This window comes from Pundamilia nyererei, unplaced genomic scaffold (assembly GCF_000239375.1).
Source record: "Pundamilia nyererei isolate P.nyererei 1_Seehausen unplaced genomic scaffold, PunNye1.0 scaffold00088, whole genome shotgun sequence".
In the NCBI taxonomy this organism is placed as follows: domain Eukaryota; kingdom Metazoa; phylum Chordata; class Actinopteri; order Cichliformes; family Cichlidae; genus Pundamilia; species Pundamilia nyererei.
This window is the reverse complement of record NW_005187489.1, coordinates 1269542-1323720: the sequence shown is the minus strand read 5'-3', so window position 1 is coordinate 1323720 and position 54179 is coordinate 1269542. Positions and strand designations below refer to the sequence as shown.

Genomic DNA, 54179 nt, shown 5'->3' with positions numbered 1-54179 from the left:
GTGCCGGATCTCTTTGAAAGAGCTGAAGCCTGTGTAATCAAAAGCAAAGCCTTTTGTCTCTTTAACACACATACCAAAGAAGCTGCCGAAGAGGCAGATATTTTACATGAACGCTCTCAGTATCCATGTACCATTGCACTTTGAACCTTGTGCACTGTGCGGGGCTCGAGTTTAGCAACTGAATCACTCAAGGTGAAAAATGTGTATTTATGTATCTATTCATAGTTTTCATCACAGGAATTTTAGGAATGCTAAAAGTACGCCTTTCTCCCACTGTCCGCCGGCTATTTTTACTGGGTTTGTTTAGCCAAAATGGTGGATGGCTGTTAAATTTGATGGGGCCAAATGGCGTAATCCCTCCTTCTCCATGACAACCCATGTTATCAATGGCGAGTCATTAAACTCGTACTGAAAATAAGTGATGATTAGAAGATATATGTTATTGTTTTAGCGTTGTCTCTACTGCCCCACAACACTGACTACAGTACAATTACCCTGAAACTATAATTACTGGATCATTGCTACGGCACTTTGGAATTTCTTGCCCTTCAATTCCCAAATGATAGTATTATTGACCAATCACATCTCAAATAAAAGCAAGCATCTGCATTTTTGTTCACATTCAGCCTGTAAGCAAAGGGATTCCCCCACAAAAGACTTACTCAAAATAATTTAAGTAACTAAGACAGACATTTTCCATCTTCATGCATCATTGCAATAATCTCCATCTGGACCAACACAAAACATAAAACCACTGCAGCTCCATCTAATGCCTGAATGTGATCGGGTGTGAAAAAATCTTAAGTGCAACATTGCCCTTCCTCCCATACCGCTGTGAAAACGCAGGCGCTTTAGAAAGAACGAGCTGAATATTATCACCATCGCCTCCGTGTCACGCACTCGCAGAAGTTCTTTATATATTTAAAAAAATAATGTTTCTGTGTTAGTACACATTAGTACAATATAACTCCACTTTCACCGTGAGCTATCTGTCGCACACAAGTATCTGTTGACATGCTCCTTAACATGGATATTATGTTGGGGAGCCTTTTTAGCCAACTCCAAATTATTCTGCCAGTCCCTTTCCTGTGGTGGGTCAGGGCTGTCTGAAGCCATTATTGGTAATGAATGTGGAGTCCTACTTTAAAAGGTTCAGGCATGTAAAGTCACCTAAAGCTGACTAATGGAATCCTGCTGACACTGAATGCCAGGGGCTTTTACCACCAACCCAGAATGGTGGTTTTGGAAATTTACACCACAGACATAATGAACTATAAATGTAAACCTTGGAATGTAGCCTCCCACGCAGTAGCTTTGAGATATTAATAGATACAGACATGCAATATGCTGGAAAATCATAAATTGTAGCTCCATTGTGTGCTTTCGGCATAAATTCTGCTACTTGTGGCTTATTTACAGCGAAATGTAAACACGTCTTTGCACTTCTGAGGCTTAAGGAGAATTATTAAAGAAGCGCCTGTGAAAATATGTGCAGAGCGTTTATTAGAGCCTGAAAATATTCAGAGTTTGTTAGTGCTGCAACACTTTGTGCCCTGGGAGATGGGCCTCTTCAGCGGGTTCACAGGTCGCGCAGAAGCGTGCAGAGTGGCCATTGTGCTTTGTCATTTCACAGGTGACTCACATCACTACACTCGAGCATGCTGGAGGTAGAGCACTCGGAGATGCTTGCGGCATTCAAAATGCATGATTTTCAGCCTAGTGCAAACAAATCGCTTTAAAAGATCAGTTTAATCTATTTCGAGCTGTTATTATGAGCTGGGAGAGTTGTTCAGATAAAGAGACTGAAGCAGGGTTAACATCAGTGTGTTGGACAACTCTTCACATACTTTACCCAGCGTGAGAGCTGTCAACTTTATTATTTGTTTTTATGATACAGTGTGCATACGATTTACAATGCAGACCACTAAAATAATGGTCAGCGGGTGAACTACCACGAGTCAATCTGCCGCAGATTTTGCAGTGATATAATATAGTACATTAAAAAAATATCTCAGTGGAAATATCACTCATAGAAGTCATGAATGCCATCGCTGTTGAAAGGTTGAGGACGCAAGGCTGCTTCAATCTCAGAGTTGCTGTCATCCGATTGACCCCAGAAATCTATACAGAGGTACAAAGAACAAAACACAGGATTACATTATTGTGGCAGAATGCTCACTCCAAGCTTCAAATGGACCGTTACTGTCGACATCTTGAGAATAAGTATTTTATTTCTATACTCACTTTGTCAAGGTGAGCTTACTGGAATACTTAGAATCTTAACATTCTTCCTTTTACACAGTTTATATACCAATTAGCCATAACGTTAAAACCGCTGCCAGGTGAGCGTGTCTTTACAACCCATTGGTCTTCTGGGAAAGCTTCATTGCTGACATTCACGTCGATGTTTTTATACTTAAAACTTTACAGACTGAACATGGCTCCCCGACAGCAGCAGCCTCTCCCAATGCAATAATGCGCTCCGCCAAAACTGCGTTGAGGAAACCGCGCCGAGCACCGATGGGACAAAGGTGTTATGGTGACAGAAGGGGGTCTGAACGTAATTATAGTCAGGTGGTTTTAATGCTGCAGCTCATCAGTGTATGTGTTCAATGTAGGTCTTTTGTGCTTGGAGAATTTTGGGTCTGATCACAGCTGTACATGTACAAAAAAAATCAACCAATAACTAATTAATAAAAAAAATTCTGAGCTTGGCCAATAAGAATCCAAACTGTAGTTCATTTCAAATTAGGACAATTTCCCCTTCATGATCATCTTCTTATGCATCTTTAGACCTAGAGCTGTGCACTGTGAATTCCCTAGGATCAGTTTGTCAGTGTAGAGTCCCACGCTGAGACAACTCAGGAACATTTAACCGAAACCTGCACTGTGATACCTTTGTTTCCAAGCATCTAATGCACTGAAAATAGGGAGGTCTCCTTTGCTCCACTGACACAATTCTCTCAAGTCATCAGCTCTTCTCCCCAGATTTGCCTCCCTGCAATTTGTTTAATTCCCCAAATTTGAAAATCAAGTTAAGCACTGCCGATTTAACACAGTGGAGAAGATCCAGCTCGCACTGCAAATGGAGACAGTCGATTCAATGAAATCAAATGTAGCAGCACTGATTAAGGTGGCCTGGTGGTCCATGGGAACCCTCTGATTGCAGCTCATAACATTAAACATCGTTTTGCCACTGTAGAGTCAGCAATGTTCTCTCTGCTTATTATTTAGAGCAGTACCTTAAATGCCTCAAAGTTCAGGGCTGTTGTTTAAGTTGACAAAGACACAGCATGTCCCCTAAAATGAAAGCATTTTAGCTTTTTTATTAATTGAGTTGGTAGCGCTTGCTTCAAATTAATCTTTTAGGTACCTGACTTGGCTTCATGGTCACATTTTATACAGACATCCTCAAAAAGGTACAGCTGCATTTAGAGAGAAATTTAATCAAATAGATGGTATTTTTATGAAGCTTAAATTTTTGAATAATTTCACAGATGTAAACACATGGATTCTCTATGGTGATCCGTTTGGTGCCATTAACCTCTTTTTGACACAGTGTGTTTTCACTTAAATGAAATAATTTAGTGTACACTCACCTTTTGACTGTAGCGTAGAATTAGCCTTTGAGCTTGCCTTCTCTCTCCTAGAAACACAAAGATAGTTAATAGCCTTGTGAAGTTGTGACCCCAGGCTCTCTTTGAGAGAGATTTACTTTTTCACTGCTGAAAAGAATGAAGAGAAAACTTTAACATGACCAAATACTGCAAGTGAAATACGTCAATTCAGATATCAGTCTTTGTAATCAGGTTACGGACTACACACAAACTAACCAAAGCAGTACAATAGAATAAAATAAAATCTTTGTAAAAAAAAAAAGCATCCATTTAACTTTGGTGATATTTAGTGGCTCGACTCAGACAGTGCACTCGTGAGAACTCCCTTGACTCCTATTGTAGGCGCTTGTGATTTTGCTATGTGGTTGTTCATTCACATGTTTGGCATTTTGTGTGTAAACTCACAAAGGTAAAAGAAATCTTGTCTGAGTATAATAAAACACACAGACAAATAAATCAGTCCAACTGGCATACGTACAACAACCAAAACAGACTTGCGTGAAGACGCCTAATTAATTCCAAAAGATGATATTTAATGGCTAGAACCATCGTGGCAAAGGGAACTTCCTTGACTCCTGTGTAATTGTGCCAAAGGACTTCCACAAGGCCCTCTTTATTCAAAAATAGTCCAAAGACAGGGTTGCCAGGTTCCCATAGCTCTGGTGATATCGCTATGTAAATGTGTGACCTCCGAAAAGGCTTTGATCTGCCTCGATGCATATGCAATAAGGCCCCCTGTTCCACTTTTAAAGGCCTCCTCTTTAATTTACATCATCACAGAGCCTATTCAAAAGCCCACAATGTATCCTCCTCATCGCCCAGGTTAGCATACACATCCATACTGCTTATTTGTTGGGTCTCCTATATTTGATTCTTTCTTATAAAAAAAAAAAAATGATGCAGAGTTTCAAACAGATGAAAAATCTGGTCCGCTTTTCCATCTGCATCAATTCAAACCCATGACCTCTTTGATTGTCACCCTCTCAATCACCCTCATCTCCTCATCACTCCCTCTTGGCACATGTGACTGTACATTGAGTATAAGGACCAAATTGCTCTGGCTGCGTTCCAGTTGCTATTTTCTAAACTTAAGACCGAATGAGAGAACAAAGATGCACCTCCCATTCCTAACTGTGAGCAGATTGCTCTGTGCTACAAGCTATATACCGCAGAGCCAGTCTAATTACTAGCATATAACCTTTACATTCATATGCTGATAGGACTTCCTACAGGACGTTTGGACGACTCGTGCATCTGTTCAGAGAGAATACTGAACCTCTGGCACTTAAAACGCAATAAAATCAAAGCAGGGAAGCAGTAAGGAAAGCAGTGGGGGGAGAAAACAAAAGCTATGACCTGAGAGCAGATAATCAGCCTGCCTGCAAGCTGATGGTGAACTGAATGTAAGAGCTGTGGATTTCCAAAATGTGCTTATTCGTGTAGAAATATCTCGCTAAATACACATTTATGTAAATAAAGATCATTCATCTTTTTTTTTTTTTATTGTGGCTTAGATCTAAAGTGCTATTATTGATTTTTAATATATCCTCAAACAGTATTTAACCAATGATGATACTGTGTTATATACTGGTTTGTCTGACCAAGCTAATAGAGGAACTGCATCGATAAATTAATTTGTGTTAATGTGTGTTTAACACATTAACACCTTCTGTCTGTACGGTGCATAAAATGAATTACCTGCGTTATTTGGAGAGAACAGGATTTATTTTCCTTTGTTTGCACTACAGCACAAAAATCATGACGGACACAATGAGGAAATCCAAGTGTTATCACGATTCAGCTTTCTAAACTGAATAAAGTAAAAACATTAAACTACGGCAAATAGTGTATCCATTTACAACGGTTAGGCAACAGATCCCAGCCAGACCCTGCAGCAGCAAAAATACAGCAATAATCTATACCATTACTTCCTCTCCTTTGCCACAATAATAGCTGTTACAGCGAGTAAATTGGGCTTTTCTTTTCTCGAACTTCCCCTCGGGATGGGAATGGCCTATCAGCTGTTCCACTTCAGTGAGGGACAGGACTGATTTCAAGACGGGTCTATTACCATAGAGAGCCCAGCCTGGATCTGACCTCACCAATCTAATATTCAGTTTCCATAAACATTTATGCCAGTTCATCTTCTGCTGAGTTTCCCTTAATTGAGGCAATGATCTGAATATGTAAGACTGAGATGGCCAGTGTTTTACAAGCTCTGCCACACAGAGGTGAATGTAATGTGTAAAATGATGCAAATTACAGCTATTGTAATGTTCTTTTTCAACCCCGCACTCATTCGCTTTTCATGGCCTTTGCAGTGGTTTCATATTGTTGTTTATCTCGTGTTTTAACAGTTTTTTTGTCTACTCTGCATTAGAGTTCAACATAACCTTTAAAATGTATGAGCTTTATATATATTTGACACACATAAGTATTTCTCTCAATTTCTCTTCTTGTTTATTTTGTTTTTTTGTCAAGTAAAACACTCTTGTTTTTCAACATATGATAAATTTACACGCGTGTGTGTATTTTTACATTTTTATATTTTGCGTTAGGACAACACATTGTCTGTCATTACAATACAAAGGTAATGACAGTGTGTGAAATATAAAATCTGATAAATATAAAATTTAATATCATGTTATGACACATTGTAAGAACAGAAGTTGGTATCATCAGCTAGAAATGACACACTTCTTTAAGATTAACACAATCTGTCCATGGCAGAGGCTTCAAAGACTATTCTTTACATTTTGCTCTTCGTGCCATTTTACTGCTTTACTGTTGTGTGCTGTATTAGCCTGTGGTAGTAGTTCAGCAAGTAAGTATCTAGTCTTCTACCACACACATACAAAAAAGCTACTGCTTTAGCTCTTGGCATAAAAACCATGTTCATGCTGTAGAGCTAAAGGAGCGCAGAAATGAACAAAAGCTACAGTCGCACAATAACTCAAGTAGGTTGACTATAGTATGCACTTTATAATAACAAAACCTTTATTATAGTTAGATGGCAATACATCAGTTCCTCAAGTATAAGGATAGAAACCATCTTCACATAGACTGTAGTAGTTTTGTGAGCTGCACCTAAAAAGAATAGTCTTTTTGAAACCATTGAAGCTGTATTTCACTTATGACCAACAGTCACATTAGGGAATGTGAGGACTATTGGAAGAAATTATGCTTAGCAAGGATTTAATACTGCTGCTGATGGCTAGAAAATTGCTTTTATTTACCCCGTCTTTTTTAAGCTCGCCACCCACACACACACACACACACACACACACACACCGTAATAACACAATAGCACTTTTGTGCAAGGACAATCATGTTACCACATATTTTACATGCAGAAACTGGATTAGTGAAATTGAATAATGAAAAAAAATTGGCACACTTCTTGTGGATTAACACAGTGATTCACTTATGTGAGAGTACCTGGGATTTCTGCAACTGTGTTTTAAATAATTCTCTGCTGTATTTTTTGTAAAAATCCTACGTTTGACTCTGTGAGCACCATCTCGATCCAGTTTTATGGAATATTTCTCATTTTCTTGAGAAACAAATAAAAACTACTAATACAGTTTTTTTTAACACAGTTAAGTTGCAAGTTAAATATGACCTATTATACTAAAACGTGTTCATGTGCAACAGTTAAATCTGGACCGAACAGAAAAAAAAAGCAAAATCTCACATTTTAACTTGACAGTGTGTCAAATTTACAATTTAAGGTCACGTTCATGCTAGAGTCATGAGACTAAAGCCATGTCCTTGGACATATATAAGATTTTTTTTCATGCATTGTCCTCCAGTTACATTAGGGAAAATGAATACTGTAAGAGGAAATAATGCTTACCAAGCATTTAGCACAGCCTTGCCAGCAGCTAGAAAACTGCTTTTATTTACCCTGGCTTTTTTTTTTATAAGCTTCTGCCACCCACACACAAATGCTAATAGCACAATAGCACTTTTGCGCGGCTGTGCTCGTCTAAAGGTAAAGGGAGACCCATCACCTCATCATTCCCATCAACTCCTACTCCCATCCCAGCTATGACCCTGCAGAAACAATGTTTAGGCTCCGTTTAGATGTACTCTAACAGGCCTGAATGGTAGCAGGATATAGCCCTCAGTGGGGGCAAACAGTGAGAGGCAACTATGAGTGCACTGTGAGTGGGCGCTCTCTAACATGTGAGTGCTCTCTGCTGGCAATGAGTAAGTACTGCAACTCAGAGAAAGAGGCACTGGGCCAATGATTTCAACACAGCGGGCTCTCGTCCTGACTGGTGGCAGTCTAGTGGAGACAGCCAGTGTGAGGGATGGATGAAGGACAGATCAGGTTACACTTTTTTAACGCCTCATCTAATCGAGGGTGGACTGAAATTTGCAGGCTGTCTGACACAAAAATTGCAATAATGTAGAGAAAACAGGAAAATAAAGCACCAGAAACATCTGAGTAAATGAATCCAAGCTGCTTTGAACAATAACAACACGGGTCACATGTGCCGTCTTTGGCTTTAAAGTTTTGCGTCAACCTAAACGAATCCCAAAGTTAAATAAAGTGATCACAAATAAAATGTGAAAACACAGAAACAGAAAATGCCTGAAAGACGGCTTCTTTTATAAAAGAGCAATCAGGCATTCATCCGTTTCAGAGAGCCAGTGCAGCACAGTGACCTCCTCTGGCTGGAGTCTCTAAATGCTGCCTTTATCTATTCATGGTTGTTTGTGGTAGTGGAGTGGTGGGGGTGGGGTGGGCTGGGTGCAGCTAACATACTGTCAAATGTTTACGCACAGAAAAACAACTTTGTTGCCTGACGTTATAACCATAAAAACATTTAGAAGAACAGATGCAGTATGGGTAAAAGGCAGCTCGGTCTCACACGGCCAACTATTCTGCTGTCTTTGTGCTCCTTATGTCGTTTTTGGATTCTGGATTTGCGATTTTCCACCTATTAATACTTCTTTGTCCGTTACCGTCTCTCTCTCCCCCTCTATGTCCTGCTTTCTCTTTTACGTGTCCTCCCCCCTTCTCAGCTCTGGTCCCTCTCACCCCTCCATCTCTCCTCCCAGTGAATTGTGACATGTTCACATAGCCTCCACATATGTGTGTGTGTGTGCAGGAAAGACACACACACAGCTTCTGATTTTGACACACTGAATGATCTGAGGTCGAATGCTTGAGCACATCCTGTTGTCCAAAGCAAAGCTGTAAACCACTAATTGTTGTGTCAAGGTTTTTGTCAAGCAGGCACTAGGCACAACAATCATCACCCCGTCTGATGGCTGCAGATTTTGTTTTGTGTGTCTGTGCACATGTGCTTGAGCATCCCCCCCCCCCCCCCATCTCTGGATCAAAAATGGGGATACGCGATGGAGCGGGGAGGGCATAAAAAAGGTATTAAAAACCCCAAAATAAAAACAAGAAAGGAGTGCCATCTGAAATGCCTACAGTAGAAAGGAGCACAATGTTTCTTTGCACGAGAGGAAGCAGTGGCATGCACTCGCATACAAAGGGGAACAAGTGGTCTTTACATGGAGTGCAGCTGCTTATTAAGACTCACTCCTTCGTGCATTATTCCTTTCATCCCCACTCAACCACAAAGTGATTTTACTTTGCTACTCACAAAGACAGCAAAAGATTTCTAATGGACAAATCCTTCATAAATGTTGCAGATCAGTCGCTTCCCCGCGAGTTATAATACAATAAACAGAACATTCCATAAAAGTATCTAACTGAAAAACACTGTGTGGGAGAGAGCGAGGAAAAGAGAGACACTGGAAAGCAAAAGAATATGAAAGAGCCCAATTCTCTCCAACTTCATAATAGTGAAATGAGCACATATAAATGTGTTAAGAGTATCTCTTTGCATCTTGTATAGACTGCATGTATTTAATCTGTAAAGCTTATTAAGACCCCAGTCATTGCTATGCAAAGCAGCACCCAGTGCTTTTCTCTCGCTTTTCAGCTGAGTGCAGTGTTTGGCCAATAGCACTGGCCCCCCGCCTCTCATTCTGCATTCATAACATGCAACATTTGCACAATGTATCTCTCAAAGGCCCTGAATAGAAGGCCTTAATACTCATGTAAACAACTGCAAACCAATTACTTAATGAATCAGGCCCACACATAATGAGAAGCCTCACAAAGGGCTATAAATGCATTTTTTGCACCAAAGCCTCTGCTTTAAACTACAATCCCTCTGCTGTAGTCTAGGCTTAACTGGCAAATCATAATTATTGTCTAAGACAACAGAGAGGAAGCCATTTTTTTATTTCGAGTCCAGCACCATCCTCCTTTTGAAGTCACTCATCAGCTCGCTGACAAAATAAAGCAAATAATTAACACAGACAGGGGAGAGGAAAACACAGGAAGACGGCGAGGAAGAGGGGCAAACAGATAGAAAAAGGGTAAGAGAGAGAGAGCGAGACGCAAAGAGAAAGAAGGAGGAAAATGGGGCAATGTTACGCCTCTGCTTAAGCACAGGGCTTCCAGACCACTTGTGGAAGCAATAAAGAGCAAGAAGTGACTGTTGTAAGTGGAATGCTTACATCTAAGCGTTGAGGGAGAAATGGAGCAATTGCTGTATCAGAGCGGCAGCAGGTAAAAACAAGTTACAATAAAGTCCTTCAAAATACTGCTTTAAATTACATTTAGGATGAAACCTGTTCTGGAAATGTACAACAAAAAGCAAAAACACAATCCTTCCAAACAAAGAGATGGGTGTTGGGTCAAGATGAACATTAAAATGAAACAAAAATTGTATTTGTGATCCAAAGGAAATCCAACTGTCCCAACAGCTGTCATTTACTTCACTAAGTTTATTTGTGACTAAACCCTCTCCATATCCAACCAGCCATCTCCTCCAGCATCCTCTGCATTGTATTGCCTCCCTCCCCCACTGTGTTTAAGCATCAGGGATTTATCTATTTTTAAGAACTAGAGAAGACAACATAAAACTTATCAGTCTAATAATAAGAGAGATATTGTTCAAAACTGCCTGAAAGGGTTCTTAAAAATATATGTTGTAAGTGGACATAAATAAAACTGAACTGAGCAGGGCAAATGTTATGATGTAATATCATTTTACTTTACATTACTTAATATGGACTAATTACAGCATCATCTGTGCACGAGCTGTTTTAACTCAGACTCTGATCTCTGACCTGGATCCTTACATAGAGGAGTCCAATATCACTGCTTTACAATTAAAGTTCTTTTATCAGTAAATGTCTATTCAGGGCGCACAGCCACTCCGAGTATGACCAAAGACGTGCTTGGTGCTTCCTTCCACACTCCAGTTGGAATAAAGTGTTGGCCATGCATAACTACCCGTTTTTCCAATTTCTCTTGTGTACACAACTTGTGTCTCATAACTCCTCGTGGCATTTTGTTTTGCAGTCTAATTTCTGTTCTGCAAATTTTGTTTAATCACAGATATTGCGGACTTCCCATGCACATTAATGACAGGGAGATGGGCACCATCTGAGAGGGTCTGGGCCCAAAATTGGCTCATGTTTATTAAAGAGGTTGGTCACCCGGGCTGGTAGTGGCAGACATCAGCAGCTATGAGGACCACAATAGAGCCAGGCCATTAGACCCTTCCCTGGGCTAATAGGCAGACTGGGAGCGCCTGCTTGCCAGGCCAGGGAGATGCAGACTTCAGCCCTTGTGTCAGCATGGTGCCCAGTAATCACATGAAATCAGAGAAGATTATTCCTCATAACGTTTACCCAGCCATTACTAGAGCCCAAATGGTTTGCAGTGAAGAGGTGCTCTGAGGACCTGACATGCAATTGCAGATTTGATGAAGTCGTGTTGATATTCAAATGTAACCGTGGCGTGGTTAGTTTCCACTGAGCTATTTATCATTAGATGTTCTTTTCTTAACCACTTAAAGCTCTGATTTGACCAGCCTAAAAATGTTTCAAGGGTGAAAAATGAAAGGACATTTGTCCTTGTCAACACTCGAGCCGGCTTCTTCCAAAAGCGTTGTCCCCGATTCTCTTCTTGACGTGATATGTTTGCATTTCGACAACAAGCCTGAAGACAGTTTAGGGCTCCAATTTATTTTTGTGGTAGCCGATCTGCTTTTGAATTCTAAAACCTGGTTGAACCCAGCAAACGGTGAGTAAGAGGGGGCTTTAGGGACCTTTTGTCTTTGTAAGCGAGTTAATGGGTGGCACCCCCTTGATCTTATGGAAATGAACAGGGAATTATGAGAGCAGCCATGCAAATGTACATCAACCACTTTGGTGTCTGGTGGCCCATTTCGTGTGGCCCGTTGAATAATAACAATGTTCTTACCGAGGGTAAGGGTCTTGATGTGAGGAGCTTTTGGCCCTCCGCAGGTCCTCTTCATGGCCATGATTTATTCCTTAAAAGAGCAAACAGGGCTGGATGAAACCATTTGATTTCTTGATTGATCTCATCACAAGCTAATTTACCTTGTATACTTATATAGAAACATGTAAGGCTAATAGCAGTGCTATGCTATGAGTACAGTGAATTCGTATTCAAAGTATGTTTTTTAACAATCCATTTGGAAGTTCTTGCATCCACCATATGGCGCATATCACAAATCATGTGATAACTAAAATCTATGATATGTTTTGTGGAGTTAAAATGGGATTTGTTGAAACTTCACTGAGCAGAAATGTGAGCATAGAAGAGAACTGTTGCTTCTCATGTCCACGTATTTCCTTGGTAACCAATGATTAGGCTCCAGTTGTTCCCTACTTGACTGGAAGAGTGGACCACATCCCTTACCTGAGAGGCTATCCTCCTCCTCCTCTTCAGAACTCTGCCGCCTTTCCATCATGGCTGATTGTTTAAGTAACTGATATGCTTTTGTCTCTATTTAGGGACACACGTGGACGCACACAGGCACAAACACACACACACAAAGTCACGGTCAAATATTTGCTTATAACCCAGGTTTCCAACTTTCACAGGTTTCTGTGTTTGATGAGACAACACGCTTCAGTGGCCCCGTTTTTTTTGTGTTTTTGGTTTCATCACTTAACAGAGTGGGTGAGAAACACTCTGCTCATTCAGCTAAACTGTTGATTCAAGCCTACAGTATGCAGCAACAGTTTCCATGAGACAGCAATCAGCATCTCACATTATCTCAGCATCCCCTACCAGGAAGGGAATGATTGATTTTGTGTTTAAAAAAATAAAAGAAACACTTGTAATTACTTTCCGTGACACTAAAAACGGTATCATATTTGAGTGGAGGAGAGAGACTGAGCTGGCAAAAATCAACAGAACAGAAGTACATAATAAATGGGCTGTTATCTCACTGATGTTACAAAAAGTACACATTCAAAGAAAGAATGTGAAAGGCAAAGCAAAATTGTGATCTTCTGTGACCAAGTCCTAACAGTTTCAGCTGGGATTCACAATAAAAACATAGGTTTTAATCATTGTTGAAAGCCATACCATGTTTACAGTGCATTCCAATCTCCACTTCATACAGCCACTGCTTTTACACGTAGTCTCAAAAACCCCAGCAGGTCTACAGGCGTGCATGTTTTGGCAATTACTATCAGTTCCAAGGTCACCGTTTTTGATTGTGACATTGATGTTGCTCAGCACAGCAAAATCCTTCCCTTGCAAAATCTTTAGTCAAGTTTTTTTTTTTTTTTTTTTAGCTGTTATGTCTCTTTTGATTAAGTGTAGCGATTGGAAACTGGACTCATTTTGCTGGCTGTGCACCTTAGGGATGCGGACACATGAAAAACCCAGTAGGAAATCTGATAGCCAAGGGTAGTATAGGATTGCTTTACATTTCAGAGGTGCAGCTGAGGGATGGGCACACCAACTGCTTCCAGGATGCCGTCACATCTAGTATTTTAAGTCCAGCCTTGCCGGAGCATTGTTTAGAAGATAATGAGAACCGATGACAGATCTTTTGCGCTTCCCACCCTGGCGCCCTGACAATTAAAGCGGCCGCATTATGCTGGGGCAGTGAATTATCAATTTTGCTAGAATGCCTCAGACCGAGCTGAAAACACAGCTAGTGTTTTCTCGGAGATAATTAGAGAGAACTAGCACAGCTCTTCAGGTGGGACTTTGACCCTGGATTCACCTTGATCATCCTGCCTCAGCCATTGTGTAAAAGAGCCCATTATTCACTGCAGTGGGAAGAAAACAAACCACAACATAAGGACAGTGTGAATGCTGGGGCACCGGCAATGCCTTTTTACCTCTAATAGGACCACTTTCCACAGGGCTTTCGTCCTGGCTGTCCTCTTCAGCACTTTGTAGTTCTGTAAGAAAGGAAAGCGCATAGTGAGAAGCAATGGCAGGGAAGAAGGGAGTCTAGGGATAGAAATGGGAATGGGGGGGTCTTTCTTTAGCTCTGAAAGGATGGCTGTATGAAAACTGCGCTGTGAGGGATTTATATATTAAAAAAAAAAAAAAAAAGCTCTATGGTGAAATTGATTTCTTTCATGAAAGGGAAGTTTTAGTACTCTGCAGAGTTGGTCTCCAGAAAAAAAAAGTCCATATTTCTTCCAATTAATGGTCTTGTTACATGTGACACAATGACTTATCACAGCGTGGAATCACAAAGATCCATGCTGGATGTTTTGTTAGAACCCAAACCCATATTAACGTTTCATTAGCATCATTTTCATAATTAGAATTGATCATGCCTGGTGATATTATACCAATCATCTTCAGTGACCTTGGATCCGTTGCTTCCATACGGGCCTGGCAGGCTTCGCATCCCCATCAGCCAGCAGAGAAGGAGGACCACATAAAGAAGATAAGTCACTCTTGTCCTCTGCTGAGGGGCACTCCTCACTGGACCGGGACAGAAGTGTCCTCAGCAGCACTTTGGCCTGCGAGCAGCACAAATTAAAACCACACTCTTAATTGTTCTCATTTTGTGAAGGAAGTGTCAAATTGAACTCTCGCCGATTAGGCAAGTCATTTACTTTGGCCATGGCTGCTCGCACAGAGGTGCAGCTGTAATGCGTGTTCAAACGCCAAGAGAAAATAACTTGAAATTGTCTCACTCGTTTAACTCAAAAAAGATGATTTCGCACACTTTCGCTCCCGCTCTCCCTCTCAATCACACTTTTTTCCTCTCACTCTCTCTTTTCATCCATGAGATTAGAGAACTGCCTAAAGAATGCAATCACCCCGGTGTTAATGTGCAACACGTCCCAGATATCTTCCCTCTTGGCTGAGAGGATTGAGACAAACTACTCTCTTCCTCCCACTCTGCTCATTTTTATCTCTGTGGAGATGAGGATACACAATTAAGAGGAGCTGTTCCAGGAGATGGGGAGCAGCGAGATGCCACACGCCGATTTCCTTTCTCTCCTTCTTCCCTCCCCCGTATCAAATCCTGCCATCACCATTTCTCTTTTGTGATCAAAGACTGCCTCTCAGCCTCAGATGGCCATTTGCAACTTTTAATGAGCGCTAATATGGAGGAGATGATCAGGAGGATTTTGACAGTGACAAACTTTAAGTGCATTGTAAGTTGTTATCAGTGGGTCACAGTTATGACTGACAATGTTCACGCTTTCATTTGCAGAGAGCAGAAGAGACGCAAACACAGGACAATCTGAGTTTGCCACTTGGTATTTGATGCTGCTGCACAATAAAAACTGTCTTGATCCTTGTCCCCGATATCCCTCTTTGTTCCTTTTTTTAGATTTAGTCAAATGTACCGTGGGTTGAGGGCTCTCGCAGACCCACTGCATTTTAAATATCAATGAATGCAACTGTTAGCACTTGAATATTCAAAGGGCCTCTTTGAGTGTGTGCATGCGAGCTGCATGCTCCCATTTGTCAGAGTAGCCAGGCTGTGTGGCAAGATGTGAATGGAAATTTCTGTTTTCTCTTGTGTGTGTGGAGAGTAAGCTGTTGTGTGAGAGGACAGAGAGGAGAGAGACGGAGAAATGGGAGGACGAGACGGAGAAATAGATGGAGATGGAGTGAGGACGCTGAAGAGAAAGAAAGATTTCCACTCAGGCTTTTCCTCGTGTGCTTGGATACAATGATTTCGATGGCAGCACCCCTCTTCCTTTTGTCAGTGCATACTTTTAAGAGGCTGCACAGTCTCCCTCTTTGCTTCTCTCACTGCGTCAGCAATACTACAGCCACAAGAACCCACATAACATGAATCCACAAAAATTAATAAGACAAAAACCTGCATGTGTAGATAATCACTCTGGCAGCCAGATAGTGGGTTTGCTGACATGTCTCTTGACATCATCGTTGAGCTCTGAGTGGGAATATTCTTTGTCATTTCTTTCTTTGTTTAATTGAGCATGATCCACAAGGTCAATGAGTGGGAAATTTAAAATAATCCCATTGAGTAGAAGGTCCAAATGGCTCCCTCGTTCAATCAGACCCAACTGACGGCTATACTTTTGGCTAATACTAAATTAAAAGCAAGTGTTTCTCAGATGAATACACCACATGAGATGAAAGAAGCCAAGCTGAGGCTGTAATTTGCGATTACGACATGGGTCAGGGTTTCCCTTCTGTCTAGGTCAATGTGTGGAGCAATCTGATGAGCAGGAGGCCAGGGCTTAGTTTCCAGCACGAGACACAAAGAGGGCATTTAGCAGTAACTGCACTCCTCTTCAAAAAAAACACGCAAAGGAACAAGCGGAGAAACAAAAACACTCGCTCATTTGGAAAGAAGAGGGAAAAAAGGGGGCCATATTTCTGTGCAGATATCAGTGCGCTTTCGGGATGCAAGTGTGTGACCTCCTGTTTGTTTTTGTGCATGTCGCTGGAGTGGATGTGCCTTCGACGCTACCTGGTGGCTGTAGGTGGCATGACGGCTGAGCAGCAGCGGCGTGAACAGTTGGACCAAGCGCTCAGTGCTGAGGACGCGGCGCTCCTTGAGCACAAGGGCGTGCTTGAACCAGCGATCCCACAGCCGAGCAGCATTAGGAGGGAGGCTGGTGCTGCGGTGAGGATGGGGGTGGGATTAGACGGAGAGAAATAGCGGCTTTGTTATTGAGCACACAGCAGGAAATACGAACATAAATCATAATTATACGCGCACAAAGTAAAAGATAATTAGATAATCAAGAAAAGTGAAGAAGCTGAAAAGTTTGGAACACCTCCAGTATAAAGCATTTCTCAGAGCTCTTCCTTTAAGCAGCCTTTTTAGAAAGGGTTATCCTAAAACAACTCAGAGGTGATAGATTATTAATGAATTCCAGTTAACACTGAATAGACACAGACAGCAAAATTGATTCAGGTTGAAAAACTGAATAAAAAGGTCGAGGTCAGCCAGGAGGGATCTCCAGAGGAAAGAGGGGGGACACTGTTAGATGTGCTCCTTTGAATTGACTATATAGCAGGAAAGGTCTCAGTGAAATCAATAGAGTAGTGAAGCAGAGCATGGATTTAGCTCAGAGTATAACTACTCATTATCCAAAGGACTGGAAGTCGCAGATAGGGCATTTTAATTTACTCATGACATTCACCCACGCAGTGTTACTGTGTGAGGTGACACCAAAGATGACCTTTTACATTTGTGGACAAGGGAGACTGTATCAAATAGTAGCATGAAATCTCTCTGACTGCTGTAAGTGCATGACCCTCCCCACAGTCTAGTGAAGGAAAAAAATAATAATAATAGTAACATAAAATCAAATGCACACACAGCCATCCATGCGTACTGTAAGGTGGTTTACTTTCCTGAAGAAAAGAAGACAAATATCTATTGAACTCTGCAGCTTTTACAGCACTGATATTTGTGCTCTGAACGACTCCACTGTGAGGTGGTACAAGTAGATAATCACGCAACACCCAAAATATCACCAACATTTTATCATAGATCTATATATAAACAGCAACAATGCATACGCTTACCTAACATGTATATAAGCATCATTTTTACATCATCACAATTCAAAAGTAAATGAAAATATAACCCTAAACAAAAACTGCAACTGCACACAAATAAGCCAGCCTGTGGTTTTGTTTTGTTTTTGCAACATATGAATCCATAATATAAAAAACATGCACAGGCTGATGTCAGTTTCTGGCGCAGGATTCACAGACAAACCAGGAGCCTTACCTTATTTCATTAGGCTCAGTGCTGGCCTGATGAGCACACACCAGATCCTGTGGTAGCAGGCAGCCCTTTTCTGTGCTCCATGACAACCTCTGAAGCTCATGAAGGACGACTGCTCCACACGCTCCAAGGTCCTCGTCATTCAAGCCCGCTCCATCGTCACAAAGGCTTCCCAATATATAGAGAGCAGTCAGCTATTGCCATGGAGCTCTGGGCTCTGCCAGCAGGTCAGGAGTACACAGCATACATCGAACAACTGCTAATACTTCACACACAATATGAGTATAATCACACACATCAAGGCGCATGCACTCCAGCTCACATAATATCACAGCATGGCTAAACGCTCTACCAAGGGTTGTGACACAAAATGGCCCAAGATGTTGTTGACATCGTTCACAAATGTGACGTTTGTACAGACGGAGAGCTTCGCCTTTGTTAATCAGTATTTCACTACTGCTGTAAATGAATCGTGACGTAGAAAAATCTTCTACAAAAACCAACCTTTATCTAATAAATCATGTGCACAATGCTCTCTCTGCCCAGTAACAATTCAGCAGAGCGGTTACTATAACAATCCCACGTGTCTGAAAACCCCTCAGAAATAAAGATGCACGCATGGCGGTAATGGCACTTCATCTAATGTGAGAGCCCTCGGCAGAAGGATAATATGTTTTCCTCATCTGCACAAACTGCTCCCTTAAATAAATATGTGTAGCATTTCATTCAGACATGGGGAGACAAGTTTTAAAAAGTTTGAAGAAAGACACTAAGGGTGTACCTGATAATTCTACTGAGCTCGAGTCCATCGACAGAAGAATCCCCGTACACACTGGCCTGTTCGCTGCGAAGTCGTCCTTCAATGCTGTCTAGCAGATTATAGAGTCCTTCCTGGGAGAGACTTAAAATAAATTACCTATTAGTGTGGTGAATGAACAAAAAAATGGAAGAGGTCACGTGATCGATAGGTCTGATATTTTTTTAAATGAAAATAAAACTATGGTAACATTTTTTGTGGGCGATTTCCTTGAGGTACTCAAGGCTTGCTGGAGAATGTGATCATTAAACTTCCACAATACAGCTTTTCAACAGTTCACCGTGTTCGTTGATTTTGTCACGTGTAATAACAGGTTGCAAGCGAAGAGTTCGACAAAACCAGCATTCAGATCCGGAGCTTGTTTGCTGCTGAATTAATGCGGTATCGAGCAGAGTTGGTTAAATTGCGAAATAATGCTCGAAACGAGTAATATGACGTTACAGTTAAACTCCATTACCGGTTGTAGCTCGTGCATAAAAGTGTACGGAAAAAGAGGGGCCTCTGGATGATTTCCTTTGGTGAGAGATTTACACTTTAATCTGGTCCTGTGTGCGGCTACAAAATGAGAAATGGATGCCTAATGCATGTGGATATTGAGAATCCATCTCTTTCTTGAGCATTAAGCTCTGGGTGGCCCTCATTGAATTCTCCCAGAAACCCCAAGCCGAGAGATCCTGAGCCCCCTTACATAAAAAGAGGCCAAAAAGAATTTATGACAATCTGTAATGGGCTCTTGGGTTAGGGGTCAGCAAACAATTGCTCCCTCTTTTTTGCAGGTTGTTTCCTGGTAACATCCTGATTAAGCTGGCAGCTTGAATTATATCCATGACATTCTGTAGTGTGCAATACATCTGTGCCAAGTCCTCTTCAGTGTGGCTGAAGTAGAATAGGCAAAAGCTCTGTCTTTTTTTTCCCTTTCCCTTATTGCCAGCGTGGGCCTTGAAATAGTCATCTTTCTCTTTCCACTTTATTTATCAACGCTCTTCAAAAAGAGACCTTTAGAGAGTGAGAAAGTGAATTAGTTGTGTTTTCCTGCAAACCTCTTTCTCTACTGTATTGTTGCCAGCTTTCATGTCAAGGTCTCTAACCTCACTTTAGATGCTACTATTGTCCGTGTGTCCACATCATCAGGAGTGTATTGTTAGCCAGGAGGAAGAGGTCAGCCTCTCTGCAGCAGTATTGCCTTACAGCGTCGAGTTGTGGCTCTGGGGTTATTTATCACATGGAATGGCCTCACCATTGAGTGACTGGTGTCAGGCGAATCTCACCATCCAGGCACAAATAGCAAGTGTAACACACAAAAGGACACGGAAAATATAACCACAAGTAATAACAGCACACACTAAGTGCAGTTACACCTGCCTAAATCTGGGATAGGCCCAGCACGCTGTCAGAATTCACCTTAGAAAATACAGAGTGAAAATTTGCGAGACCTTTGCTAAACTAGAATTTAAGCCACAGGAAAAAAAATACTGAGCAATGCCCTAATGACACTGCAATTACAATTTTTTCAAAATCCTATACGCTTTAAGCTCCATCTGTAGGATTAACTGGGATTTTTAAGAAGCCAGTGTTAACTGTATCACATGCTGTCACCAATCAATCAAACCCATGCAGCACTTCAGACAACACATGTGAGAGCAAAGCACGTTGAGGGCATTGTGATGGTATTAAAAATTAAACTATACAATATTTGAGTCTGTAGGAGAAATGGGTTGTTTTTCCCTGACTGTTGGGGCGATATAAGCTTTAACCTTAAGAGAAATACACGCAGGATAGAGACTGGATGCTCTGCGAGGTTTACATCAAAGCCTCTGGTTTTCTCCTCATACAAAGAAGCTCTCCGTGTTAACAATGAAAGCTGCAGCCAACTCCATTGTCTACCCAGCACAGCCTAACTGAGGCTCCTCTTGGGGTCATGCTATAAAAAGTATAGTCGACCACACATAAACACAGTCGGGCACAAACAAACATGCAGCACTCTCAGAGAGAAAACATAATCCTCCACAATATTTTTGATGCTCACAGAGAGCACACCAATTAAAAAATAAAGCCTTTCATACCAATAATGCTCAGAAATTACTATTTATTTTTGTAATTACAGAAAAAGAAATAATATTTAAGAATATAGTCCATAATGTGACCCAAGAACAGAGAGAAGGCAAACATTAAACAGTGTTTTTTTTTTCCTTGAGAGTACAGTGAAGAAAAAAGTGCACACAAAATGAAGTTTTTTTTTAAGAGCATAAGAGGTGCTGTTCATAAAAGACCTCATACTGTAGCGAAAATGCAAAGGCTCTCCGTGCAAACATTCACATAGGATTTTCTGTGGCTCTAACCCCATCCAAAATGATCCTTCAACTCAGAGGCCATCATCACGCTAAGGATTTGTGGCTGTAAGTGCTGTCCACATGCCCACCCCTCCACAGCACTCTATGGTGCCACAAATTTCCTCCTCCACTGGGGACTTCCTGAGGTCTCTCAAGCAGAAAATTGCTCTGTTACAGCATTATCTTGGATTATGGCAATATTGTTGGTGACAGGTCCCCAGCTCTCCCTATAAGATGCATCACTGCCACCGCAGCTGCTGCTGAACTACAGAGAGGACGGTGGCATGAACCGTGACTCCCACAATCCTCTCTGTCAGCCTCAGATGTGAAGGTGGAAAGGAGGCGTTTGCGGCGTGTTCACTCGCTATCATCAACAGCCCTCTGTGGTTCGGCATGGCCATGCAGAACATTCTCCTTGCTTAGCCCGCTTAGCCTTAAATTTTGGGGAGGGAAGCTGCTGACTGCACTGAGCACCGTTTGAGGAAGAATGTTAGTGTTTTTCTTCACTGACCCACTTTGAAAACGTCAGACAACAAACTACATTAGTCATATATACTGTACCTTTTCAAGGCCCCCACTGCAGCTTTGCTGTTTAAGTGGAGTATTTTCTTGGAGCCATTAGAGTGCAGAGACGATTCAGGACTGTGCTGGTTGTGATCACGCCTTCCGTGAGTATTATTACCCTCATGTGCCCCACCCTCTGGTGCATCCTCCTCCAGCTCAGATTGTGTCAGAGAAATAGACAGGTCACTAGCAGTGCTCTCTGACAACTCCACATCTGAACTCATTGTGCTGACACTCTCACTTTTACCTGGATGTAAATATACAATGTAGTGTAAAGGAAAAAAAGTGCTTTAAAAGATTCTAGCACAGACAGAAAGATCACTGCAAACCTGTTCTCTCTTCAGCTTCTTTTCCCAAAGTGGTTTTTAGCATCAAATGGCCGTGACCTCTCTCTTCATCTTCCATCGTGCGTGCCTCGTGAGCCACCTCTTTGGAGTCGGTGTGTTCTGCGATGGAATTCTGAGTCCTCGTCGGGCTTCTGCTGCCAGGAGATGGATTCTTCTCAGGCCCTGTCAAGGTCGCCAAAGGTGAAGGTTCCCGTTCATCATCACTTCCAAAAGCCACACCGCCAGCTGTGCCTGTTAAGGCACGAACAGATGGGAGCGGCCCCATCGTTCTTTCATGTTTGTCACTCAAATTACCGTCGTCAGGGGAATCGTTTGAGCCTGAAATGTCATCTGATAAATGTGCTCGGTTGCTGGCGGCATCCTCTCCGCCGACTGTGAAGTCCTTCAAAAGGCCACTTGGTAGACGCTCGCGGGAGTGCAGGCTGCGATTGGGTGAATGATGCAATGCTTGGTGTGAGTGTACACTTGTGCTGCCAGCTTCTGCATCAGGCCCTCTGGAGGTCTGGTGGCCCATAAAAATTTCCACTGGTGCTTGTTTAAAATCCTTAGCTGGGTGAGAGACGTATCCGTCCTGGTGCTGTGCACGAACAGCTTCAGCCTGCACTCATGAAGAAAACAAACACACACACACAATATATTCATTTTATCAGCTAAACTTTTCATTACCTCATAAAATATTTTTTTCCAGGCATGAATATGGATCGCTTAAAATGTCAAAGTTCTTGTTTCAGTTAAATAAGTGCTATTTTGAAAGAATTTCAACTCAAGTATGTCAGCTATCCACTTTAGAAATTTGAATAAATGTAGCTTATTTGGGCCAAGGTCAGAATTCTTTTCACAACATTTTTCAAAAGAATGTCTCAGGATCAATGTTTTAACTTTTAATCTTATTAGAAATCCTTTAGACAAGTTTTGATTCATGTCTGCAATGTCACCAAGGGCGGGGAGAGAGAGAAGCAAAAAAGCCTCCCTCCAAACATAATAACAAAAAGCATGGCTTCTGTTTCTTTTCTGATAAGCGTCTTAAATACCAAACAGTTAGCTGCTTAATAACATTCACTGTAAACCATGCAGCCTGCCCAGCAGATCCACAAAGTAGGTAAAAAAAGAGGAAAAGTTAATTTCTTGGCTGAGTGATTCCATCGGTAGCTGCAGGGCAAAGTAGAAAGTGTTTCACTAAAGTAGCAATTGATTCTTCTATCAATCTGCGGCACGCGTGTGCTCTTCCAAGGAATGTATTAAATATGAAAATCATATCCCGTTATCATCTGTCTCCAGCTTTCAGCCCGGTAAGCTTCCCTTAATGAATGCTGCAGCCTGAGGGACATGCACACTGCCAGCCAATGGCTTGTATGCATAATGGAGTGACGGTACCATTTTGCTCATTACAATATCGACAGACTGAGGGGGGTTTTGCACACAGTTACAAGTGACTGCTCTAGACAGCATGCTCCAAGTTATTATGAGATGTCTTAGACATTTCATCTAAAAGAGCTTTAACTGCTTTAAGTGAAGGGAGAAAGCAGCCATGGGCTTGAACTACATCGCTTGTACAGATTCAGCAGCTAGGATTAGACACCTGTGTTATTACAGATACACAGTTTAAATGTAGACTCTACAGATTTACCAGGCATAATGTCTACGTTCCTTTGTTATTCCAAACCTAAAAACGTAACTTGATAGAACTGAAATTAGCATAAACCTTTAAACATTGGAAAAAAGAAATAAGTACCATTTATCATCCAAAAAATATAAAACAAACAAACAGAGTGCAGGTTACCTGATACATAAAGGATGTGATGTGTGTGATCACATGCTATTGCATACCTTTGCTGGTTCCCGCTCCATTTTCTTCTTTGCTTCCATAAATTTGGAAATCTTTTTCAAACACTCAGCCTGTATGAAATAAGACTGAATTAATAATTAAAAGATAAATGACTTCTTTAATATTCAACTGGCATGTGTCATGCAAACTCGTCTAACCTGTCTGAATATTAGCTGGATGTGGTGTAAAAGTGGGAGAAAAAAAATAAGGAAAGTAGCTGAAAGCAGCCCCTATCAGTAACAGAGGGTTTTCCTAAGTGAGTGTCCTCTATGCAGACGCTGACACCCCTTAGCATTTTTATTTGGCCGGGCGGACTCACTGCCTTACTGCCAACTCCAACAGAACCTTTGCCACACCTTTAAATTACAAAAACAGACCTTTAAAAAAATGTGTCTTTTAACATACAGCACAAATACCAAAAATACAAATACAATAAAATCTAGATAAATATACATGCTAATCGGAGAGGGAATATATACTCACTGTCGGTTTGAGAAATGTGTTTTTCTTTGTACCAAAAGCATCACGGTTCAACCAGAAAAAAACCGTGGTTGATTTTACACAATGGAAACAAAGTGCAACAGGACGACCAAAATAACAGCAAACATGCAGGACTCATAAAGCATCAAGAGGAAATAAACCAACTGCTTGAGGGGAGAGAATGGCTAAATCTCTGGAGCACTTCAGAGTCTCTATATTGGGCAATTAACTCGGTGAGTCATAATTAGCCAATTTTGTTAATTTGATATTAAGCTGTCAAGCACTGTCGTTGAGTTTTAAGTGATAATCTGACTGGCTCATTGTTTTCTCCCCCGTTCATTTGCTTGTCATGATAAATTGCACAGTTTGAGTGTTTACTATTGTCACATCAAGCCATTGCAAGCAAATGTCTGCTCTGTTAAAATTGCAGCAAGGCATTAAGGCAAATGAGCATCAACAACACGCTCATTTATAAAAACGCAGCATCCCTAATAAATATATATATTTTATATATACCTGCACATGCATGGGCGGCCATTATTCCAAAGTTAACCTCGTAGAACTACGGTTTTCTTAAACGTACAGCTTGGACAGCAGTAATTACTGGTTATTACACGTGAATCTAAAAATGTCAGAAGAAAAGTACAACTGTCAAATCTGATTCCACCGCAGTGAAAGGAGTGTTTGTTCATACTAAAAGCCTGCTTTCAGTACGACTCCATAATGACAAAAGCTACTCCACTGAACAAATGAACTTGAGCAAATGTGTGTGTGTGTGTGTGTGTGTGAGAGAGAGAAAGAGAGACAGAGCATGTGTGTGTTCTACCTTTTGTTGTTGGAGGGGGGCATGGTCAGGACTATATTCCTTCATGCTAATTTCTATGCACTCCACATCTCTCAGAAGCTCAAGGTTTCTCATTTTCGCTCGTGCTTCCCTGTCACAGATTTCCTTGAGATAACTGCGCAGTTTGGAACACTTTATCTGTAAGCTGAAGGCAGTGGAGAACTATTATTCAAAAGAAATATTATCTAAGAGCATTGTCAGAAAATAAGAGCTCGACTTCTCAGGAGAAAAGGTTAAGCACAATATGTTTTAAATTTAAATCTCATTCTCAAGTCGCCCATCAACCTAAGCCCTGCTGGATGGACCTGGCATGTTGGTGTTTATGAGACATGATTTACATCTTTTTTTTTTCTTTTTTTTTAAAGCAGTGTTATGCTTGTACACATTGTATTAAATAAAAACTGACACAAATGCCTGGATTGTTTATTCCCAAATGAAAATAATAAAACAGCTGTCAATCTATGAATACATGGGAATTTTTTCAAATCAATTTCATATACAATGATGAAAGTCCTCTCACATATAATTGGATATTTAACTCAAACCAGTGACTTACGCTCTTTTATCGGATCTGGAGTAAGCAAACAGCTCCCTCTCCAGCTCCAGCCTCCGTTTCTCCCTGCACACAGAGCGCACAGAGAAGGTGTTACCCACACACACCGCTCCAGCACCTCCGTGGTTTCCTGGGCTAATTATTGCCAAACCGTCAGACTTATGAACCCAGCGAGCTTCCATAACACACATGCTAATGCAGGATAGCAACTTTCATGGGAACTTGACTAACTTTCATTAATACGCAAACGCTAATCAGTTACTGTTTTATACACATCCACGAATCCAAGTAAGCAGGCTAAAGAACTAGCTTCTGGTCATCTCTGTGTACGCGGACTTCGCTAGGAAGCTAACGGGTAAGGTGAGGCTATCAGACGGCAACGGTGACAACTCGAGTCCGCGGTTCTACGGGGCCGTGCTCTTTATAATACGAAAACACCAACTGTCCTCACCTTTCGTGTATGCTCTGCTGAGCTGACGTTATCCTTTCGTAGTAGTGGTCCTCGCTGCGAGCCGAGCTTGCCATTTTCTCCCGCTTTTGGCGCCGTTGCAAAGCCGAGAGGAAGAAGAGGCAGACGAGGAGGAGGGGGAGAGGGGGGCCACTGGTGTTTACGTTGGTTGCCATGGGCACCGCTTCCCAGAAAGCCTTGCGGATAAACACAGAACACGTGGTTGGAGCACGGAGACGTGCACGAATTAAATCCGAGAGTAATAATGAAAGAAAAAAATCGACTAAATGTTGGGTAAGAATTTGTTTTTCAGCGTATTTGGAGTATTTGCCCGAACGTAAATCCCCTTTATTTAGAAAGACGCACAGATGTTCGTAAAGGTGTTTAAATGTCATTTCTGTTTATTTATCAGAGTTTCTAACCCGCCTGGGCTAGATACCAGCCATCAAACGTCTGACTTTTATTTGATAAGCTTCCCTTGCTCTGTCACACACACACTGATGTCTGATTTTCTCTGATGGTTGCTGTGCATCATCCCCAGATGTTGTCTTGCATTATCAAGGTTCATCGCTGACATTTCTCAGAATGTCATGTTTTGACTGAGTCATTTTCTCAAAGCGACAGCACTACATGTCCTTGCTGGGATACTGAAATTGACTGCTCCTTCAAATGCACACCCTAATCAGCCAATTTCCCCAATTCCAGTCCCATCAAACTGCTCTTTATCTGTTGAACTGGGGAGTTTTGTTGTTCTTTTCTAATGCTAATCTACCCCATTCAGTATCTCTCTATGAGGCTATTTGTTGTGAAATAAATCCCCTTGTTTGCCTCCTGCATGTATAATTGATATTGTTGCCAGGCTTTTTGTTTGTGCCGTGGAGAGCTGGAAGGCAGTGCTTTGGAGGTGATGAAGAAAATGAGACTTGCAGCACTGCCGTTCCAGCTGAGCTCAGCCAAGGTTGATGCCTGTGATCAGTCTTTGTTGGATGTCATACATGCATTTGTGATTATTTTCAGCAGATTGTGGCCTCCCAATGCAGACTACATTTGCGACCACTGTTTAATATCTTTGTAATATCCAGATATACTAGGCCCCCGTGTTAGATCGCACACCAAATTGAGGTGAAAACTCTGAACTGAACTTTTTACTTAATTCATCCAGGTGAGTTATGAAATAACAGGTGCACTGAATAAATTCAGATTTCCCGTTTTCTCATCTATAATGCATTCCTTTCCACATATCTCTTAAACAACATTAGCTTTACAGTGAATTATCCACAGTATACTTATTTCCTAGTTAGGAAAAAGTATATAGTCCAAAATGCTGCAACAATAAAACCATTATTTTGATAAAGTAGTAATAGTTTTAACAAGTGCTTATCAATGTAAACAAAAAGGTGCCATTTTTCAAATCTTACTGCATGAAGGGTCCGAGAAAATATAGTTTACTTTTACTCTTTGTAGTTTTATACAGTGTCTCCACACTGGCTTTCTCTGTTGCTCCTGTGCAAACATACAATCTGTATGGCCATTGATATGCCCTAACAGAGGTCACAATTTGCATGAGAATTAACAGCAAGTAAATTAAATTGATATTCAGTGCACATCTCCGTCGAATCCTTCAGACCTTTGTTCCCCCTGCCTGGCAGAGCCCATGTTCAGCCCCCCCAGCTAGTCAGAAACATCTGTGCAGTTAATAATTTGATAAACAGCTTACACAAATGCTAAATTATCTTCTCCATTCCCTCCCCTTTTTCCTTTCCTTGTGCAAGACAGTTGGCTCACCTCTCTGTGGTGTTGGGTTTATCTGTCTTTTGTGGCTGTTCTTCCACAGCTCTGGTTTTAATGGCTCTCCCTTCACTCCTTTCACTATCACTTAGATACTGAAGCAGTGTTTGGGGTTAATGCAAATCCTCAACTCTCATCTGCGGCAAAAAAAAATCCACTGAAGTTTCCTATTGTGGCAAGTTTAAAATGAACTTTGTCGGAACATTTGTTATTCATTCACAGCTCTGTGCGGGTAGCATTTAAAAATATTCAGAAAGAACTGTGACATTGATCAGCACATTTGAACATGTGCAGTGCCTCCGTTCTGCAAAAGCCCACAACTCAGCTGACTCCCTGTGAAATTACAAATTAAGGTCTGACATATTTTTTTCCAGAGAGCATTCTGCACCAGAGTGCAAAAGCTTTCAAGTTCCACGTGTTAATTCAATGGTCACTTGTTTCTATAATTGGCTGATACCAGCAGTGAAAGAGATTTGACCGGGTTTTTATAATCATTTCAAAAAGCAGGCTCTTGTGGTTGGCACAGGTATAGTTTTATTTTCACAAAGGTATATTAAAAAGATTAAACGTGTCCGGAGGATGATATTAGTAGTATCTGTTCAAAATCAGGCCTGATTAAATTTGAAAAGGATACAAAATATCACAGACAGATCTTTATGTGTTGTGCGTGTGCCCGCGTGCAGTTTATTTGTGTGTCGATATTTTGCAAGTACGTTTTTGTCTATGAGAGGACAGCAATTAGTTAAGTGCTATCAAGTGGATGAAAAGCTGCAACAAATCCCTTTTATAATTTCATGGAAAAGAAAGCTGACAAAATGGAATGGGATGGAGGGGAACTAGTTTCCAATGCTTACCTTTTCGGTTGCAACTTGAGAAGAAATTGAACGCTAAGAGGGTGCGCTAAGCCGCGTTAATACATTGTGCAACTTTTTTCACATGCTGAGTTCTTGCTTTAAACTTTTTCTTTTTTCGGCTCTGTGGATATTGTCTGTTCTGTTACTGAGTTTTAGCGAGGAGATCAGATTCACCACGTTGCTCCACTTGGTGGTTATCTGAATAAACATCAGGGCAGTCTCGAGTGCTGTCTGAGAGCACAATGCTTCATTGTGGTTTTGAACAAAGACTCCAAGCTCTAATGACAGTGGCTTGTTGTTGTTAGCACATGTAGGCCTTGTGATGTTGTATTTTGCAGAGTGGATTCATTCTCCGTGTTGTTTATACTTTTATTCTTTTTCTTGGGCGTCCTCTACCAGTGTCATCCAGACTCTTGTCTGTCATTTTCACATGTTTGCAGTCACTGGGGGCGACAGAGACAGGAAGGAGAGGATCATCTCACAGTTTGACAAGAGTCTTTGAGTCTAGAGTTTGACCGACAGCTGATAGGAGCAGCGGTGTGGCACACGGCGGCAAGCGGGGGCAGTGTGTGTGTGGTTATCAGATGAAGAGATTCATGTGGGCTGGGCTGTTTAGGTCAGATGGCTGACAGTCAGGACTTGATGTTTGCTATTATGTCGTTGTGCTGGTTGGTAATGCTGATGCCTTGCCTTGTTACAACAGTGCCCTCTTTTGCCCCATGTTTGCTAGCTTAGGTTTGGTGCTAGTGAACCAGCTGCTGAGTGGTGAATAAAACCAGATAGCTTGTCTTGTCTCACTGTTTGTGTCATGCTTACTGAGGTTTTGAATTGATTACACTGATTATAGGTATTCCCCTGCAAGGCTCAGAAAAGGTTCTGAAACCTCTTCAAACACCTCGTTTGTACTTCAACATTTATGTTATTAGTTCTGTTTGGCATAGTTTCTGTTATTCAGTTTATATTCCAAAACAGGGTTTATTATCTTTAAAGCATTTGGAAGATCATTTTTCATGTTATGCAGCTTAAGTGCAGAAACACTGATCTTTCTTAAAAATGTTCTGCTTGAAAGGATGTTGCCACTGTTTCACAAGAAGCAGTTGTTTTTTAATATGATCGGTAACTTTTTCATTGAAGGAACAGTAGACCTGAGAAGAGACAGTTGAGTAAATGAGCGCCTCTTCCCTATACCCGAAGAGCCAATCCAGTCCTGGATGGCCCATTTGACCCAATCCTCCTGGAGAGGCCCACGGGGCACACGTCACATCCACATTAAGGCATTAGAAAATGCTTTATTTGTTTGCGTGAGGGACATCCTCTCCTGTCAGTTCTGTAGGTCACACTCAGTTGACACTGCAATTGGAAGTCATTGCGCTTGTGTGGGTTTAGTCTTCCAGGTCAAATTATCCTTCAATTCAACCTGAAATTGGGAATGGCAGCAGCAAGGATCAGCCCAGGGCCCAGGCCCTCTCCTCAGTATTAAGCCATCACAGTGTTGTAAGGTGAGCTCCTGTAATGAACCCTGTCACTGCTACCACTGCACCAATATCCCCACTACACAGCATGCATATTGATTGCAAATTGTGAGTGCGAGCACACGGCTGCGGTGCTGTGTGTATGTAATGTATGTGTGCACGCTCACGTAAGCGCACCTTGTTCTGGGAAGAAACAAGGGAATCGCCTTTCTCTGATTAGAAAGCTCATGCATAGGAAAGCACGACAGAGACACTGCTCCCCATCTGCCCGTGGTGCAGGTGAAAACAATTTACACATCGCCAGGCTAATGGATACATTCATAGGGAGCACAGACAGAGGGAAAGAGGGATGGAGGGGGAGAGAATAGCAGAGAGTGGAAAAAGAGAGGGGTTGTAATGGGCCCAGGCCAATGCAGGCCAGTGGCCCTGCTCATGCGGCCAAGCCAGACAGCAGCGTATCAGATAACACATAATCACCAGGGTCAGAGACTAATGAATGCGGTCATGGCCCACCAGAGCAGGCTTTTGCCCGCACTAAAGACACTTGTAAACAATCGGCTGGGTGAAACATGGCAATAATATGTTGATTCAGCAGGTAATGAGGTTCTCCCTGAATCAATACCCCCAGCTAACCCCTCTCCCAGGTGGGCCAGTGAAGAGCAGTCAGCCAGGTTGGCGAGCGCAGACCTCTGCGATGACCTTTCCGTGGCAGTAAGGACACGAGGCAGTCTGAAGAGGACTATTCTCGTATTGCACAAGGCGCTGAGTGTCAGAACTTTCATTCGCAGCAAGCAAATGAACAGACAGGCGCTGCATGCTAATGAGCGGCAGGCTATTTTCCACCTTTTTTATCTGCACATTATGCTCTTGACTTTGGAGAAGGTGGGAATTAGGTTGGACCTCAGTGTCAGGCTGCCTGATGGCTCTGCTCAGGAAAAACTGGTAATTGAAGCCGATGGCTGCCGCGGAGGAGGTCTGAATTTGGAAATAAACAGTTTCAAGCACTGCACGTCATTTCTAGAGAGATGACAGGGGGAATGGAAATGAGCTGTCTGGATCTAATGTGCTTTCGCAGCAGGGAAAAAGGGGGCCATCTTTCAGATAACAATTCCACTCATTAGGACTTCAGTGCCACCGTAATGACAAGAGACCAAGTTGCTAAATTCAGAGAGGACAATTAGGAAATGCTGGCGCCCTGACAAACCAAGTAAACAAGGACACATGGCTCTGAATTTTACATATACTCTGGCCTGACGCTGTGAGAAACATCTAATAGGTTTCGAGGAGATTTTAAAAAGGAAATGCCATAAATGGCCTTCCGCTGGGTTCTTCTTGTCATAGTAGCAACTTCTTTATTATTGCTTGTTCATTAGCATAATAGACAAATTAATTCCCCGCTCATTGCTAAAGCAAGTTGTTTACATCTGATTCTGTGCTTGTTAAAGGCAATTTAAAATCCTGTTTCTCAGGCTTTGCAGTCTGGCTAGAGAACCTTATTTGTGACAAGCACGTGGGTGTAAACATCGCTTAGATATAATGTATAAGTGTATTCTGTTTACATAGCCTTCCTGTCTGTTTTTCAAAATAAAGTCACAAACAGCCATGGATTTATTATAGCGACCGCCTTATTGTGAATTCGAATGCATGTGTGCATGTTGTCATATTTTTAGGTTCTGTTTGTGCCATCACATTAAACTGAAGTGGGGATTCAAGTATTGTCATAATTACATGCTAAACTAGTCTGCATGAGGCACTGCTAAGTTGAACAAGTTCCTTTTTTTCCCTTCACACCCTCCTCTGCAGTTTTGGCAGATGTGGCCTATTCACCTTCCTTTTGCTTGGCCCCAATTCAGCGTAGCCCCTATGGCTGCCTCCACCTCCTCAGGCTCCGTCGTGCTTTGGTACCGTACTGTATGTGTGTCCACTGTATCAGTCTCCCCTGGGAGCCACCGCCTCTCCCTGTTTCAATTTCCAAAGGATTACCAGCAACAATGCATTTCCTCAACAGTTGCGCAAAGTTTCTCCACTCCCCTCCTTCACTTCGTTTTCTCCTTGTTGCCCAAACAAAGCTGTGAAGCCCAAAATGTAACTTGGGGACATTTTGAGCAGGATTTCATGAGTTGAATGAAAGTTTGCTCATTAAAATCTTTCAGCGCGGCTTTATGCATTAGACTGAAGAGTGGAGCGCGTGTTTATATACTTTCAAATGACAGCAGCAGTTAATCTCTAATGCTTTTTACTGTGGCGTCAGCGTGGCATGTTTAAAAAAAAAAAATGCAACCTTCCATGGACGCGGCATGCAACCTTGATGTGGCGGGCAAAACCACAGGGGTTTCTTAGACTCCGATAGCCTTCATGCTCATGAATAAAACAGGGGGTTTAGGGGGCTTCCTGTGCAGCTAATTCACAGTGCCGAGCTTCCAATCTGTTTTTATGGTACTTGGGTGGAACAATTTCTCTTCCCCTGCTTCAGGGCTGCATACAGCACGGAGAGCAGATTCTCGGGAGCTCGTACAGGGATAGTAATTTGCCATAATCAGTTATTGTGCACTGGTGAGTTTAGCACAAGCTGAGACTCATGATACTTTGTGTTTTTTCTTCAATTTTATGCAAATAAACAAAGCAACTCACTTTCTGAAATTGCCCTTGTTTTTAACATGAAAATGTCTGCCGGTGTGTAACACGAATTTCTAGCTGTTAGGTATAAGCGCTTTACGTGCTCTCGTAATTTTTCACGATAAATCGCAGCACACGGCCATAAACGTCTTGTGCTAAACTACGTAACACGTTGCTTTCTTGCTGTGCAATTAGCAAAGAGGAACGTGCTTCTTTTCCTCGTGAGTCCTGTTTGCAGACTCATTACCAGGCCCTGCTGGTTTCTCCAGCACTGAGAGGAAGTTAAACAAAGCGCCACTCACACACAGCCTCTCTGTGGTGACAACAGGCTCCAGACCCATCACCAAACGCTGAGAAGTGAAGGGTCTGTGAAAACAAACCGCTATGACACCCTTCACTCTTTCTTCTGCTCGACTGCACCCTGTCAATGTCCAACCCGATCACTAGTACTGCGAGCTACGTTAATAACTGAGAAAACAAACCACCAGGCGATAAAGCCCCAAACCTCTCCATCCTAAATCTTCCATACAGTAATCACATCAGGCTCTAAAAGGATGCACCTCCTTTTGTTGTGAAATCACAATTGCACCTGTCTGCTTGGTGACAGCAAATAGTAAATTGATATTTTTTAATGCTACAAACAAGTGCATGTACACACAGATGCAGAGAAGGGGTTGAAAACACAAAGTCAGATGTACATATCGATATACTTTGCGCACGTACACATGCAGTCCACACACACACAAGAGGCAGAGGGGACCTAATTAAATGCAGACAGCGACTGTGTGGACTGGCTTACAGTGAAGCCGGGTCTCAAGCTGCCACAGCAACAGTTCATCTCGGCCAATTAGATGTCGCATCAAAGCCGGGGCGGCCACAGAGCAATGGGTTCACAGGCGATATTGTTGTGTGCGTGGTCAGCAATCAGCAATGTCCCCTGCTGGGATCTGCCGCCGCCGAAGCTGCAGAGAGAGTCACCTGACAACAGCCAGTACAGCAGAGGCCTGCCTGCATGCTGTGTGATCTTCCCCTAATGTGTATGTGATGGAACCGCAGGCCTCGGGAATGGAAGTAATGCGATGTTAAAAAATACATAAATCTCAGCCCCCAGAAAGTTTTCTGCTTATTGGTCCTTTTTCAATTAGAATATGTGCACGTTTGATCCTCACAGCACCTAAGTTTCATGTCACCAAAGTCTTGATAACAACTAACTACTTCTGCACAAATAATTAATAATGCCGAGCAGCTTTGCTTTAGCTTTTGTCTGCCCAGGTCATGAGCAAAACATACGCTGATTGCCTTCCTGCTGTGAAGTTTGACTTTACATTTTCTGATTTCACAGCCTCGGTTTGCATGGCTAATTCTGCCACAGATGAGAAATGCTGAGAGATAAAAAGGGCTAAATCTTTCTGCTGTTGTGCAGCTTTATATGCTGGGTAAAGATTGCATGTAACAAACCAAGGGGGTTTGTTTTAACTGTAAAATGAAATCTGTTAGCAAAGATCTCATTTATTCTTAGTGATCCCGTAAGACCTGTGAGAGACGAGAGAATGATAGCTGTGTAGGACAGTCAAGAGTAAGGCCGATGTTTAAACTGCTAATGGGCACAGGTACATGGAATCTCCTGGTCCTCTCTGAGACCGAGCAGCAACAGTCTTGTCAATTCGCTCCTCAAACCCTAAAGCTGCAAGCGAGGCAGCAGTCGGCCCAGGATGGGTTTCCCGGGATTAGAAGGGGGTCAGAGCTGGAGTGCTGCCACTCTCTCTCTCAGCAGCTGAGCCACAGCTCACTCATTATACCTGAGGAGTCAAAACATTACCCATGGTGCACCGGTGTCTCTGGGACAGGCCCACCCCTTGCACCATACAGGGTGAGGTGGTTCTAGTGCTGCATCAGTGATATTTCTCAGATATTTCTCATGCGTTCCTTATTAGTCCATATGGAGATCGCAGTTTGCATGCGGTTAATAAATCATTCCAGGAAGTATTGAGACTAGCTGAAAGCACTTGAGAGCACTCGCCGTCTTCTGACTCTCCCTCTCTAACATCCTCGTGAATGTGTCTATTTTAGGTCACAAAGTGTATTTTGCTTTATACATGGCAAACAGACCTAGACTTCACAACACCTAAAGGCATCCATTAACCAATCACATCAACGGGCTTCTGCTAATTCACAAACCCTTATTTATATATTTCTCCTTTCAGGGAAACATAATTACAGATTATGTAATGTTTAGGCCGGGCACACTGATTGCTGTCCAGTGTTTGAAAGGCTACAGTTCTTAGTGAATTAGAGAATGATTAGTGCATGGCAAATCTACTTCATTCTAAATATGTTAATTAACAGTCAGTGCAGTGGGTGCAGTAGTTAAAAGCACTAGTAACCTCACACAAGCTTCAAATGTTACCACACTCTAAATTGCTTGCCGTGGGTTTCTTTGAAAGGCTATATTTAATTAAATGCCATACAGTAGCCATTTCCGGGCTAATGGAACTTATATTATATGTAAGAGATCTGGTGAGGAGTCACTTAACCATCCATTACGGCGGCAGTTTGTGGTGCGGCTTTCTAGACACGTGTAAAAGATGGAGATTTGTATTTATCTGCGATTTTCAACTTGCACGCTTCCTGTCTCACGCTACATTGTTATTTACTGAAATGAATAAATGCACTGTACTCTAGACAGCACATAAGCACTGTGTATTTTTTGTTCCAGTTCATTTCAAATTTATGTGAGGACACAAGCTTTTGTAAAAATAAGCAGCATGCAAACACAGAAGCAATCCAGTATAACCGAGAGGCTCTTCAGGACCACGAGCAGTGTACAGAGCCACCTAGTGTCGTCACTCGGCACACCACCACAGAGAAAATACACTGAAAATGTGTTTTGGTGCATATTAGCATACTGTTATAAAAACTTAGAGAAGAAACGGGATTCTGAATTGATGGCACGTTGAGTTTTTTTGGACAACGTTTCCTCTTGAGTTAAATATGTGTAGGTGCTCATTGTGGCGTCCCATATGTTGTTGTGAATAGTTTGAAGTACAGCCACAAACATCCCCGGTCCTCTGCACATGCTTGTTTTACTGTGGCAATCTGCCCCCTCTAATGTAGCATGATTTCTCATAACTTGGTTAAGGGTGCCCCCATCTGGCCGACAGCTCGCCAAAGTGCTGGCGGTTTCTTTGCTTACTCCCTCCCTCTGCTTGCTCACTGCACTGATTTCTATTGTGAGAGCTAATTGTTAGATAATATGGGTTGTTTATGTGAGCTATCCATGCAAATTCTGATGCGATTTCAATCATTTTAGGCGTGTGATTTTTGGGTTTTTAATGTGGAATAGGAGTGAAAAGGAAGCACTCTGTGCTTGCAGATTGCGTTTTCTCTCACTCTTTCTCAACCAAACACACCTCCGGGGTCCAGGCAGCAACAGTTGTTTTGGGGCAGTATCGGGTGAAATGAGGGCGGTGGCGTGCAGGCGGTGTAATTTGCAGCCTTGCCGGAGGAGCCCATTTTCTTGTGTGCGGCCACTGGGCGCTGGCTGCTGTTCATCAGTATGGAAGTCTATGAGGTGAGGAGAAATTGTAATGATGGACACTGAGCGGCGAGAATCAGCGGCTCAATAAGCCCCCCTAATTGCTTAGCAACAGTGTTCCAGGGTCTCTCATTTGAGATCAAGAGTTTAGTGGACTGAAGACTCCGCTTTGGAGAAATAGAGCTTGTGCCATTCGATAAGACGACGGAGAAATGGGCTCTATCTTCTACTTCCTCTGCGCCCTCCCTCCCATTCCTCCACCCCCTCTCTCTCCTTCTCTTTCTCTCTCTGTCTCTCTGGCGCCGACACCCCCACCCACCCTCCAACCCTTTCCTACCGGGATGATTATGTTACCTTTCAACTGCATGATGTATTCAGTTCACTAGATTATTTTCTGTCATCTCAGTTAATTGAATTCTGTCCATCACATATAGATGTTTTCACATTTGCATAAAGGTTAGAGTGGTGAAGAGTGTCAAACTTCAATTTAGACAATGTCACTCAAATAAATATACTGGCCTCTTCCTCCCCTCTCTCCGCCTCTCCTGGCTCTCCGGAGGTGGGTATTTACGGATTCCGAATTTAAATAGATCTGTATTCCTGGGATGCGCCGACTCTCATATACATGTAAATATGAATATGAAAATGACCGGATGGCTCTCTGATATGGGATGCGTGGCCATGTGTAGTCGGGTGTGCGTGAATCTTTCCAGTAATCTTTGCACATTTCGATTAACGCGCGCCTCTGTCCGCGCGGTCGCCTTCGTGGCCGGTTTGTGACACCGCCAGCATGTAGGCATCGCTGTCCTCTACAAAGGATCTCAGTAAGCACTTCCTCCTACTCCTCTACTCGTTGTCAAGTGGCTCTAACATCCAGCCTACAACTGTCATGTGAAAAAGTAGGGTGTCGTCGGGAGGGGTAACAAAAGGACCTACCGGAACATAAGAACGCGTAAATGTAGTTGTGCACGCAAACACGCGTGCCCATTAGAGCTCAGGCGTCGTATGCACTCATTGGTTTAACACTCGTCCGTTGAGATTTTAAAGGCTTTTCCCCCGTGGCAGGCAACTGACCGAGGGAGACGGAGCATAATAACATGTCACAAAAGGAAACACAGCAAAGAGGAGGGAGAGACTTCTCTGACAGACGAGAAGACCCGGACCAATTCACATTTAATAAGTGCCTCAGAATATCCAATTATGTTTGGTTTTGAAAATTGATTCATGTGTCTTTAGAAGCAATTTTCATATTAGCCTTTTTCAAATAAACATCTATTAGGTTTATGTATCACACTGGCATGTGGCGTCAGCGTGCAGGCAGTGCTAAAATAAGTCTGTGTCAGTTAGTCGATAGATGGGAGCGCGAAGACGGCGGACAGATTAGAGTGCTTATCTCTTTTCATCAACTCTGAATACCGGCTGAATTGAAGGTCAATATCTGAGGATTCTCCAAGCCGAGCAGGTGTCTGGAGAGTATGGATTGGCTAGTGCTTGCAGCGCCTCTTTCCGGCTTTGTGGGCAGGCCAGGGCCAATTTCAAATGTGTCACAGCTGCATTTAAGCCAACGGTTACCTGGACAAAACCACTATACATTATACTGCATTCCTCTTTCACGCTCCTCCTTCATTCTTTTTTTTCTCTCTCCGTTTGTCTACATATGTCACACGGTGGGCTTTGTCACGCCTTGTGACACATGGTGTGAGTTATCTGTGGGGAAAATGTCTGCTGAGAGACGAGCGGAGGTGGCTTATTATTTATGATAACGTGAAAGACAATTGTGCGCTGGTATTGAATAGAAGATTTGCAATCTCTTTTCAGGAACAAATGCGGGCAAAAGCTCGGCGATGGAGAAAACTTCTTCCTTTTTTTGATTGTAAATTAGAAAACACAAATATAGGAGGGAAGAAGGTGAAAACATGCTTCTTTTCAATAGGCCATCTGTTTACAGCCATTTTCAAGGCTGTCCATTATTGATTACATCTCTATTTCCTCCATGGACACAGTCAAAAAAAACACTGTAGATAAAGAACTATTTAAAACTTACTCTGCAGTATACAAGTCTATCTCGCTTCTTTTCTCTTCCCTGGTTTGCAGTGAATGCAGAGGTTTTCTTCTTGGAAATGGACATTGAAAGCTTGATAGGCCGCGAACGGGGCAGGTGGCGGTCTGCTCTTGCCTCTGCCTCGTGTTTGTGTTTTAGTTTGGCACTCTGTTAAACCTAAAATCGCACAAACGAAACAGCAGATAAACACGTGCGTGCGCATGCTGACTTAGTACTGTGTGCGCGAGCTTGCAGTCAAGATTGCTTACGAGGCTGTGGAGGTGGCGCTTGTATATTGAGGGGTCTTGTCCAGTGTCAGAGGGCCCTTTCGGCTACTCTCTTCCCAGACAAAGCTGTGGTGAAGGGGCTCACTCCAGCAGGACATGGCTGCTGGGGGGAGAGAGCAGCAGCAGCACTCCAGACCTACTCGCCTGCAGGAGGAGGCTATCTCAGCCACCTAGTCCACTCCTCAGGCTGGCGGATACTCTCCACCACCACCCACAGGGAAGGCCATTTCTGACCTTATCACAGCATTTGCACAGCTGTCTATCAACACACACACACACACAAAACAAACAACCTTTCATGGAGAGTTAAAAAAAAAAAAAAACATCTCGAAATTGGCGGCACAGCCTTGTCAGTCTTGAAACTGGATATTACAGGGTGAGAAAAAAGCATTAACACACCGAATTTGAGAGAGAAAATGAATTTATATTTTTATTATGAATTGAACTGCAAGAAATCGGTATACTTCTGCAGCTCTGAATAAAAGAGAAAATGCCTGCCGAGTATTACAAGGAAATGAATGGCTGGCTTTATTTGTGTATGCATCTGTAATGTTATTGTGGCCATTTTTATTCATGCGGGCAAAGTTGTGAGCTCACCCTTGGCTTTTATTTACGCGGTAGTCTTTCGTCTGCTCAACGGGAGAGCCTAGAAGGCTGCAGATAGGTCCTTTCAGATACTTACAAAGGCCGCTTCAGCGGCTTTTTGTTGCCGTAACTACCTCTTTCTTCCTCACATTCCAAATATCTTTGGTTCAGACCTGGTGGCCTTGATGAACAAGGTTCTATGGAATCAATCAACTGCTTCTCTCAGAAGATCTTAACATGGTTTAATGTTGGCCTTGCCACATTGTCCTTTTGAGATATAAACCTCATCCAACTTACGCCTGAGATCCAAGTTTCTTTTCTGAGGGGTCTTTTTGTGTAGAGTGGATTTGAGAGAGGCCTGAGCGTGGGGAAAAAACACAACCAGAGAGAGACAAGCAAGGCTGAGGCGCGTTGTTTTCGCTAATAATGACTGACAGCACACCTCGACTCGTTCATTCAGCGTAGTCAAAAAACATCTTTAAATCAGTCATTTTTTAAAATGTATGTTCATCTTTTCTCCAAAATGAGTCCTGTATGAGTGCATAGCTGTTATATAAAATTTGTGCAGTTTTGCTATCTCTAGATGTTTAGATATGTCAGGTTTTCCCTGATGTGAACTTTGCCCTTTATATTGCACATATATTCCCTCTGGTTACACATTTTTGCTAAAACAAACAAAAACAAGAGATAAAATATTAAATGAGGGGCTGCAACAGATAAGGCTTTTTTTTTTGGGTTTTTACTGAATGCTATATTTTCACTGTGTTTGAGCAGATAAAAAATACACCTGGAATTGTTTTCTTTCTTTTTTGTGTCGCGAGCAGCCAGAAACACTGGTCGGGAAGCAGACAGCTATTCATGGTGGACATATGTGCAAAGCACCATCCGCGTCTACAACCTCTCCCAGCTTCAGTAAAACAGCAACATCTGCCTTCAGTTTTTATAGCCCGCAACATATGTCCCTTCGTTGGTGACAAAGCTGGCTAAGGCTCTCATGCTGTTCCTGTCCCCTAGTCCAAACATACATCTTTAGATACCTGTCAGCCTTTATTATTCCATCCTCTGTCGCTGCAGATAAGAGAAGTTAAAGTTTAATGAAATGCAGGCCGGCTACAGAGGCCCGGCTTTTATAATTTGTCACAGGCTGTGTGCTGGGAGCCCACTCCTATGTAAACACGGAGGCAGTGGTCACGGCCATTACTTCTAAATGACGGAACATGGACGGAGTGGCAGAAATGTCACTCGGCAGCAGCCGTTTTCCCGGTTACCCATAAACCAAGCTGGAAACATCCAAATTTGAGAAACGCAAACTCTAATAAAGCCTGTTGTAATGTTTTCGCAGCAAATTACCTACAGGAGCCGTATCCAAATGCAGTCATTTCCCGTCTGTATTTCCACATAAAATTGATAGTCAGCATGTTTCTCGGGCTGTGTTCTCGGTAGCCTCGGATATAAGAACAAATATGGTAGTCGGAGGTGTGCTGCGGGGCACCCATCACACCAGGAGTGTCGTTATAGTCGGCGTACTGTGTTTAGGGCCTGGGGTGTAAGAGACGACCCGTTTCCTGTCTTGCACACAGGGGCCACAGCGCTACTTGCACTGTGTACTTGTATAGCCTTAATGGCAAACAAAGATAGGCACAGGATGCCTGAAGCTACATGGGTCAAGGAGCTCCGATGCACTTTATATCAGAGGCTGAAGAGTCTCAGCCGACAGTTTTCAGGTATTTAGGCGTTAAATGTTTTTGGCCAGGCTTGATAAAGAGAAGTGATCGCCTATCGATTGGTGAAACGATCTGTTCTCTCCTTGCTGCACGGCGTGACACGTGAGAGGAAGACTGTCCCTCCTTCCTGGTTTGTTCTGCACTAGATGAAACTCTAGGAAACGGCTTATTCTGCCACTTCAATTTTGAGCTCCATTTTAGCCTGGACCGCAGTCTGACTGAGAGCAGAGGTCCACACTCCGGAACAGACTCTCACACACACAGAGCACACACATACGCCACACACTTCAGCAGCAGTTGATGTCTTAATACAGGCAGGATCTAATTTAGCTGATCCTCTGACATTTATCCTTTAGGTAAACTCTCGCCCTCCCCTCTCAGTCCCAGTGGCACCCGTGCCAACAAAGCAGCGCAGGCATATTTTAGAGCACCTCCGCTTCGCACCTCAAAGTGCCCTCAGGGACACTCGGTGTCTCCTCTCTGGTTTCTAGCGAAATACTCAACATTTGATGTTATTTCTTGGGCTCTTTGTGATCAGGCACAGGAAGTTAACCGAGAGTACACCCTTGATGAAAAGAGGGGGGCTTTTATTTATTCTCGGCTGCAGCCATTTGCAGGTGGTGGAGAAACTGACAGGCAGCAGTGCACAATAACATATGCGCTCACTTATGGCAAGGCACACCAACAAAGCTGTTGAACAGACATGCGCAAATATACGCAGAGGTGGGCTGTGTGTGTGTGCGTGTGTGTGTTTGGGGACTGGTTGGGGCTATAATCAGTAGCTCTGTGACAAGGAAGGGAGGTGGCGGCTGGCGGGAGGGACAGAGGGACAGGCGTGATAACAGATTGAGCGACTCCGATAAACTCTCCTCTAATGGTTCTGCCTGTCCTTCTCCCCCTTTTTCGACGGCACCTATTTAGTGGACTCTTTCACTGGCAGCGGATTAGAAACCTGGATAAGGAGAAGCAAACACTGGCAGCTTCTCTGAGTAAGCAACAGAGAGAGGGAAGGAGAGGAAGATAGAGAGAATGGGGGAGAGATGGGAGGAGGAGAGACATGAGGAGAATGAAGGACAGAAGGAGAGGGGCAGAGTGGGAAGGGAGCCGGAGAGGATATTCAAGGAGTGGCACTTACCCATAGCCATCCATCGTTTCTCCTTCCACCCCCCCACACGCCCTCACCCCAATCCCCTTATAGCCTCCTGCTTTATTTTTGCTTTCTGGGCCCTTGACAATGCAGTAACTGCTTACAGAGCACCGGAACTGCTCTTTGAGCCTGAAGTCGATGATGGGTTCAAGTGGTGGGTTGCAGGAGGTGTCAAACACGGCCTAATTCTGTGTGGTTAACGGCTAGGCGTGACACATGCAGGACAGTGTAAACATGGATTAGGTTGATGTCTCAATCACAGTGTGGCAGATTGACAGGCTGCTGACAGCAGCAACACCTGCTTCAGATTTGTACGGGGCTGGTAGTCTGTGCGGGATACGCTGTTTCTGATCAGAAAAAAATAATTTTTTATGCTGTTTGTAAGATTCAAATTTTATTTAAATTTCTTATTACTCTAGATTTGATTTGTAAGTAATTAAAAAACTTTTAGCTCTTCAGATATAGTTGTATGTAAACACACAGTAATAAAAAGCGAATCTTTACTAGTCAAATAAGACAGGCCAATGATTTTTAGTTGAAATCTGCTGTTACATTGTAACCTATAATAGGTTTGCCCTTTGAAAACACCATGATTTTTGCTTTAGGTTTTATTTACTGCACAAAAAAGCAAAAGCGCTGATTTAGAATAAACACAATTCAAAAAGAGAGAGCTTCCTCCCCATCTGATAGACATGCATAAATATCTATATTGATATATGTGTTGGAAAGAAGGCAATAATGAATGCACACATGTATTTGCACCTGGCTCAGAAATAAATACAGTAAAAAAAAATAAATCTTTAATTTACTGTGATTTTTAGATTTTCAGTGGTGACCAAATTGTGACCCAACTGAGGATGAGCAAAGAACTGGATTTTTATTGAGTGAGATACGATGTTTTATTTAATATGAGTGACTAGGAGGTAAGACCGGCAGCCGACTACTACTATTAACTGACAGAAGGCTCAAAATAAAGTGGAATAATGTAACCATGCAAAATGAAAAGCAAATAATTATATCCAGCTTTAAAGCCTCTATTAGTGCAATTCTGTGGAGACAAATGGAAAATCGCACACTTAGTAATTTGTCCATTTGATTATGACTGCTGAGTATGTGATTAAAATAGTGTAATTATATCTACTGTATTGCCTTTATGCTCGCAACGAGACACAGAAATATCTGGCAACCGTGTGACTGTAGTGACAGTCTGATTGACTGGACACAATACATGTGCTGCAGTAAATTAATAGAATGGTCCATTTTCTAAATTGATCCATGAAAAGGATTTACCCAGTGGAGCTGAAAGTTCAGGCTACACATAGCTTTCACTGTGCTACAGGGGTTAAATTGTTAAAAACGGTGGACTTGCGCCACTGTGTTTCTTTTCAGAATGTGTAGATTTAAAGCATTAAAGCGCCACTCCAGGCAGCAGTAAAAAACACGTGCGCACACAGTGTCAAAGAAGAAATAACACAAATTGTCATGCGCTGGCGGTAATTATGTTGAGTAGCATCTTCGACGGCGGGGTCGTCTTCCTCCACACGGAAGACGACGTCACGCTTCTGAGCGCCAGTGAGCGGCTTCTCTCAGCCTACGCTCCAGTGTCAAGTGCTGCAAACAATATGCACTCACAGCAAGCACTGCTCGACTCAGGAGACGACATGCTCCAATGATTGTGCCTTTGCCACAACTATTTGTGATTGACAAAGGCCCGTGTAACTCACCACTGACTTTACCTCACAATCTGGTATCGCCGTATATCTCAGCGCGAGAGCAAACAAACGAGCAGTAAATAACTGGCTGCCTCAGTCCCCGCGGGCCGTCAATCAGACGGACAAGTGTACACTACGCTGTGTTAGAGAGCTCAGAGCTGAACTAATCCAGTAAATACAAGAAAAGCTCCGACTGGAGAAAACTCCTGTCTGAAGATCCAGTCTCAAACCACAGGAGGAAACCTGGGAACACAGGAATCTAATGACTCCAAAGCAGGCATGAAGTGTGAAATCCGACTCTTTCCCAGGAACAGCTGAGCCTACATGTAAGGCAGAGCAAGAAACATTTGGTGCGGCGACAGATAATTATATTTATTGATTCACTGAGTAGAGTTATTAGCTAGTTAACACGTCTCTTACAGTAATATTAGCCATTGTTGTGGAAAGCCACGTTGAAAAGAATGTCACTTAAAACTGATATTAGCCAAATGAATGCGGCTGTTGTCGGGCATTGAAGTCTTTCAGTGGCTGTCTGAGCATCATCGCTCTCATCATACACCAGTACATTACACTAAACAAAAGAGCTAAAGACTAATTATTGAAAGATCCACACAAACTAGTGAGCTAGCTAAATATTGTCAACTCTAGCCAAATTCCCAATCTGCCTCTATTAATTAAGCCATTTAATCATCCACCACACTAATTGCATAATTAAATCACTGCCTCCTGGGTGCTACTGATGTGCAGTGGGTAATCTGGCGCAAAAATACCACTCATCAACAATGTGGGCTAGTTGATAATGCTAATGGATGGCTAGGACCACAGCAAGTCGCACAAAAGGTTATGGTCAGTTTTCCATAATGTGCACCGGCTAACGGGCCGGCGTCAGTGTCGCCGATATATTGAGCGTAGTCACCGTCTCAGCTGATTGGATTAGTAATTTCTCTTTATGTTCTGTTGTTGTTGTTTTTTAAAGTTCAAATAGTGTAATCGCTTTGTTAAAAGCACTAAGATTAAATGAAGTGACACCTGTGAAAATCTCTAAAGCACAGATCTCATTTTTGCTACCTGACGTGTGTGAGAGATTTTATTTTTTTGCATAAACACAGATTCAGAATAGCAAAAGTAAAAAGCAATCAAAGGCATTTCATAAAAAAAGACTCCACTGCACAGAGATGCAGTCCCTTATCTGAATACAACAACAAGCTGTAGCCCTCCAGTTTAGCACAATCGTGGTCAGTCGGCACGAGCGCGACCGGCACAAACACCTTGTGTGCTGGCATTGTTGGGTCGGCTCGTCTCAGCACAAGACTCGGCAGCTCCAGCCAAGTGTTTAAATTCCTGAAGAGCCTCCAGAAGAAATTAGTATGTAATGGCCACACTCTGCAAGAAGAAAGACCCATTATGGCTTTCCACTGACTGTACTTGGCTTTCATTTGTGAGCTAAATGGATGCGCGTGAAGGTGAGAGTTCACTAGCCATTCAAGTATTTGGCTTTAACTGGCTCCAGCACTCTTGCTTTAATTCAAGCAGAAGGACAAGTATGAATAATCGCTCTGGATAAGACTCATCACAACCAGCAGCGCGAGCCTCCTCCCCCCCTCGCCTCGCCACCACCGTCGACGATTTTCCCGCCCTCAAAATGGCTGCTGCAGCTTAATGACAAAATACCATTTACATCATGCCTTTTAATTTGCAATTTGCCAGCTTTTGTTGCTGCTATCTGATTTTGGATTGTTAGCTGCACACTGTATTATTTTGATGCAAATTTCCTCCCAGCTCATCTCAACTGGTTCTAATTTCACATTTGTTTATCAGAGCTGGAGAAAATGGCTAGGGAGAAATGGGTAACTCTAATCAATGTAAAATAGAACACAAAATATCCAATGATTACGGCTCCATGAAGGCTGGGAGGCTGTGCAGAGAATGCAACAGCCCATGTTGTATTATGGAGACAAAGAGACCACACCCAGCTGACACCGTGGGGATGAGTTGTAAAAAAAATGAGGTTTTGAGGAGAAATGTCTGTTATTGGGCCCATAACAGAGAAGTGACTGCTTTATTCAAACACACAGAAGTGTACAGCCAAAACGGCTAATAGGAGGCCCCGAGGGTGCCCGTCGCATGTAATATATGCACAGGATAATTTATTACAGCAGGACTAATTTCCATCGCTTGTGCTTGGAGTTGCCTTGCTAATTATGGAATTTTTTTTTCTTTTAGCAGTTTTTTCCTGCCCGATTCATAATTGCACATCGACATTCAGGGGCAGCGTCTTTGCAAATGAGATGAGGCCTTGCCATTTGGCACTCGTGGCCTCCCACACCCAGGTGAGCACACAGCCCACACGGGGAAGCAAGCAAGGCTCCATTTTCTTCCAAAAAACACACCCACCCTCCCAATCATCAACGCTTGGATCTTTGATGGGCTCTACCCCCAGAACTGCTATGACCATCTCAGAAATATCAGATAGGCTAGTGTGTAATTAGACTTGGGACTTTAATTAGGAAAAGTTAACTGTTAGATGAAAGCTGTCACATCTGTGATACGTACTGCTGGTTCAGTGGATGGATCCCAGGGGGGTCTGCATCAAAAGGCCCTTCCCTGCTGAGCAGGCCCACTCTAGCATGTTCTCATGCGCCAAATCAGGCCCTCTGAGTGGCAGCGGATGTGAGGGGATGGAAAAACAGAGACGCAGACACAAGTTAACTGCAAAGGAGAGACGAAGAGGGGGAAGAAGAAGGAAAGAGAGAAGAGGGAGAGAGAAGAAAGGCTGCTTTTCCGCGTGTCTCGTTAAACCGAGAACACGGCACAGACACAAAGGGATCTGAGGGAAAACAATGTCGCTTAACAAGACATCACTGGCTCATCATTAGCAATTTGTTGTGGGCATAATTTTCCCCTGCCCCTTGCATAATAGGTGCCCTGGGATATTGCCGATGCTTTTGTGCGGCCTCATTTGGCTATTTATTTACTTGGCTCGTGTCACAAAAGAGATCTGGCCACCTCAAGCGAGAGCCAAGATAACACTGTTATGGCTCCACATCACAGCCCTATTAAGATGGAGCTCCTTTAATTGACTCCCCTAGCTCATTGCCTGACCTGGAGTCTCGCTGATCCCACCCAACCAATAAGAGTCTTCATCTCGCAGGGCAAAGCTCGGAGAAACGCGATGTGTGTCGTATCACTTGTTTTGGCTCATGTCAAACGGTCTCATTATTGGGTGCCAGAATAGGCAGGAGCGATTAATCTGTATTTCGACCGAGCTGGTCTCTTGCTACTTTCTGCTTTCGTGTTGTCTGCGCTGGAAAAAATACAGCTGCAGACTGCTGTGGCCGTGTTAAATATGGTGAAACGGCTTGACAGATATCACTGCCATTAATCACAAAAGCGAGGAGAGAGAGAGAGAGAGAGGGAGGGAAAGCCTTATAATTTCATTGTGTGCGCTTCCTGTTTACCCAAGCCCACAGATGGTACTGCCAGTTCTGCACAGTGGAGCTCTTACACTGTTGTTCCGTCGCCTCGGCTTTCTGTGGCCCTTTGTGACAGCGTAGACATTGAGCTGTCATTTACATTCAGCAGACACGTACGCGGGGAAACGGATGGATAGTCGAAAGGATGGATGACCCGAGTCATGGCAACAACGTAGCTATTCGGAAAAACAAAAAGCAGTTTTTCTGGAAATGGAAAGAAATTGATGATGCTAGCCTGGCTCAGCTCTGACTGATTGTGAGGAGCATAATGATGTGCATACACTATGTAAGCACCCCCGACTTCCTGCGATTTGCCCCCTTTTCCACCCATCTTCCTTTATGAATGACAGCATTCACATTTGTGTCACTGTATTGCGATTGTATCTGTTGTTGAGGAAATGAAAATCAAGTATTTGACCTTTGTATCCTATAAGTGGCTCAGTGTTTTGCTGTGGTGGCCTTCAAGCTGACGGTGCAGTCGCATGCTTTCATGCCACCACGCTCTATTATTATTTTTTGTTGCAATTGTCAAGCCTTTATGTCAAATCTAAACAGCCTTAATGCGTTTTTGTTCGCAGCTCGGCGCCGGGAGTTTATCACGCTTAAAGCCAGCCTGCCCTTTCCTCAGTGCTTCATTGCATGTACACATGCGCGCATGGCAGCCCCGTGCTTGCTGCTTTGACATAAAATTGTGCTTTGGCAAGGCCAAATGAGAAGATAGCGAAATCGATTTTCACATTGTATTTCACACCCTTTCATCAGGCCCGGCCCTCGTGGCTGGAACGCTTGTGATTTCAAAAGCACTTAACATACGCCAGCCCCTTTGTTCAAGAAGCAAACTACTTCTGAGGAGACATCAATGCAAATAAAACCAACTAGCAGAGCGAAGGGAAACTCGAGCTGAAGAACAACCAAATTACCCGTAGTTAATACGTCTTCATTACAATTTCTCCCTCTCTCTCCCTCCCTCCCTCTCTCTCCAGCATACCAAAGATTCTCAGCGCTAATGATTTTCTGGGTATTAAAGAGGCACCCACTGCTGTCACTCTGGATATGAAACAAGAAAACAGATTATTGTCGAGATCACCCACTGTGAACACCCAAATGATACTTAAAATATAATGATGTTCTTAACCATACTCATTAACAGCACAGTGCAGGAAAGAACAATACTCCTCCACAAAAGCCAAACAGATTTAAAATTAGAGCATAAAGCGAGGAGGCAAACGGTTTGGAAAAACACCGAGAATGGAAACAAAGCTGACGGCGCATTGATATTCTCTTCCCACGCGCACGGATTTGTGTACGCTCGCTGGTTTAAAGTTAGTGAACATTTGGCCGTGATTACTGCTGCAAACTCTGCATCTTTTGTATTTCTCGAACACAGTTAACATATGAAAGGCATCCACGGGAAAACATAATCCTGCGCCCTAACTTGCCGGAACAAATGTTGTTGATGCCAAGCGCGTCAAGTCGTAATGATAATTATCGTCGCCCCGCTGTTCTTCAAACATCTTCTGTATATATGCTTTATATTAATATACGTCTGCTGTGTTTTTCCTGCTGATACTTGGCAGCATAGGATTGACAAAAGGTATCGGTTGTTGTTATTTTGTGCCTGGGATAACATATGTTTTTTCTTTTTGCCTAATTTCAAACATCAACTGTCAGCTTGACAGGAAGTACATTTCAACAAGTTGCCAGTGAATAACCAAGGGTTTATTTCCACTACATAGGAGAGTGATTCAAATCTTGGCCTATAAACAGGCAGTAAAGGAAGTCCAATGTTCCATAACTCAACCCTTGTCGTGGCGTACTTTAGTGAATAGGACAACTAGGGACACAGTGGGATTGTTCGGTTCTCGCCAAGCCAAAACGATTCTTTGTCAGCCAGGCATAAATAACATAGTGTTGATTGTTCTGTCAAAGTTAATCTGACAGCTCGGGGAAGCAGTCATTTATCTAATGACAGAGTTTCTATGACGACAATCGATCCTCCTGCAGCTTGAGATGTGTGTGCGCGTGTGATTCTTTGGGGGGGGGGGGGGGGGGGGGGTGCCAAATATTTGCCTGCATTGGCTGAACACAGTGAGGCACATTCAGGATCAGGGCACAGAGATCCTTTGTGGCCATGTGCAACTTTGCTTTTAGACGTGTTACTTTAATACATTCCTAAGATGCCGCATGCTTTAGTATTCACTGTTGGTTCAGCAGAATGAGCAAAGTAGTCGTTCTTTTAAAGGTAAACAAAAGGCATTACCTTTGTTGCTGCACTACAAATACACCACATACTTCTGCAATTATCTCATAACAGCACAAATCTGTGGCATGTCTTTGCGTCACATGAGGCAGGTGGTGCTTTCATACCAGACACGTGGTGTTGTGTCTCACCGCTCGTTCTTTGGTTTTACACCGAGTCAACAAGAAGACTGAAATCTATTGGCTTCAACACAATAACAACACCTCAGATTGTTGTAATCGCACCATGAAACAGGCTATGTGTCTTTTTGAAGAGGAAATTTTACCTGCAATGTTACTACACGAATTTCTTCCTACTTTGGTTCAAGAGTTTAATTTTTAGCTCGGTTGTAAAGCGGCTGGATCTTTTAAAGCATTTCTGCAAAATGTAGTCAACCTTTGGCCTTAATGGATAATAATATTACCTGATGAAACAAATCTCACATTCTGCTTCTGAGAGTTTTATACAGATGATTGAGAATGGATATTTAAAATTTAAGAAATAATTAAAGTTTCATTTGACCTTTATGATGACACCACCGCTGTGATTCTCCTTCTCTTTAACTGAAAGTATATCATCTCCTATTGGTGAGCGAAAGCAAAACTAATGGTGACATTTTTCAGGTGTTGCAGGAATAGTTAAGCAGCTCACATTATATGTAAGCACTCATCTGTAAATGGAGTCAGTAATATCTCCACTCTTGGACTCTCCAAAACACTTAGCTAAATTCTCGCTTTTAGGTTCTTTTTGCACCAAACAGGTCATTGTCATGTGACCCCGCTGTGTCACAACAATGTTTTTGTGGTTTTGGGCGGTGAACAACAGGCAGAGAATAAATTGCAGTCTTCTTAGAAACTGCCTTTTTGTCCAAAGAGGACATCAGTAATAACTAGAAGAAGCATAAATGCCTTCGTATTGATACGCATCCCTTGTATTTTTTTTAAAAAGCCTTGCTATTGTGAGAATGCTGAACATTGTCCTTCGGATTATGATGATTTGAAGGACACTGTTGAGCACTGAATGACCCGGTAGTGATGTGGAAGACGCTAACAAGGAAGAAAATAAAATATTTTCTCGACAGAAGTGTGGGTACATCTGCTTAGCCCAGCCAGTACTTTAACATCCTATTACTCTGAGAAACCTTTTACGTGTTATCTATTTAAATTCAAAAACGGCACCCCTATCGCAGCTTGTTTTTTTTTCTTTATGAAATGAGAAAATTAAGAAAGTCTGTGTTTAGCTAATGTCCAAGTGTCCTGATACCTTGACAGAATGTCTCAATAGCCTACGTGCTAGAAAATGAGGAGGGTTGGGGAAAGAAAAAAGGCACTAAGACAGAACCCTGACAAATATCATCCATAACATTAAAATGCCCCCTATTGTCATTACGGACAGAAAGATTAAATTCATCTCATCAGACGTAAGTATGACAGGTGCCTCAATAGGCTGATGCCAAGCGGCAAGCCAAGAAGATTAGCAGGGCACTGATATCATTATTTCCGCCTATCAGGGATTCAGCAGGGAGGCAATTGTAATTTCTAGGCTTATTAGTCCACACTCGGAGGAGAGAAAGCCCAGCGATAAAGCCGACTGTGACAGTCGGGCATTCCAGCAGCAAGTGCTGTCACAGTGACACTGACCAAATGCCAGTGTGTGCCTCTGTCCCTGTAATCCTGCCTAATGGAGGTTAACACACAATACAAAGAGGTCCTCATCAATGATCACAACAATCCACACATTAGCATTTTTAAGTTATAAGAGCGGTCACAGAGAAAATAAAAATTAGAGAGGCGGAAGGAGGGAGGGAATTTATCGGGTGCAGGCGGAGATGCAAACGCACACATACACACATGCAAGTGTATTTTAAAGTTGCGTGGAGAAGTGGAGCAGCAATCTTGAGGGTGGCAGGCAGGCAGATCCTCTTGGCAATTGGCGACATCTGCCTCTCCTGCCTGGGCAGCCTGTGCCAGCGGAAGCCCCTGGAGAGAGCCCCGTTCCCAGCACACTAAAGCCCAGAAGTGTTTGTCGAGCCTAATAAATATTGCACAGCGCTTCCTCTTAATCTCATTAATGTTTGTGCATGTCTGTTGGTGCCTGTAGATATAAACAAGGGATGAGCATTAAGCCCTTAAAAAAAAAGAAGGCCGTCATCGACTCCGCCGGGCTCCTCCCTGGATATACAACTTTGGATCGGCTTCCTTTAAGCCACAGAGACACAGAACGGCTGAAAGACTTAACGCGTGCAGACATCGCTATCTGCTCCCTGCCACGGGACTTCTTCCCCAGCTCCGTTCGTCTCTGTAAATCCAGGCATAGGGTCCTGTCATATTTGGGCCAGATGAAGATATCTGCATCGCTGTTTGGCAACATGTCTCCTTAATTATGCCTAATTTGTAGACCAAATAGCCGCTTATCACTCCCACTGTCTGTGACAGTTTAATAATCTCTAACCTCGGTGTGGGTGTGTGAAAAGAGAGAGCTGGGGAGCGTGACCGGGATCTTAATATGATTTGTGTGTTTTGGTGTCATGGTTTAACAGTTTTATAAGCCAGCGTGGCGATAAGTATCGTGTTATTAGGGAGTTACATATTTGACTTTATTTTTCTCAAAGGAAGCCACGTTGTGACCGATTGTATAACAATAATGACATTAATCAGGGTCTCTTGGGAGGAGGAGAGAGGTGATTTGCACTGCAGCAGCTGACGGCTCTCTAATAATATCAGCGTATGCGTAGTAGGCTGTCGCTAGAAAAGATTATCAGTAGAAAAACAGAAGCAAGCTAAAGGGTTTTGAGCACCTCCCTCAAACTGTAAATGGCCAGTCTTTAATGATAACAATGGGACTGATTGCTTTAAACAAAAGTCATCAACATGTGCTTTCTCTCCCTTGATGAATTCCTTCGTCCTGCAACGTTTCCCGTGCGAATTTGCACGCACGTGTCGGTTTGTGTGCGTGCGTGGAACATAAGGAGAGGGTATGGGAATGGAAGCAGAGGTGGGCGAGAGGGCTCTGATGGCCCTGCAATGAAATCTGCCTGAGCTTGCCTCTACCAGCTGCAATTATCATTAAGCCTCCAATGGAACCGGTCCACTCCAGAGACACCTAAAAGCCGCCGTAGACCCACACATAATATTGTATTAAATGGGACCAAAAAAATCAATACACAATGCAAATGAAAAGCAGGGGAGTAGGATCCACTCAGTATGCATATTTCCTGTCAAGTACACTTTCTGACCCGCTGAGCGACGTTCGCGGCGGAACTCAGTACTTTTGAAAATTACTGATGATCACTTGTTATGAGCCCCTATCTGCCTGCCTGGCACTATTTGCGATATGCTTGTCTAGCTGCGTGTGCTGAAAACTCGCTCGCTTCCTCGCTGAATTAAAAGAGTTTGTCCATGAACTGAGGAGAATGTGCTGCTTATGTCCTTTTAGTACACAGTAAATGGAAATGTTGATAAATACCTCCTCCCGTGAAGCACTTGTTTTGTGGCGGCTGTGTGCGGCACACAACGGCACAAGAGAGCTAATTATGAGAAGGATGAACCCGGGTGAGGAGCAGGGTGGGCGTCTACTTATTTTGCTGCTTTTCTTTCCATTGTATGGAGATATTATTTCTGCTACGTAAACATTTGCACCGCGTTTGTGCGCGTGTGCATTGGTTTAAGGAAGACACGCTCGAGCAGAAGCGAAGGAAGCCTCTGAATGCACGTGCTCAGTTAGTGCAAATAGATAAGTGCTTATCATATACCTGTAGCCAGGAGGCCATATCCAATACAGCCATGCAATTCCTCCAAGCCCGCTTTGCCTGGTTGAATTTGCAGTCTGAACTGGCAGGTTGGTTCCTTCTATTGTGAACAGGGCGCGCAAGGATGTCAAGGTATTCACACTGTGCCACAGCAGGTATTTATTCTCCACCTCACAAACAGGCGCGCACATTCGATTTCAACCACATTTTTGCTTACTGAGATTATTATACATACAACAATGCGGATGTGTTAAAAGTCTCCAACTTTGATTGGTAAATATTTTTAAACGTATGTAGTGATTTGTGGAGTTTTTTTCGGAGCCAAAGAGAAAGCTATTTCAGCGTTTCATGGTAAAGATCAAATATTTCATCCCAGTCAGCATCTCAATTATTGAATCCTAGTTTTCAAAATGTGTTATTTATTTCAGCATGTAAAATATTTGACTGTTTGTTTTTATTTCTGATGCACAGTCAAATCTAAAGTGCTAGCTTTTCAGGGTTAGAGTTGAGAGTAAAAATATAACTCTTGTTTAGTCTAATTCAACTCCGACAGAGATGCTCGTCAAAAAAAAGAGTTTGTGTAGAGAAATGTCAAATTCTGCAAACTGCTTTGCAGGGTTGATTTTGCAAGAGCAGAGCTCAACCAGTGTTGAAGATGTTTTTCTGTACAGTGGTGTGCATAAGTCTTCAGAAAGTATGGGTCCAGCCATTTATTGAAACACGTGCTGACATATACACTCAACAAAAATATAAACGCAACACCTTTGTTACTGCTCCCATTCCCCATGGGATGGACGTAGAGACCTAAAATTCATTCCAGATACACAATATAACCATCCCTCCCAAACATTGGTTACAAATCAGTCCAAATGTGTGGTAGTGGGCACATCTGCCATATTGAGATAATCCATCCCACCTCACAGGTGTGCCACATCAGGATGCTGATCTGACATCATGAGTAGTGCACAGGTGTACCTCAGACTGCCCACAACAAAAGGCCACCCTGGAATGTGCAGTTTTGTCTCACAGCAAAATGCCACAGATGCCACAAGCAATGAGGGAGTGTGCAATTG

At 42.8% G+C, this 54179-nt stretch overlaps 1 protein-coding gene across 3 annotated transcripts; it reads right to left on the bottom strand.

Moving 5' to 3' along the window:
• Positions 1–1813: 1813 nt before the first annotated feature.
• On the bottom strand, positions 1814–26072 carry kiz (kizuna centrosomal protein). 3 transcript variants are annotated; one of them, XM_005739034.1, is made up of 16 exons: positions 25889–26072; positions 25441–25503; positions 24867–25029; positions 23563–23631; positions 22030–22333; positions 21718–21897; positions 21386–21635; positions 18459–18578; positions 17681–17845; positions 16406–16556; positions 14309–14465; positions 13827–13889; positions 12385–12471; positions 11923–11992; positions 3600–3646; positions 1814–2121 (listed from the first exon to the last, which is right to left on the bottom strand). In XM_005739034.1, the coding sequence occupies exons 1-16, from the start codon at positions 26059–26061 to the stop codon at positions 2024–2026; spliced, it is 2160 nt and encodes a 719-aa protein (XP_005739091.1). In that variant the 5' UTR covers positions 26062–26072; the 3' UTR covers positions 1814–2023. The 3 variants fall into 3 exon arrangements, with proteins under 3 accessions (XP_005739091.1, XP_013767813.1, XP_013767814.1); XM_013912359.1 differs by having other exon boundaries at positions 21718–22333; XM_013912360.1 differs by lacking the exons at positions 1814–2121; positions 3600–3646; positions 11923–11992; positions 12385–12471 and having other exon boundaries at positions 14292–14465; positions 21718–22333.
• Between the last annotated feature and the right edge of the window lie 28107 nt (positions 26073–54179).

Excerpts from the sequence above, each read along its gene's own strand:
- kiz (XM_013912359.1), bottom strand. The coding sequence starts at position 26,061 with ATGGCAACCAACGTAAACACCAGTGGCCCCCCTCTCCCCCTCCTCCTC. Across the intron at positions 22,334-23,562 it reads TGGAGCGGGAACCAGCAAAG|GCTGAAGCTGTTCGTGCACA; the intron begins GTATGCAATAGC and ends TCATGAGTGCAG. Across the intron at positions 11,993-12,384 it reads GGAGGAGGATAGCCTCTCAG|GAATAAATCATGGCCATGAA; the intron begins GTAAGGGATGTG and ends TGCTCTTTTAAG.